At 52.0% G+C, this 68513-nt stretch overlaps 3 protein-coding genes across 6 annotated transcripts in view; 1 reads left to right on the top strand and 2 right to left on the bottom strand.

Moving 5' to 3' along the window:
- Positions 1 to 8367: 8367 nt before the first annotated feature.
- On the top strand, positions 8368 to 29840 carry LPO (lactoperoxidase). 2 transcript variants are annotated; one of them, XM_032428961.1, is made up of 12 exons: positions 8368 to 8443; positions 9578 to 9665; positions 13984 to 14144; positions 15572 to 15689; positions 16076 to 16205; positions 16948 to 17154; positions 18405 to 18729; positions 20668 to 20828; positions 27221 to 27473; positions 28349 to 28522; positions 29206 to 29443; positions 29633 to 29840. In XM_032428961.1, the coding sequence occupies exons 1-12, from the start codon at positions 8368 to 8370 to the stop codon at positions 29838 to 29840; spliced, it is 2139 nt and encodes a 712-aa protein (XP_032284852.1). The 2 variants fall into 2 exon arrangements, with proteins under 2 accessions (XP_032284852.1, XP_032284853.1); XM_032428962.1 differs by lacking the exons at positions 9578 to 9665; positions 13984 to 14144.
- Positions 29841 to 31673: 1833 nt separating this feature from the next.
- Positions 31674 to 41719, bottom strand: MPO (myeloperoxidase). The gene is made up of 14 exons (XM_032428858.1): positions 41591 to 41719; positions 41381 to 41455; positions 41165 to 41258; positions 40676 to 40851; positions 40329 to 40452; positions 40113 to 40242; positions 39806 to 40012; positions 38627 to 38945; positions 36260 to 36420; positions 34803 to 35058; positions 34165 to 34335; positions 33305 to 33542; positions 32377 to 32591; positions 31674 to 31759 (listed from the first exon to the last, which is right to left on the bottom strand). Exons 2-13 carry the CDS (start codon positions 41451 to 41453, stop codon positions 32384 to 32386), a joined length of 2157 nt encoding a protein of 718 aa, XP_032284749.1. The 5' UTR covers positions 41454 to 41455; positions 41591 to 41719; the 3' UTR covers positions 31674 to 31759; positions 32377 to 32383.
- Positions 41720 to 52787: 11068 nt separating this feature from the next.
- TSPOAP1 (TSPO associated protein 1) overlaps positions 52788 to 68513 on the bottom strand; it is a 26977-nt gene continuing 11251 nt past the window's right edge. For 2 of the 3 annotated variants that reach the window (XM_032428772.1, XM_032428770.1), the window contains exons 15-32: positions 68335 to 68450; positions 67936 to 68045; positions 64344 to 65174; positions 64057 to 64208; positions 63335 to 63703; positions 63030 to 63248; positions 62502 to 62681; positions 61040 to 61912; positions 60323 to 60422; positions 60076 to 60230; positions 59281 to 59449; positions 58847 to 58909; positions 58387 to 58419; positions 58091 to 58194; positions 57934 to 58005; positions 57610 to 57714; positions 56883 to 56944; positions 52788 to 55137 (exon numbers count right to left, since the gene is read on the bottom strand). In XM_032428772.1, coding sequence (XP_032284663.1) covers positions 56915 to 56944; positions 57610 to 57714; positions 57934 to 58005; positions 58091 to 58194; positions 58387 to 58419; positions 58847 to 58909; positions 59281 to 59449; positions 60076 to 60230; positions 60323 to 60422; positions 61040 to 61912; positions 62502 to 62681; positions 63030 to 63248; positions 63335 to 63703; positions 64057 to 64208; positions 64344 to 65174; positions 67936 to 68045; positions 68335 to 68450 — 3681 coding nt within the window. In that variant the 3' untranslated portion in view covers positions 52788 to 55137; positions 56883 to 56914. The remainder of the gene's footprint in view (positions 55138 to 56882; positions 56945 to 57609; positions 57715 to 57933; positions 58006 to 58090; positions 58195 to 58386; positions 58420 to 58846; positions 58910 to 59280; positions 59450 to 60075; positions 60231 to 60322; positions 60423 to 61039; positions 61913 to 62501; positions 62682 to 63029; positions 63249 to 63334; positions 63704 to 64056; positions 64209 to 64343; positions 65175 to 67935; positions 68046 to 68334; positions 68451 to 68513) is intronic. The other variant, XM_032428773.1, reaches the window with a different exon arrangement.

Raw genomic sequence — 68513 nt, forward strand, 5'->3', positions numbered from 1 at the left:
CTTGAGCTAAACATGGGGCTTGGACAAGAAGAGAGAGAACAAGTGAGGCATGGAGGATGGCAGAAGGAAAGGCATAGGAACAGGAATGTGCATAGCCTGTTGGAGAAAAGGAGTAGGTGAGTTTGGCTGGAATGGAGATCTTGGGTAAAGGGTTGATGTGTGATGGGCTAGGAGAGATAGGAGGAGAGGCAGGATAGAAACTTCGTTAAAACTTGAGACTTTGTCCTTTGGGTAGTGGGAGTTCTGCGGTGAAATCTCCAGCGTAGAGGAGGGCTGGGGTGGAGAGAAGTGGTGGCAGGGAGACCAGTGAGAAGGTGTGACACTGCAGCAAAGCTGAGGTCATGCAGAGCAGAACCGGAATGTGAGGAAGGCAAAGAAATGACAGATGCAAGAGATTTACGAAGGACAAATGGGTAGGAGTTGATGACTGAGATGTGAGACAGAAGGAAGGAAGAGAGAAAGAAAAGGAGGGGGGGGGGGAAGAAGAAGGAGGAGGAGAAGAATAAAAGCATCCAGGAGGACTCTCTGGTTTCCAGCTGGGGTGACTGAGAGAATGATCACATTCCCAGCAGAATTTTTCTTCCCCTTTCTCAACAAGATTCTTCTCACTCTTTTATTTCGGTTGTCCCTCAGAACTAAAGAAAACCCCATCCCAGCTGGTCCTGAAAGTGAATAACATGGGATTCTGGTGCCCTGTTTGTGCAAAGAGAACCTGAGGATATGTGACTTGTACAGGATTGTACAAGGGGGCAGAAGCAGATGGGTACTAGGCCCTACTGGATCTGATGACAGAATCTTAGACTTTAGAGCCTAAGGCAAGCACCATCGTTATTTAGTGGATCCACTTCTCTTTTCAGATAAGGAAACTGAGGCCTGCAAATGAAGAGTGACTTCTCCAGGGTCACACAGCCAGTGAGAAGCAAGCTAAGATGAGAAGCTGGCTGGCTGAGTCTTACTCCAGCGCTCCCTGCTTTTTCACTTGTTGCTTAGTGTTTTGTGTGTGTGTATGTGTGTGTGTGTGCGTGTGCACACACATGCTTGCTTGAGCCCCAGGAGGCATTTATTGGAGTGATATTTTCTCTGTGGATTTACCATAAAACATACCTCATCAGACTCCTCACATAATAACGATAATAATTTAAGGTTGCTTTCATTGAAAATCCTGAGTTTATTTGTGATGTGTATGATAGTTAGCTTATCTCCCCATCTCTACCCCGACAATGTCTGGATTTATTTGGGGTCAAATTGTCTTGGCTGAACAGATCTGTTGCCTTTTTCATCTGAAACAAACTTACCAAATTTCATCATTTGTAAGCTTAGAAGAGAGAGGATTGAGAGTAAGAAAAGAAAAAAAAAAAACGGGACAGACATAAGGCCAGGTTCTCAATGAATATCCAAGAGGACAGAGAGTGAGAGGAAGGAAGGAGAGACAGAACTTTGGTGGGAAATGGGAGAATGGCCTTGACCGAAAAAAAGGATTTTCATTTAATGAAGAGAAAGAAGGGACAACATTCTTCCCACTCCACCAGGATTCCTGGGAGGCCCTGAGCAAGACCCAGCCCTTCAGTTCCCAGCATGCTGTGGCTAGTTGGAAAAACGCATTGATACTAAGCTTGCCACTCAGAACCCTTAGGTTATACCAATCTCAGAAATCACCAAACATCCAACGAATCCCCCACTACAAAATACTTAGAAAAGACAATGGAGTTTCTTCTTGTCTCCTAAGGGAGGCACACAAATTATCCCAGACGTTTTTATCTTCCACAAATCCCTCCTTGCTCTGAAAGGGGCTGCCTGGCAATGTGACATCATCCCTCCCAAGGGCCTGTGCTGCCCAGAGACAGCATTCAGAGAAGCCTAGTCATCTCCACCCCACTCCAGAGGCCAGGATGGCTTAAGCCAGAGCACCTGGGTTCCTCCTTCTCTGAGATAGAACAAATGGATGAGGCACAGACGGGGTAAACACTGGCATATGGAGGGGCGCCTGGATGACTCAGTCGGTTAAGGGTCCAACTCTTGATTTCAACTCAGGTCATGAACTCAGGGTTGTGAGATAGAGCCCTGTGTGTCAGTGAGGAGTCTACTTAAAATTCTCTTTCTCCCTCTCCTTCTGCCCCTCCTCTCCACATAGACACTCTCTCTCTAAAATGAATAAATAAAGCTTTTAAAAAAACAAAAACAAAAAAGGGCATATGGAGCCATGCTGGGGACAAGAAGTCTGTTTGGTGTTCTGGGAAACAACAAAAGGAAATGCATTTTAGTCAGGAAAGAAAAAAATAACCTGTCCAGCTCTGAATGACAGCCAAACCACTGGGAGATGGGTGCAAACAGACAGCTGAGGAAGGGACTGGCTAAGCTTCCAAGGAAGATGCCACCCAAAATGGTGGGGATGTGGGGAGGCCATGGGACAGGGTGAGAGCCACGATCACCTCATAGAAAGAGAGTGGCCACTTTGTCACTGACCATGAGTGTCCCTTTGATCAGTCAAAGGTTTTGTGTGCAGCATTCAGAATTCTAATTCTGGAAGGTGATAAAGGAGAGCAAACCATGTCTGAGGTCAGATGGACTCTATCTTCATTGGGTACTCCCAGCAGCTGCTGCTCTATTACTAAAATATCTTGGAATCTCTGTGCTTATAAATGAGAATCTGTTGGCCTTTTTAGCTTTCTACTGGACTTTCTGTCCTCCTGACTCCATTTCTCAGGCCAGTTTGCCATTCCCTAATACGGAGACATCTAACTGTGCTAAACAGATTTAACTAGATTGAGATAAGTCCATGAAAACATGTCATCACATGTCAACAAAGTTCTGAAAACACAACTTAGCCACAGGACAGTTATATGTCCACTGTGACTGCCTCCAGGTATATTTCATGCAAAGAACAAAGGAAGGACCATAGAGGTCTGGAGCTGACACTGCCCCATCCTTGCCCATTACAAAAAAGGTCAGGTCTAGGACATATCACATCTTGTCATAAGATGATCAAGACCCAGGGACAGTCAGACCTGCCTTTTGCTGTTACCCTGACTCCAGCAGTTCACTGTATATTGCACCTAGGAAAGTGGTGTTATCCCACAGGCCTTCTAGAAGAAATTTCCATCTCGAAATCAATCGAAACCAACTAGGTCAAGATTCATCTAAAGACACAGCTTTGTTAACCCATAAATCATGAAACTCAGAAGCGAGAGCCTTGAGAAACATGCTCCAAAGTTCAGGGAATGGTCAGACAAAGAAAAACAATGCTTGGCTGAGGAACAGAAATGTCTTTCAAAGAAAACAAGACAAGCCTGACGTCCCTCACTCATGTTTCCTGGACAGCTGCCTTTTTCTGAGATGCCCAGCTCATTTCTCTGGGCAAATCACAAGAGAAGCAGCTTTTAACTACATTCCATCAGCTGGAGAAAAGGGATATCACTTTTTGGAAGGCAAACCCAGGGGTTTGATGTTTGGTTGTTGAATTTCTGACAGTCTCCCAGAGTATTTTCAACCCAAGGTAAAATTTCATAAAGAGCTTATGTTTTAAATTGTCTCTCTGTAAAGTACATTTGGATGAAATTTCATTTTCTCTGAACCTTCCTTTCTTTCCTGTGTGGATCTAATGAACTTGAAATTTCAAACTCATTGAGGTAGGGGTGGTATATAATATTATATTTGGGCTTTAAATCAATACATTTCCAGATATTGGTGTTTCTTAATGGGCCACCCTATAGAAGGCATGAAGTCATAGAATCCTAATAATTATCTAAACCAACTATCAATTTTGTAACTAGAGAATGTGACATACCAGAAGGTGAAATGTCTCACCCAGAGCCATATAATGACAGAAGCAGGGACTTAATCTACCACTCTGGCAACAAGTCCAGAGTTCTTACCTCTCTGGTGGCCAAAAAGGGGACAGTATTTTGAAATTTTGACAAAAAAAAAAAGTCCGCATTTTTTAAATTAAATTTTTAAATTTAATTTAATTCTTTAAATCCAAAGACAAATCTATCTGCTTCTACAGAGAAGAGGGAAAGGTAAGGGAGGGATCAAAGGACAGTGAATAAATGAATGGGGAAGAGAGCCATTCAGTTGTTCCTAATTTTAACAGCTATTCAGATCCCACAAAGAGCTCAGAGTTTGGAGTTTTGCCTTCCATGACTGCAGCAGGACCATGTATTTAACCTCGAAAATGGGAAGAAGAGGTTCTGCTTTACTCAGTCAGTGATATTGCATCAACCAATCCCTGCAGCTTCCTCGTGCATCCGCCTGGAGTCACAGGGTGTTTCCTGCTGAATCTGAGTGTCTCCTCCTAGCCACATCAGCCCCTCAAATCTTTCCTTCTGGGCCTTTCCCAGAAATAAGTTCTTGGTGGAAGCTATAAAACATCAGCTCCTCCAAACAGATCAACTCCGTGGCTGCTACCAGAGGCCAAGGCACTTGGCAGGTAAGACTCATTAACTTTAATCTTTCCTGATTTCTGCAAAGTTGATGATGAAATTTCCTAAAGGCTTCTCAGAAAGCTTGGTACTGCATTTGGACTTGTCTTCACTGGGTATTTTCTGATGCCAGATTTGGCTGCCACCATGGCAGTTCATCCTTATTTGGTATAAGGGAGAATGTGATTAAATCCACTGTGGGGCAAGCCAGCTTTTCTGAGTCTGAAAACAGTCATAGAAAAATAAACTTTTAGGTCTGGAGGGTACCACAGACCTCTCATCCACCCTCTTTAGAAACTGAAGCCTAAGAGATAACACAGAGAGTTGGGGATAAATAGTAACAGAATGATGCTCCGTATGGTGTTCTTGAGACTAGTGTGATATCCTGTGACATTCTAAACTAGAGTGAAAATTTTGCAGTGTTTTAAGGGTTCCCTAAGTCCGGGCTCTCAAATCTTTATCTTGTTTCCAGCATCGCATGCCTGCTATTTCCAGCATATCTGAACATCTAGTTATCCCTGAATGTCTAGTCCCAGGTGTCTTCAATACCCTTGTGGACACCCGAATCTCAATCAGACATATGAATTGCAGCAATATTAGTTGGGCTTCACTTTGGGAGAATGGAGTGGTTGAATTATACTGTGTTTTATGTGATTGGGTGTTCCAAACCCTGTGGCTGAGGTGGGGGATTATTTCTTCTAAAGAGATCTTGATAAGAATTTTTCCTCACTATTTTCCTCTCATTCCTGGAGCTGCTCAAGGGGTGATGGTGGTGTTTGTTGGTCTTCCTACTGGCTCATCCCACCACCCTCAACAGAGCTCTTGTCACTCATGGAAAAGTATCCCACTGATTCCTTCCCTTCTCAGTCTTTTCCTGCAGCCCCTCTTGGTGACTTCTCAGCAAATCTGAAAGCCTTTCTCTGGAAGGCCTTGGTACTCAGGGTGTGGTCTGCAGACCAGCAGCATCAACATCACCTGGGATCCTGTTGGAAGTACAGGCTCTCGGGCCCCTTCTATGACCTTCTGAGCTAGAATTTGCATTTAATAAGGTCTCCAGGTGATTAGTAGTCACAGTAAGATGTGGACTAAGGGACCATCACCACCCTCACCCTCTGCACCCTCCAGATGCTGAACTTCTTCTCTGTCCCAGGAGTTTCATTCATTCAGCATATACCCAACACCTATTATGTACCAAGAGTAGGCTTGGGCATGGGAAAAAACAAAAGTAAATAAGACATAGCCCTTGAGGAGCTTATAGTCTAATAGGGGAGACAGACATGAAAACAGTGATATGTGATGTGAGTAGAGTACTAGGGGAGGACAGGAAGATGAATGACCTAACCTTGCCCGGAGAAATCTGCTACACTTCACAGAGAAGGTGGCATCTAGCCTGACTGTTGAAGAATGAATAGTTCATCGGGCAGAGAGGGCTCTTCATAAGACAGTGTGAGTTGAGGCAAGGAATTGTGGACCAGCCGGCCATTAGAGAGGCAGAGGCTGTGACTCTGTTTCCAGATAATGCTTCATGTCACAGGGAAGCCTCCAGGCTTCCAAAGGACTTGGGAAATGATTTCTTCACTGAGCCTGATGATAAGAATGTGGATAAATATCCAAATATCACAGAAGCCTCTTGTTGACCTCTTACACTCTGAAGCCCCACGTCCTCCACCCTCTGCCCTGCTTGGCTCTGGGTACAGACAGTGTCCCTCCAGTCATCCAAAGATCCTCCAGGATCTTTTAGCACACCCTTTTTTCCAGTGCAGTGGCATGAACTTGCGTTTGCCTGGCTCTGCTTTCTGTCCTACATCCTTCCTTCACGCGCACCAGGGAAGTTGGCCAAGACATGGAAAATAATTTGACTTTGGTCTTGAGGTCCTTCCCTACTTCCCAGTGAGGGGAGTATAAAGGGGGTTCCAGGGAAAGGAGAAGAGAAATGAGCATCCAAGTTGTTTTTCCTGTTCAGATTTCTCAACTGTCATGTCTTCGGCTATGATATTTTTCTTCCTCAGTCTATCTCAGATGATGCCCTTTTTCATAGACTAACATTTTACTTTTTGTTTTTAATTTATTACTAGTCATGGAAAGAGTGGTGTAATGAATACTTGTGTGGCCATCAGGCCTCTTTAAAAATCAATGATTTGGTTGTTGCCAGCGGCTAGGGGAAGAGGGAAAAGGGAGTTGGTCTTCAGTGGGTATAGAGTTTCAGTTTTGCAAGATGAAACAGTTCTAGAGATCTGTTTAAAACAGTGTGAATATGGGCAACCCTCTCGGGTCCCCTCCCTCTGGGGGAGCTTTGTACTCTAAACTTTACTATCACTCAATAAACCTTGCCTTTGCTGCCCACCAAAAAAAAAAAAAAAAAAAAAACCAGTGTGAATATACTGGCCACTACGGTACTGGATGGTTAAAAATGGTTAAGATCGTAAATTTTATGCCATGTGTTTTTACCAGAATTTTAAAAAATATATGATACTTTTTTACTCCAAATCCATCATTTTTGTGTGCCTGAAAGGGCAGATTTCTGCTGGCTCAATGGTCCTCTCGAGTCACAAAGAGGAGGACTACGGTTCTACTTGGGGTCATAGAAGTGTAAGACAGGATCCCACTGAGGGCCAAGCCATTTGAGAACTCCTTTGGAAAAAAACAAAAGTGCCAAGGAGAATCTTGGCCAGAAAGGTATTTATTCATACCTTGCCTTTTTTCTAGAATTAGCTTACAAAAAGTATATTCAACAAGATAAAAGTTGGTAGGGGAATCATAGAAGGACAGGGAAAGATTGGGGGAGTGTTAGACCAAAATCACCTGGTCTAGATACACAGTTCTCTTCTGGGCTGGCCTAATTCAAGGGGAGAGTATCTGGAGGGTGTCCAGAAGACCACCTGGGTGGCCCCTCAGGCAAAGCTCCAGAACCACAATTTCTCTTAGGGAGCTTCAAGTAGATATGGAGGGGGCAGCCAATCTGAGATGTTTTCCCTGGTGTGATTCTGGAGTCTAACCAGTGAATGCACACAGAGGGGAGAACCTGTGTCCACTTGTAAAACCTAAGAGGCCTGTCAGGAGTATGGTCTAAACACAGCATCATTCCATCTGTATGCCATGGGCTCGTCCCTGGGCTGAAGCTAGAATGTCCTCAAAAGATATTTTGGTTCTACTCCACCAAACCTCATGAACACTCTTAAGCCCTAAAGCCCCTCATCAGCAAACAAAGTTGCATGAATTTTAGTCCGATGACTTAGGTTTAGGGTTAAAGCTCACAATGAAGGGGTTAATCTAAGAGCGAGAATCTCTCCAGGTAGCTGGAGACAAGCTATGGGCTCAGGCGAGCCCTGAGCTTTGTCACAACTTCCATTCCTGTGCTCCCATCAAATTGGCTCTTTGAGGAAGGGGGAAGCCCCTGCTGATTTCTGAAGGGAGGAGCTGAGTGTCTGCTTCCCAGTCACACTCCCCTGATGCAATACATCCTCAAGGGAAGGAGGGAGGGGAACTCCAAAGCTGTGTTCCAGGTTTGGTAATAGCATTTCTCACACCTGTGACCAGACAGGTGTGGGACCTCAGGTCACAGGCTGTCGGGGCAGAATCAGACTTCCTGGGTCACTTGGTCTGACTCCCTCACTTGGCAGGTCAGGGGCCCAGAGATGTTAGGTAACCTGCCCAATGTCACAGAGCTAGTTATAGCAAATGCAGAAGTACAACTCAGGACCTCCTGACCCCAAAGCCTGAGTTCTTTCCCTTCTAGCACTGCCTCTTTCCACATCTGCCAGTCCCTGGCATGGGTCTGCACAGATGGTAGATGCTGACTTAGTTACTGTACTTTCCCCTTCTCTGCTCCAATGTGAGGGCATCTGCTGTTCCCTGGGCCATCTCTGCTTTACCATCCCCTTTCTGTGACTCAGTCCCTCCCATGGGAGCTCTATAAGGCTCACACATGATCCTGGGTCTCGTTTCAGCAATGCGGGTCCTTCTCCACCTCCCAGCCCTTTTAGCTTCCCTGACCTTGCTCCAAGCTGCAGTGTTGGCCACAAATGGTAAGTGTCTCCCTGTATGGTTTCCTGGGGCTGCTGTAACAAAGAACCACAGACTGGGTGTTGTAAGACAATAGAAATTTAGGGGCGCCTGGGTGGCTCAGTTGGTTAAGTGGTCGACTCTTGATTTCAGCTCAGGTCATGATCTCGGGGTCCTGGGATTGAGCCCCACGTCGGGCTCCACTCTCAATGGGGAGTCCGCTTCAGGATTCTCTCTCCCTCTCTCTCTGGCCCTCCCCCCACTTCTGGAATAAATAAATCAATCTTAAAAAAAAAAAAAAAAGACAACAGAAATTTATTTTTCAACAGTTCGGGAGGTTAGAAGTCCAAAATCAAGGTGTCAGCAGAGTCCTGTTCCTCTGAAGGCTCTAGAGAAGAATCCTTCCTTCCCTCTTCTTAGCTTCTGGTGCTCCAGCAAGTCTTGGTACTCCTTGGCTTATAAGCTCTGCCCCTGTCTTAACACACTTCTCTGTGTATCCCGTGTGTCTTCTCCTCTTGCTGTAAGACCACCAGTCACTGGATTTAGAGCCCACCCTAATCCCGTGCCTTTATGACCTCATCTGAATTAATTACAACTGCAAAGAGCCTATTTCCAAATAGGGTCACATTCTGAGGCTCTGGCTGGACAGGTATTTGGGGGGGGGATACCATTTAACCCACCAGACTTTCCTTTTTCAGAGAATGCATCCTGCCCCCCATGTTCCAGACCCCAATACAAGTGAAAACAAGAAGAAATCCTACCTCTACCCTATGCCATCCCCTTCTCTACTTCAGGGTCCTGATCAGCTAAGCCCTTTGATGGATTCGCTTAAGCATCTATCTCACCAAGAACCAGAAAAATCCCCACAGCCCAGTAACCCAAGCCAACCTGAATGGTCACCCACCTTAATCCCATCCCTGGGTATTCTAGTGGACTCCTGAGGAGCAATTTTGACATCTTAGCAAGGCTCAGAGAGTATTCTTCCCATTCTGTGCTTTTCCTCCTTGAGGATTCTTGTGAATGTTTCCTAATCTCCATCTTCTACCTGCTCGGATTTGAGGGGTGGGGGTGACGGCCGAGAAAGAGGGAGACAGAAGCAGAGGGTATCTCGAAGGAATGGTGTCAGATATTCTGCTCCTTGCCCCTCCCCCTCCAAGCACAGACCACCACGACTGCTGTCATCTCTGATGCCGTGAGGCAGGTCAAGATCCAAGTCAACAAGGCCTTCCTGGAATCCCGGACCAGGTACGTGAGATGCACACACTGCGTACCTACCTCCCCTCCTGGGCTTTCTGTTAATGACAAGCACATCTGGGCCAGCCCCGACAAGCCAGTGAGCAAAGTAGTTACACAGGCCACGCTACCACCCCCCTACCTCCTTGGCTTATAGTGTGTGGCAAGTAGGAGTAATAGCCCGTAAGTCCTAAAAATCCTCAGCCTGTAAATCACCTTGAAGAGAATGTCTGATCTAATCCTGTAAGTACTTCCTTCCACGTGATGGAATGTTTCCTTGGGTCATGCATTCCAGAGTCTCAGAAAGCTTGTGAGTAGAATTTCTCCATTCATTCAACTAACATTGACTGACTTAAGTCCAGTTGCCTGGAAGCAGAATCTGAGACGTGGATTCATGTGCAGGTGACTTATTAAGAAGTGTCCTCAGGAAAGCTGTGAATGAAGTGAGGGGGCGAGCTGGAGAGGTCAAAGGAAGAAGTTAAGCAAGGATTGGCTCAGTAATCACACAAGAAGGGTGCAGGTGTGAGCCTTCAGCAGCTGCACCTGGGGTGGCTAGGGGCTCAGCACCCCAACCCCATAAAAAGATCCAAGGGTGCTTGGGGACCCCACACGGTACCAGCAGAGTGAGCCACCCTCCAACCACATGTAGGGGCTGGGATCTCCGAAATAAGCGATGCACGCTGGGTCCCTGCCCTCAGGACGCCCATCCAGCTAAAGGCAGACAAACAAGAAGAACCATTGTGTTGAGCAAAAAGCAACCTTATTCCTTCCTCTTGCATCCCTTTGTGCTAGAACTGGGTCTTCCTTCCTCCTTGGCCTTTGAATGAACTCTTAAGCAGTCCCATAACTGTTCTGCTGACTTTTAGATGACAATATGTGCTCTGGTCACTTCTAGTTCCAGGAACGGTGTCCTTTCAGGAATTCAAATGTCAGCATAAGGAGACCAAGCCCAGAACTTCTCACCTTCCTCAGCTCAGAGCTGTGTAAGGCTTATCGTGAGAAAGGGAGCACAGTCTGCTCATCCCTCTTTCCTGGGCTCCCCCCTCTCCCCTGAGCACAGGTTTCTGACTCCTTAGGGGTTACGCTGGGGAAGGGAGGAAAGATACCAGAGGACAAGGTCTAAGTCACCTCACAACTTAGTGCCTTGAGGGAGTCAGAGGCTCTTCCCCACCTCGGGCACTTGTCAGCTCTCTCGGAGATTCTGCTGCCTGCTCCCTGACCCAGAGAAGTTTCTGGCCAGTAGCTTACAGCTCCAACCCTTGGCCCAGAAGCATCTGGCTCACTCTCTCACCTCCCCACGCCTCTTGAGTCAGGTCCCTTTTAGGCAGGCTCCAGAAGACGAAAGGCTTTGCCCTGCTGCCTGAGGCTGTATGGACTTTGCCCAGGGCTGCCCTGTCTGGCTCACTCTCTCTCAGGTGCATAGTGCCAGCCACCTTTCCTTGAGGCTCTTTGGGAGGCATCACGCACTGGCCATGACTCTAGGACACACAGTCAGGCCCCCTCTTGAGGCCCTTGCCACCCGAATTAAAGCACAGAGGAAGCCCCATGGTGGCAGCAGGGAAGTGCCTGGGACTTCAGCAGCCATCTCCAAAGGAACATTCTCTCTCCCCCCTTAACTTCAATCCTTGTATAGCCACAAGGTGGGGATAGAGGAAAAGCCACAAAATCAGGGTTCCTCACCTCCTTTGTGAGTTGTGCACGGGGTGACAAGCCCTGCTTTGGGACTCATCCTCCCTGGTTAGTTCTTGGACTCAGGAGCCTCATGGAGACATAAAGAATCACACAGAAACATTTCCTTACATGAACACAAACAATCCAAGGAGTCATGATTTGTGAAAAGAACAATGAGGGAAATACACAGAGCTATGGTTGCTACTCGAGGTCAGGGATCAGGGAAGGCTAATGGAGGATGAGAAGCCGCTAGCCAAGTAGAGAGCCAGAGGGATAGCATCCCGGGGTCTGGGAGGGGCAAAGGCAAAGGTGCTGAGGCGGGAAAGAGGCTTAGGGGGCTACGAAGGCCAATGCTGGTGGAGGTGGTAGGCAAGGAAGAGCACACACAGGTGAGATAGAGACGTGGGTCCTGAGGGCCATAGAGTCAGAAAGCAGATTAGTGGTTGATGGTTGGGGGGTGGGGCGGGTGGAGGGAGCAGGTGAGGAATTGGAAGTGACTGCTTAATGGGTATGGCGTCCCCTTTGGGGGTGATAAGGATGTTTTGGAACTAGACAGAGGCCGTGAAGGCGCAACATTAGGAGCACGTGTGCAGTAAGCAGATGGATTCATCCATGTCTCGGGGTAAGCCGATGAAAGGCTTTACCATGCAGAGTGGCACGGTCTGCCTTTCCTTCTAAAAAGTTCACTGTCGCAGCTGTGTGGGGAATGGACAGGAGACAGGGAGAAGGACGGGAGCCGGGTCAGGAGGCTGCTGCAGCCGTCCAGATGGGAGGTGATGGTGGCTAGGGTGAGGGTGCACACATGCAGATGGATAGACTTCTTCCCAAACCCTGACTGCTCCCACGGAACACAGCCCTGAGCAAAGTAGGAGGTAAGTCCCCGGGGTGGGGGTGGGGGGTCAGCCTTCAGGCAGGAGAGCCACACAGAGCTCAGGGCAGAGGAGGCGGGAAGGAGCACGGAGAACCTTGCGTGGGACCTTCCAGGCGGAGCCCTACAAGGCCCAGCACCCCACCTTGTTTCTGGGGTGGGGGGCCCTTTGGGTCCTGGCTCATGAGGATGGTGGCGCTGATGCTAACACACGTGAGCGTTTACTCTATGCCCGATGCAGCTCTAGGTGCTTTACGCTCCCTCCTGCCCACAATCCTATGAAGGCTAACTCGTCCAATACGAAATAACGTGTTGTTGAGGTCAAAATGATCAAATAGCGTGGTTCAACCTAAGGCTGCTGCCATTATCCTCATTTTATGGATAAGGAAGCTGGGTACAGAGAGGTTGAGTAACTTGCCCAGAGGCGCACAACTAGTAAGTGGCAGCCATCACAACAGGAGTCAAAACAGCCAGGGTTCAAATCTTGTTTCCTGAACTCAAACGCCAGGCCCAGTGCCGGTCGATAGAACTTTCTGTGATGATGCAATGTTCTATATCTGTGCCGTCCAATACAGGAACCACTAACTACACGTGGCCACTGAGCACTTAAAATGTGGCTAGTGCCAGTAAGGAACAGAATTTAATTTAATTTTAATGAAGTTCCATTTAAATACCCACACGTGGCTCGCGGTTACCACATTGGACAGGGCAGCACTCTGGGCCACTGGGCCACGCTGTCCCTGCCACAGCATCCAAAAGACAGTCTGGTTTCTTTTCTTAGGTTCTTTTATATTGAGGTTGGGGAGGCTGGTCAGGGGTAGGCCTGCTGACTAGAGCCCCGTCATCACAGTTGTCCTTGTGCCTGTCCCACGTGCCCAGGAAGTCCCTCCGCTGAGACACCACACCCCTCACTCTTGAAATAGTTAAGAAGCTGATCCATAGTGACAGCCCAGGTATTGCAGCCAGTGAGCTGTCCCCCAAAAGCAGAGCTGTCTTTGGTGAGAATTGGAGCCACTTCCAAAATTTCTGAGTCTTAGAGCCGTAGACAGCCTCTCATAGAACCCTTCCTCTCCCACCTGAGGAGACTGAGGCACAGGGACGGCGTAGTGGATTCTCATGGACCGGACTTTTCTGACCCCACCTTGTGCTCAGTCACCTCTGTGTTGTCACAAACTTCTTAGGAGCAGGGATTTGGGCTTCTCATTTTACACATGAGAAACTAAGAATAAAAAGGCTGAACATCTTGCCCCCAAAATGGTCCACAAGTGGCAGGAGGCTACCGCCCACATCTAAACAAACTCCACGCTACCTCTAGGGCCAGATGCAGTTGAGGATGTTTCCATGGGAAGAACTACAGGCCCATAGGCTTGTTAGTTCTAGAATTCTCGGTCCACATGGTTTGATGAGATGCCAGCTCCATGGCAGGAGTTCCTCAGTTTGAATCAGTACATCCTGGGCTTGGGTGTTTTCAAATTACCCGCATTGATTCTGATCCGGTCAGCACAGCTACAAGCCTCCGATTCTAATTCAGGAAGCGCTCACCCCATCTGTCCACCCTTTCTCAGAACCAGAGACACACTGTAGCTTTCTCCTCCCAGAAGAGATTTTCCAGCGGCATCAGGAGGGAAGAGATTTTCCAGCGGCATCAGGAGGGAGACGAGAAAAGAGCACAGGGAGTGCTTGTCTCCTGCATGCTGCCCACACCCCCTGCGGCTCCTCCCCAGACACCCCTTCTACAGGGTCGGAGCTGGAGGGGCCGGGTCATGACTCTCCCCCTGCTCTCCGCCGTAGGCTGAAGACGGCCATGAGCTCCGAGGAGCCCACCTCCCGGCAGCTCTCGGAGTACCTCAAGCATGCCAAAGGCCGGGCGCGCACAGCCATCCGCAACGGGCAGGTGTGGGAGGAGGCCTTAAAGAGACTGAGGCAGCAAGTGGCCGTGACCAATGCCACAGGTACAGAAAACCCACTGGCCCTCTGATGGCAGGAAGGGGCCATCTCCCTGCAGCAAGGAATAGGAGGCACGAAAAGCTGCGTTCCCTATTAGGAGCACCTCCCGGCAGGGGCCCTCCGGCTGTCCCTTCTCAGAGCCATGAACCTGCAGAGCGAGGAGGGGCAGAGGGGACAGCTATGCCAGCGTGGGGTGTGTTTTGCTGAGAAAGGAACGCAGGCCCAGCACGGTCACGTTGCCAGCTCCAAACGAGGGGACATTCATGCTCTTTGTATAATGCCATCTGTAATGCGTCTATCCAGAGGAAGTGCTAAAGTCAATAAACATGGGCTCCCTGTCCCAAACCACAATGCCACCACTACCGCCTATAAAGGAGACATTTAAGCCACCTGTATCAGGGGGATTTACTGGGATTATGTCACAGGAGATGAGATTTCCATCTTGTTTGGGGTAACGTGGAGCTGAAACAATGAGGTAATGGATTGATCGTGACTTCCTCCAACCCCTCCACTTCCTCCCCCCCCCCCCCCACCAAATGTCACAGCTCCTGGGGAGGGTCATAGAGGAATGGGTTTGGTCCCGACCGGAGGAAGAGGCTGCAGGTTCGCCCTGGGAAAACATCAAGTCCGGGAAGGTAACTGGCCTAGGACATGGGCAAATTCCAGAGTTCCAAAAGAAGGAAACTGGGACAAGGTGGGGAGAAGTAGGGATCACTTTGAGACTCTGAGACTGCAAAGGAGAGGAAGGTTGAATCCCGGCCCCTGCCAACCTTCACAGATGGTCCCCTGCCGAAGCCCCCACAGAGCCAGGTTCCCTTGCCTCTCTTCCATGCAGGCACCGGGATGCATCACAGGCTGCATTAGGAGGTTCGGATGCCTGAAGCCCCCCACTATGTTACTCCTCCTCAGACCACAGTGCCGCTCACTTAAAAATTCCCTAGCCCTTCCCAACCTCTTCCTTATCGAGCTTCCTGCTTGCTTGGTACTTTAGGACCCACGCGGGGGCGAGTCCGGCGGCCCACAGGCCAGAAGCTTTAGAAGAAAAGCAGTCTTATCAAACTTAATTCATACTAACAGGTGCTCAAGCTCTCGGGGACATTTTCATTCTAAAAGAAAGATCTGTTAATTCGAATGACCTGGTAAACAAAGAATCATTAACAATTCTGGGGACTTTCACAATTACTATCTGGGTGGCCTCGGGCCAGTCTCTTGAGTACTGTGGTCTCAGTTTCTTTTCCGTAAAATGGGAATTAAAATTCTACTTTAATGACTTGTCAGGATTGAACAAGAAACCACCTGAGAATTGCTTCCCTAGAACATGGACATGTACTCCAAGTAATGGAAGTTCACCTCTGGTTTCGGTGTCCTGCCTCCCCCCAGGGCCCCAGAATGGAGAAAGAACTCAGCCGCTTTGGCGTCCCTTCTGTTTCAGACCCCAGTCTGGACTTGACTGCACTGTCTCGGGAGGTGGGCTGTGATGCCCCTGTCCCTGCGGTGAAATGTGACAAGGACAGTCCTTACCGAACCATTACAGGAGACTGTAACAACAGGTGAGTGGGCGCGGGCAGGTGTGCGGGGCAGCCCCTGCCGATCGCCACGCCCAGCCCACCCGCTCCACCCCGCCCGCCGGCCCTGCCCAACCGCAGCCCAGCCAGGACGAAGCCCCCCTGCCTCACCGGAAGCCGTTCTATTGGAACCCTCCCCGAGCTTCCCCCCCTTCTAACGGGACCGCTGTACCCCAGCGGCAGCGCAGCCCCGCGCCTTCCGGGTGGACGCGGTTCAGAATCCCCACATGTGAGAGGCGTCTCCTCCGCGCCCCCCTTTCCCGCGGGCGGAGGCTCCCACTGCTCCCCCCACCGGTCCCCACGGGCTTTGCCGAGGAGCAGAGCCCGCAGCGGCCGGGCCGAGGCTGAGCGCGGGTCTTGCTCGGTTTCAGGAGGAACCCCGCGCTGGGCGCCGCCAACAGGGCGCTGGCGCGCTGGCTGCCCGCCGAGTACGAGGACAGGCTCTCCCTGCCCTTCGGGTGGACGCCGGGCAGGACGCGGAACGGCTTCCCCCTCCCGCTGGTGAGGGCGGGCCCGGGGTGGGCGCGAGCCGCGAGCAGGAGGGGGCGGGAGGGCCGTCGGGGGCAGGGGATGCGCCCCCAAACACACGTGGAAAGGCAGGAGAAAGAGGTGGGAAGGCGGAGGGCGAGGCGGGGCCGCAGCGGCGGACGTGGAGATTTGGACCGGCTCCCCGGCCGTGTTCCCCAAAGTGCCACTAGAGGGCAGCAGAGCCCGGAGTCCGGCCACGCGGGGGCGAGTCCGGCGGCCCACAGGCCAGATACCCTGGGGTGTCCCGGGCAGATGGCCTCCCTGCCCCATCCTGCCCGCGCCTACCCCGCCCCCGCCCCTGGGGTGCATCAGCTGTTGTTTGCCTGGAGGTCCTATCTGTTGGCCTCATCTGAGTCGGCAGCGCCCCCCCAGAGCCCCTCTCCTATTTATTGCCAGACACCCGGCCCCTTGCTGCCGCTTACTTGGGGAAGCCTGTCTTTGTCTTCCCTTTCCGTCGTGGAAAGGGCACTGGCCTTTGCAAGCCATCAAGTCACACAGACCCGTGTTCAGTGCCATCCCTACCCCTTTGTAGCTGCAGGACTGCGGGGAATTGGCCTCACCTACAGGATAGGTGTAACGCCACCCGCCTCACAAAATTGTCGTGGGGATTAAATGTACCCGTTATACCCAAGGTACGCAATAAGCTGCAGTTGGATCTGACTCCTCAAAACACTTTTTCCTCCAATCCTTCCTTCCCTTCTCTCTCGGTCTGCAGGCCCGTGAGGTATCCAACCAGATTGCAGACTACCTGAATGAGGAGGGTGTTCTGGACGCAAACAGGTCCTTGCTCTTCATGCAGTGGGGTCAAATTGTGGACCATGACCTGGACTTTGCCCCCGACACCGAGCTGGGGAGCAGCAAGTGCTCCAAAGCACAGTGTGACAAGTACTGTATCCGGGGAGACAACTGCTTCCCCATCATGGTAGGCCCCTCCGGCTGTCCTGACAAGCCTCCCACCTCCCCGGCGGAGCACATATTCCCAGCTGGTCAGCCAGGGCTCAGGATAGATCTCAAATGCTGATTTGAAGGCTTCCCGAACCCCACACGTCCATTCATTCACCATCCATTTATTCCATAAATAGACATTAATTATCGACTCCATGCCAGGCAGTGCACCAAGTGCTGGGGATTTAAAGGTGAATAAGACACCGTTCCTTTCCTCAAGGACTGAGAGCCTGTGTGGGAAATGGACAAGTAACCACTAATAGCAAAACTGGGGGAGCTCTGGGGAGAGTCATCTCCGTGCCTGGCCCAGAAGCATTGGCATCACCTGGGGACTTACTAGGAATGTAAAATCTCAAGCCTCATCCCAGACATGGGGAAACAAAATCTACATTATACCAGGATCCCCAGGAGATTATTTTTATGCACAGTAAAGTTTGTAGAACACTGCTGTAAGTCATCGTGGGGTCTGGGAAGGCTATTCCCAGAAAGAGGTGCAATTTGATGGATGAATCCGAGTGAGGGCCAGGATTTGTGGGGCTTTCCAGCAGGAAGAGAGAGGAACTTGCCATGGTGCCCTGTTTTCTTCTTATTCATGGGTTTTACAGTTAGAGAGTGACTTATTCACTCAAACAAATCAAGGCTATGTGCTGTGATATAAAGAACATGAGCTGTGGACTGAGGTCAGTCTAGATCTGAATCCCATATATTTTGCTTCCAGTTTCTAAGATCTTAAGCAACTTACTTAACCTTTCTGAGCCTCCATTTTCTCACCTGTAAAATGGGACTGAATTATCTGCCTTACATTTTTTGAGGACCAAAGTGAGATAAGGTATGCATAATGCATAGTACATGTTAGGTCCAAAATAAATAAATGGTAGCTGTTGTTAGTAGTAATTATTAACAGAGTCTTTCCTAGCTCATGTCCTGCTTCCCTGTCCAGGGATCTCAGGACTCCCTCCCCACCAAAAATGTGGAACCTTTGGTATGAAAGATTGAATGATTCCCCTCAGCCTTTTTACACAGTGGGATGTAATGAACTTCAGGGCATGGTGGCCCGGGATGTACAGCATCAGCAGGAGGCATCTGGAGTCAGTGTCTGGTCCCAGGGTCCCAGGAGGGCTCCATCAGCATCTTTGCCAGCAACATCCAGGCCCGCCCTGGGGAGAGGTTGCCAAGTCCCAGCTGTGCCACATCTGCCTAGTCACCTACCTGCCAATCTCTCCGCAGTTCCCTCCCAATGACCCCAAGGTGAGGACCCAAGGCAAGTGCATGCCTTTCTTCCGAGCTGGGTTCGTCTGCCCCACTCCACCTTACCAGTCCCTGGCTCGAGATCAGATCAACGCCTTGACCTCCTTCCTCGATGCCAGCTTGGTATACGGCCCCGAGCCCAGCCTGGCCAGCCGCCTTCGCAACCTCAGCAGCCCGCTGGGCCTCATGGCTGTGAACCAGGAGGCCTGTGACCACGGGCTGGCTTACCTGCCCTTTGACATCAAGAAGCCAAGCCCCTGTGAGTTCATCAACACCACCGCCCGAGTGCCCTGCTTCCTGGCAGGTGAGTCTAGGCTGGGAACAGAGGGACCCAAGGACTGGCAGCAGAGAGAGACCAAAAAAGCTTCAGGAGTCTATTAGGCAGCTTCCAGGGAGGCTTTGCCACTACTGCCTTTCCTCTTTTGCCTTCTGGAAAAAAATGCACACAAAACCCCGCTGCCTCTGGCACTGGTCCAGTACTGGCAGAAGGGCCCCGATGAATACAAAATCTAAGAACATGTGTTCACTCTAAAAAAAAAAATTTCAGTCCAGAGAAGCACAAATAAGAAAATCCACAAAACCCCATCACTCACAGATAGTCATTGTTAACATTTTTAATGCCCATCTCTCTAGGTTTTAAAAAAAAAATAATAGATATATTCTATACTGTTTTACATAATAGGGGTTATACTATCAGTTAAGTTCTATAACCTGATGTCTTCACTTAATATATCACATCATTAATCATTCTTCTACAACATGATTTTTACTGGCTGCCTGGTATTCCATGACATATATTATAATTTATTTTATCAACCCTACTTGGAAGCATTTATTTATTTATTTATTTTTACTTTTATTTTTTATTGTTATGTTAATCCCCATACATTACATCATTAGTTTTAGATGTAGTGTTCCGTGATTCATTGTTTGGAAGCATTTAAATAATTTCTAGATTTTCTGTGATTTATTGCTGTTTTTTTTAGGTAATGAACATCCTTGTTGATGAATCTTTGCACTCGTTTTTAATAATCTTATTTTATTTATTTTTATGTTTTTAAAAGATTTTATTTATTTGAGAGAGACAGAGCACAAGCGGGGGAAAGGGACAGAGGGAGAAGCAGACTCCCCACTGAGCAGGGAGCCCAGTGCAGGGCTCGATCCCAGAACCCTGGGATCATGACCTGAGCTGAAGGCAGACGCTTAACCGACTGAGGTGCCCCTCATTTTTAATAATTTTATTAAGATAACTTACTAGAAGAGGAAGTTCTAGATTAAGAGGAATGCCTATTTTTAAGGCTTTTTATACACTCAGCACAAAGCCCTCACTCCAAACAACCTGTGCACAACCAAAGCCCCCCAATTTTGTTCATTCTGTGGGCCCTTGCCCTCCTGATCTGCCATCAGGCCCTGCCTTGAGCTTCTGGAGACCTCTCCTCTTCCAAAAATCCACTCTGCAGGACAAACCCCTGCCCACCCAGACATGGCAGAAAGCCAGTCCATAGGCCCAGATCTCTTGGGTAGATCTCTTGGATTCCATGTTCACACGTATCTCACATCAGTCCAGACACAAAACCGAACCTTTCCTGTTTTCCACAAAAATACCCGCTAAGACCAAGCATTAGTGAATTTAATAGACTTTTCCTGAAGATTAGAGGACACAAAATGTCCTCTTGTGAAACACCTGCTCTTCTGCCAGTTAACTAACCACCCCCATCCTGTTCCTCCCTTCTTTCCTTTCTCCCAATGGCCCCCATCTCTAGATTCTTCTCCCGTATTGCACGGAAAAATTTTACCCTACCCACATTCCTGCCCTCAAATTTGCATTCCTAAAACTTTCGAAGTTGCTCCGCACAAAAAGCCCCTGTTAATTTGTACTGCCCCAATTTAGAGGGCAGTTGGGATTGTAATTAGCAAAATTTTACTTTTTAATGTCATCTGTAGTTTTTAGCACAATCTTGTGCGGTCAGCCTTATTATCCCCATTCTTCCAGAGACTGAGGATTAGAAGTGCCCCATAACTTGTCCAAAGTGACTCAGCTAAAAATCGTGTGTGTGGAGCTGAGATTCAAACCTATGAATCCCCACCCCGATCCCTTTCCACTTAACTTCCCTTAGGTTAACTGGAAGGAGGGGCTTAGGGGAGGGTCCTTTGGGGACACTATCATCTATTTCTTTGTGCAGGTTACTGGGTTCTGGGGCCGCTCCAGGGGAACCAACCTTCCTGTCTTCTGGGCTTTCAGGAGATTCCCGAGCCTCGGAGCAGGTTTTGCTGGCCACTTCCCACACCCTCTTTCTCCGAGAGCACAATCGTCTGGCCAAAGAGCTAAAGAGACTCAACCCTCAGTGGGAGGGAGAGAAGCTCTACCAGGAAGCCCGGAAGATCCTGGGAGCCTTCGTGCAGGTGCGGAAGCCCAGGAGCACTACCTCCCACACCCACCCGGCTTCTGCCCCTGGCTCCGCCACCTTCTCTGTTTTCCTGTCCCTCCACTTCCCCTTCTCCCCCTCTGCTGCTTCTTTCCCACTGTCTCATGCTTTTCGCTCTCCCTTTCGTTTCTTTAGCTTCTTTGCCCCAAAATGAATCCCTGGATTCAGAGTGTCGGAGAGTCATTTGTATGTTGGTCACTCAGGTGCCATCACGGGGACCAAAGTCTCCGTCACTCCTGGGACTGTTACTCAGCAGCTAGGTGGGTTATTTCAGTTAGAGTCTCTTCTTTTTAAGTTCTCCACACCCAAGCCACAAGTCACAGGCATTGTCCATTGCTAAGTAGATTGGCTGATTGACTAGCTAGAATTAACTGTGCACATAGTTAAGCATTTTATTTTGATAAGGTACAGTTTCCTAGGAAGTTGTAAACCGGCAAACAGTGCATACACCCAGCCTCCCCCAGTGCTAATGTTTTGCATGACCACGGTACACCAAAAGCAGGACATTAACATTGACATAAGCCAAAGGTCTTATTCAGATTTCACCAGTTAGAAATGCAAATGTGTGTGTGTGGGTGTGTGTGTGGTGTGCGCACGTGTGCATGCACACGCCAATGCAATTTTATCACACGGGTAGTTTCACGTAATCACCTCCACAATAAAGATACTTCACTCTACCATCACAAGACTCCCTCCTGCTACCCTCTGAGAGCCATACCCACCCGCCGCCTTCCAGGTCCCTATCCCCTGGCCCTCACCAATCTGCTCTCCATCCGTACAGTTATGTTATTTCGTGAATGTTACATAGATGAAACCATGCAGTATGTATCCTTTTGAGATTGGCTCTTTACATTCAGCATAATTGCCCTGAGGTCCATCCGGGCTGTTGCAGGTGTAAAGTCCCTTTTTGTTGCTGAGTAGTATTCCATGGTTGACTTAATCATTCACCCCATTGAAGGATATCTGAATCGTTTCCAGTTTGGGGCTATTATGAATGAAGCTGCTGTGGACATTCATGTATACATTTCCACACGAAAGTAAGTTGTTCTTTCTGTGGGATATATGCCTACAAGTGCAATTGCCGGGTCATACTGAGAGTCCGTTTTTAGTTTTAAAAGGAACTGCCAATCTCTTTTCCAGCGTAGCTGTGCCATTTTATATTCCCTCCAGCAGTGTATGGAAGATCCAGTGTCTCGGCAGCCCGGCCTTTATTTGCTGTCATCATTGTTTTTTATTTTACCCTTTCTGATAGGTATGTAGGGACATTTCATTGTGGTTTTAATTTGCATTTCTCTAATGGCTAGTCATGTTGAACATCTTTTCCTGTGCTTATTTGCCATCCGTATATCCTCTTCGGTAAAATACCTGTTCATATATTTTGCCCATTTACTGTTAAGTTTTGAGGGTTCTTTATATATTCTAGATACAGATCCTCTGTCAGATATGTGACTTGTAAATATTTTCTCCCAATCTCTCATTCTCTTAATAGGATCTATTGCAGGGTAAGAGTTTTTAATGGTGATGGGATCCAATTAATCCTTTTATTTTTCTTTTTGGTGTTCATTTGTAGGTAATGTGTCATTTCTCTTTGGCAGTATTTAAGATTTTTGTGTTTATTTTTCAGAAATTTAATTATAATGCATCTTGGAGTAGACTTGTTTGGGTTTATTCTGTTTGGTAGTCTTTCATGAGCTGTGCTTTGGGTGTCAAGTCTCAGAACTCTTTCTCTAGTCCTAGATTTCAAAGATTTTTCTCTGTTTTTTCCTAGAGGTTTTATAGTTTTATGTTTTCCACTTAAGTCCATGATCCATTGGGGGTTAATTTTTGTATAAAGTGTGAGGTGTAGAGTGAGGCTCATTTTCTTTGGCCTATGGATATCAATTGCTCCAGCACCATTTTTTGAAAAGGCTATCCCTCTTCTATTGAATTGTTTTTGCTCCTTTATCAAAAAGTGTTTGGGCATTTTTATGTGAATTTATTTCTGAATTATCTATTCTGTTCCATTAATCTATGTGTCTCTTCCTATACCAGCATCACAGTGTTTACTGTGGCTATCCAATAGGACTTACCATGGGGAGCCACGATTCGTCCTACTTTATCCTTTTTCCAAATTGTTCTGACTATTCTAGGTCTGTCCCTTTCCTATATATTTTTAAATAAGCTTATCTACGTCTACAAACAAACAAACAAACAAAAAAAACCTTGCTGAGATTTTGATAGGAATTGCATTAAAATTTAAGGAGAACTGGGGGCACCTGGGTGGCTCAGCCGTTGAGCGTCTGCCTTCGGCTCAGGTCATGATCCCAGTGTCCTGGGATCGAGCCCCGCATCGGGCTCCCTGCTCCGCGGGAAGCCTGCTTCTCCCTCTCCCACTCCCCCTGCTTGTGGTTCCCTCTCTTGCTGTGTCTCTCTCTGTCAAATAAATAAATAAAATCTCTAAAAAAAAAAAAAAAAATTTTTAAGGAGAACTGACATCTTTACTATGTTGAGTTTTCCAATCTATAAATGCAGTATGTCTAAGTGTTCAGGTTTCCTTTGCTATACTTCATCAGCATTTGGTAATTTTTATCATACGGATTCTGTACATGCTTTGTTAGATTTATACCTGAATATTTCATTTTCTTTGGAGGAGTCATAAATGGTATTACTTTTTTTTTTTTTTTTTTTACTTAGCTTCCACTTGTTCTTTATCAGTGCATAAAAATCCTGGCCTTGCTGAACTCAGACAGTTCTGGGAGTTCTTCTGTGGATTCCTTAGGATTTTCCACACAGAGAATCATGTCATCGGCAAATAAAGACAGTTGTATCTCTCCTGTTGTAATCTATATGTTTTTAAAATTTTCTTTCTCTTGCCCTGTTTTTTTTTTTTTAAAGATTTTTTAAAATTTATTTATTTGACAGAGAGAGAGATAGTGAGAGAGGGAACACAAGCAGGGGGAGTGGGAGAGGGAGAAGCAGGCCTCCCGCAGAGCAGAGAGCCCGATGCTGGGCTCGATCCCAGGACCCTGGGATCATGACCTGAGCCGAAGGCAGACGCTTAACGACTGAGCCACCCAGGCGCCCCTCTTGCCCTGTTTCAATGGCTATAATTTCCAGTACTGTGTTGAATAAAAGTGGTGAGAACAGACATCCTCATCTTCCCAATCTTAGAGGGAAAGCATTCAGTCTTTCACCATTAAGTATAATGTTGTTTGTAAATCTTCTGTGGATGCTGTTTATGAGGTTGAGGAAGTTCCAGTCAGTTCCTAGTGTATGGAGAGTTTTTATCATGAATAGATGTTGAATTCTGTCAAATGGTCTTTCTTCATTAATGCGACTTTTCTTTTTCTCTTTCTTTTTTAACTTATTTATTTGACAGAGAGAGAGAGAGAGCACAAGCAGGGGGGAGCAGCAGGCAGAGGGAGAAGCAGGCTCCCCGCTCAGCAGGGAGCCCAATGTGGGGTTCGATCTCAGGACCCCGAGGTCATGACCTGAGCCAAAGGCAGATGCTTAACTGACTGAGCCACCCAGATGCCCCTGACTTTTTTTCTTTAGCCTATTCTGCTTGCTTCAGGTTTATTTTGCTCTTCCCTCTGGTTTCTTCCAGAACTTGGAAAATGCCATGCCCCTTCCTTCCAGCCTCCATGGTTTCAGATGAGAAGCTCCCCGTTATTCACAGTGGTTTTCATTTATAGATAATGTGTCATTTCTCTTTGGCGATATTTGAGACTTTTGTGTTTAGTTTTTAGCAATTTAATTATAATGCATCTTGGAGTAGATTTCTTTGGTTTGTTATGTTTGGTATTCATTCAGCCTCTTTCATCAGTTTTGGGAAGTTTCCAGGCATTATTTCTTCAAATACTTTTTCAGCCCCACCCCTTTCTCCTCTATTCCTGGGATTCCATTAATATGAATGTTAGATCTTTTGTTACTGTCCCACAGATCCCCGAGGTTCTGGTTTGTTTGAGGTGTTTGTTTGTCTTGTTTATTTTCTTTCTGTTGTTTAGGTGAGTAAATTCTATTGATCTGTCTTCCATTCTACCCTGTCATCTCCACACTCCTGCTGGGTCTTCCTAACAAGTTTTTAATTTTAGTTTGTATTTTTCAGTTCTATCATTTCAGTGTTTCTTTTTTATAAATTCTATTTCCTTGCTGAGATGGTCTTTTGTTGTTGTTGTTTTAAGGTAACAGAATTGGTTGTTGAAGCATTTTTATGAAACTGCTTTAACATCTTTATCAGATAACCTCAGCATCTGATTCATGTATTTATTGGCATCAGTTGATTGTCTTTTCTCAAACTGTGGCTTTCCTGGTTCTTGGTGTTATGAGTGATTTTCAATTATATCCGAGACATTTTAGTTATTATGTTAGGAGACTCATGATCCTATAGAAGTCTATTTGGGTTCAACATGTAGGTCTGGCATACTTTCGTGGGCTTTCGTTCCAATGACAGTTTAGTTTCCCAAGCCCTTGCAATGCTATTCTGGTCTGCTTCACTCTTCTGATGCCTCTAGGGTTCCCACTCAGTGCCTACTGATGCTGTCTGCAGAAGGCATTTTCTTGGCTGCCTTCTGTTGTAGGGACATCATCCAAAGAATGAAAAGTATCTACCTAAAGATGATCTGAATTAAGGTTTTATATTAGTTTTCTTGGGCTGCCACAATAAAATATCATATGCTGGGTGGCTTAAACAACAGAAATTTATTTTCTCCAGTTTTTTTATTTTCTCCAGTTTATTTTCTTCCAGTTCTGGAGGCTGGAAGTCCAAGACCAAGGTTTCAACAGGTTTGGTTTCTCCTGAGGCCTCTCTCCTTGGTGTGCAGATGGCTGCCTTCCCTCTGTGTCCTCACATGTCCACACACTTCCCTCTGTGTGTGCGCCTCCTGGGTGTCTCTCTCTCTCTTCTTATAAGGACACCAGTCCTATTGGATGAGGGCCCCACCCTTATGACCTCATTTAACCTCAGTTATCTCTTTATATGCCCTATGTCCAAATACAGTCACATTAGGGGTTAGGGCTTCAACATATACCTTAGCAAGGGGACACAATTCCATCCATACAAGGCTTACTGGACTCCAAGAAAAAGAAATCCATGCAGGCTAGTTCAGACATTTAGTATTGGTTCAATCCTATACATATGTCAAATGGAAGCTGATAAAGGTTTCTCCTGGAACCCCAGGGCAGGGAGTATAGTTGGTCCTAAGCAAGGTTAGAGCCAGAGACTGGAAACCATCTGGAATCTCACTCTGCCTCTCTTTCTCCATGCCTTTCTCTACTTCTCTATTGTTCTCCACTCTCTCTCTGTCTCTCTCCTTCTCTCTGTCTCTGTCTTCAGATGGGTTTTTTCTGCTTTTCTGCACATGGTAGCAAATGACCCCCCATATGGCCCCACTTGTCCCCTCAGATCAAGCGCCATCAGAAACAGTCCAGGACAGCTGCATCCAAAATCTAAATTCCTGAGAGCAAGAATCTGACTAACCAGCTTGGTCTGGTGCCACAGCTGGGCCAGTCCACTATGGCCAGAGGCAAGTTTCTGTCTCTTGCCACCTCACAGAGTCTGAGAAGCAGACTGCCTGCTCCAAGGATGAAATCCCCACGACCTTTGCTGCTGAACAAATTGGAAGCAACCTAAAAATAAAACAATAAGAGAGGGATCCATGAATGCAATAGAATATTATGCACATTTAATTACATAATAATTGTGAGCTAGGTAGAAACATGAGAAACTTGAAGTGAAAAAGCAGAATTACAAAAGTATGCTCTAGGAGTACAAGTGTGTAAAAATATGTATTGTATAGACAAAGATTAGAAAAAAGAAAAAATTCGTATAGTTATTGCATTACGCAGTATCATGATTTTCTCTTTTTTCAAAATTTTCTCTGTGTGTGTTAGCTCATTGCTTTGAGTAAAACAAACCCCCAAATTGCTCTCTCCATGGTGCACCATTTGTCTCAGAATTGGAGATGAGGTGAACTTACCCTGTGAGCCATTCCTGTGGTTCATCATTCCTTTTGCTCTGGCCCTATGGGGAAAAATTGAATGATGTGACATCATTATGTTCAAGTGACACACAAGGATTGTCACTTCAGCTTCAAGGCCATAGACCTGGAGTGGAGATGACACAGAGAGTGCATGCCTAGTGCCGATTCAAAGGACTGATCAGTAGGGCCCGTGTTGAAGCATATGATGAGCGACCAGCAGAAAGAATGTCATGATCAATTAGCAACTCTCTGCCATGGTCACAGGAAGGGAAATGGGCATGTATGTTATCCATTTGCCCTCCTAGATTTTGGGGCACTCATCCCTCTTGACCGCAGCTTCCTCCAACCTCACTCTGCAGAGGTCTCAGTGTTCTCCCACCCTTTGCTCATGACATGTTTCTCCCCCCAGATTATCACCTTTAGGGATTACCTACCCATTGTGCTCGGTGATGAGATGCAGAAGTGGATCCCTCCATACCAAGGCTACAACAAATCTGCTGACCCCCGAATTTCCAATGTCTTCACCTTTGCCTTCCGCTTTGGCCACTTGGAGGTCCCCTCCACCGTGTCCCGCCTAGATGAGAACTATCAGCCATGGGGTCCAGAGGCAGAGCTCCCCCTGCACACCCTCTTCTTTAACACCTGGAGGATAGTCAAAGATGGTATGTCCTTTTAGGGAAGCACTGTCACCTGGTGGTCTCACGCTTCGGCCTGCTTCTAAAGAAGCCTGGCTTAGAAGTCAGACTCCAGGAACTTCCTTCCTGTGTGACCTTGGGCAAGTGAATTCACCTCACTGAGCCTGTTTCCTCATTTGTAAAACAGGAACAACAACGGTACCTATCCCACTAGGATATACAAAAAATTAAATGGCATGTACGTGGAGAGCACCCTACAATGGTTTCCGACACACAGGAGGTGGTCAATAAATATGAGTTATTATTCTTTCTCTCCTCCTCTGGCCTCCAAGCTGCCTAGGTTTTCCCTGCCTCAGGCTTCTCTGACCCCTGCAGAAAGAATTCATGAGTTTGGTAAATAAATTGCTCTTTTCTGCTCTCCTCTCTCCTCTAGGGCTTTCCACCTCCATCAAGTGCCAAAGGTTGGGCCCAGCTCCCCTTTGTCCTGGGCCGGGCTGCATTGAAACTGGCTTTATTTAAGGCCTGACAAGTCAGGGTCATTCTTTGTAGCCTCCTGCTACCTCTCCCCATGCGTGAGAGTTCCTCAGGGGAACATGTGGAAGGAGGAGCCGACTCTCTGAGCCAAAGCTCAAAAAACTCCTGAAGCTTATATTCCTGCCGTCATCCCAGGAATGCCCCGTTCCCCACCCCCATCCCCATCCCCGGCATGCAGTCAGATGCCCTCAGCCCCAGCACACCCTGCCGGCTGCATCTTGCTCTTCTCTCCTGGCTGCCAGCCTGAGATGTTCAGTTGGCCCTACTTTTTACCTGAGAGGAAACATCTGGTGGAGGGAGGGGCTAGCAGTGGAAGATGGCCTCACCCTACCCCCATCCCCGGGATGGCCTCTGGGTCTCCCTTGCAGGTGGAATTGACCCTCTGGTCAGGGGCCTGCTGGCCAAGAAGTCCAAGCTGCTGAATCAGAATAAAATGATGACCAGAGAGCTGCGCAACAAGCTTTTCCAGCCCACTCACAAGATCCACGGCTTTGACCTGGCTGCCATCAACATACAGCGCTGTCGGGACCATGGGATGCCTGGTGAGTGGGCCTCGGGTCCTGCCTGGCCCAGGGAACTTCTCGTTGCTTTCTGAGGTTCCTGGGGACTCTCTGCTATAACCCTGGGGATCTGACCAATTCTAAAACAGAAAGCAGAGATGCCAGTTTAAAAATTCATTTTGTTCGTCTGTGAAATGGAATCTTCCATTCTCCCTAATGCAGAGATAAGAGAACATGTCTAGTACCATCTTGGAGCTCCTCAAATGAACAAGAGGACAACAGCTGACTTGTCAAACTAGTTTAAAAGCCCAGAAAAACATTAAGAAAGGAGAATAGAGAGAAACCAATGACTTTTGGACCTTTCTTTGGACCCACGAAAGGCAATTTAATGTAGTAATGAAGAGCCAGACGGCCCGGGTTCAAATCCCAGCTGTGCCATTTCTAGTGACATGACCTTAGGCAAGTTACTTATCATCTCTGTTCTTCAGCTGACATATTTGTACAGTCCTTAGAATAGTGCCTGGACCCATAGTAAGCACGATATGACCTGCTAGCCCTCCCAAGCCTGAAGTACAAGCATAAAACAATGGAGCCCGGCCCGCCCCGCCCCAGAGGCTATGAGGCCAGACTTTCTGGGGCCAGTGGAGCTGGAACAGGTATGTCCCCAAGGGGGGTCATGGGTGAGAAGCCCCTGGGATGAGACAGCTTCAGCCCCTCTGCCCTAGGGTACAACTCCTGGAGAGGCTTCTGTGACCTCCCACAACCCCAGACCCTGAAGGAGCTGAATGCTGTGCTAAAGAACAAGAGGCTGGCTGAGAAGTTACTGGATCTCTACGGGACCCCTGACAACATCGATATCTGGGTTGGGGGCGTCGCCGAGCCCCTGGTAGAGAGAGGCCGGGTGGGGTCTCTCTTGGCCTGCCTCCTGGGGAAGCAGTTCCGACAGATTCGTGATGGAGACAGGCAAGTGAGATCATGTGAGGAGGGCAGGGGAGAGCAGACCCTTCTCTGTGGGGGTCCCGAAGTCCTGTGTGAGGACTAGCCCAGACCTCCACGTGTTCCCAGCCACCTCCTGCCTTCCCCTTCGGCACAGTGGGGCGGGAGGGGCCGCCGGCGGGGCTGTGTGGACAGACCCTGCTTCTGTCTCTGCAGATTCTGGTGGGAGAACCCCGGAGTCTTCACTGAGAAGCAGCGGGACTCTCTACAGAAAATGTCCTTCTCGCGCCTCGTCTGTGACAACACCCACATCACCAAGGTCCCACGGGACCCATTCCTGGCCAACAGCTACCCCCAAGGCTTTGTGGATTGCTCAACCATTGACAGGCTAGACCTTTCACCTTGGGCCTCAGTGGAGAATTAGGGGCCCAGACTTCCCGGCACCTCCCACACTGTGCAGTAGCGCTCCCTTTGGTCCTTGATGCCATTTCAAGCAAGTTCAGTGACCCAGTCCCTTAGAGCTCCACACCCCATCCCGGCCCTTCTTTCAGCCAGGTTTCTCTACACTCGCCGGACGCACACCTCGCTCAAGCCCAAGGCTGGCAGCTCAGCCTTCCCAGCTCCTCCACTGGAGTCCCGCTGCTCCCACACCATGCCCTCTGTCTGCGGAATGTCACCGATCCTCTCCCTACAACAGGTCTCATCTGAGGCCGTTGTGCTCTTATCTTTCCACCTCTCCTTTCAAACTAGATTGTAAGCTCCTCGAGCCAGAGACTTCAGTCTGCTTCTGAGTGTCCCCCGTGCCACCCGGCATGAGGCTCAGCCAACAGCAAGGGCTCAATAAACACCCCATGATTGACTGAAGACGGTGGCAATGACACTATTCCCTTCTAGAAGGCAGACCTTGGAACCACTGCCAAATAACTAGATGTCTACAGTGCAGACTGTCTTACCACTAAGATGTTGTGTGCATGGGTCTGTGGGATGAGAAGGTATGGTGTGGTGAGATTTCAGTTCTCAGAGAAAAGGAGGAGGCCAGGGGCTCCTGGGGGAAGAAACAATGGCCAGAGAGGCAAGGGAGAGGTTTTGGGGTGCTGTCAAGGGATCAAACAGGGAGGACGTCTGAGCCTGGATTTCCCTACACCTAGAGTTGATTTCCCTTCCAGAAATCCTTCTGGGAACAACCCTCTTCTTCGAGGGCAGTCCTTGGAGCCTGTGAGACCTCTGAAGGGGCATCTCCAGAATATTCCTTGCACTGCTAATACATACTGTGTTCTTTTAAAATGACCCTCCGGGTAAGGTCAGCCTACCCGGCACCTCCAGGTCCCCTGACTGGCGCAGTGGGGGTGGGAGGCACTTAGCCAGCCTGTGGGAAGAGCCTAGGAGCCTGAAGACCTGGGCGGTCATCCTGGCTCTGGCGCCTACGTCTTCGAGCCTCAGATGAGTTCCGTCACCTCTCTGGCTACCCTGTCATCATCAGTGAAATGGAGAGTATTTATCCTGTCATGGGAGGTCTTAATGTGACCTGGGGCTCCTATGGGTCCATGAGCCTCGGCATCCTGCACACCTTCAGGTTCCCAGCTGGGGGTGGAGGGGGAAAGGGAACAAGGTGGGCAGGGGGGGAATCCACCAGTCTCAGATATAGGGGTCAAGCTCCAGGCAAGATTATTTGGGAAATAGCCTCCTTCCCTTCCCTCAGCTCTGGCCCTGTCTACCTAGGCCCAGCCATCTGTTGTCCCTGCTCTCGGAAACTGGCTGCACGAAGCCAGGACTGAGAAGGAGTCTGTTGTCTGAGGGCCTCTGAGCCATTGCGTCAGGCTGCGGGGGTGCACGATCCAGAGGTGCCCCGTCAGCTGGGAAGGGCCTACCTTCCCATCACACCTCTGTTCTTTCTCTCCTGCAGGACAGCACTGTGTCCCCTCCATCCCCCAGCACCTGACACGGGCCTGACACAGAGTGAGCCCGCAACAGATGTTTGCCAGAGCAGTGGACGAGCGTAAGGGCTTGGTGACCACAGTTTCTGTCCTCCGGGGTGGTGTGGGTGGAAGGTGAGTCAGGATGGTCTGCTCGGTTTGACCTGGCCCGGAGGCTTCTAAGAACTGCCTGCTTGGCATGTGTGCGTCAAAGGATGACTCCCAGAGACCCTCACCCCCATTTCCGAGGCACGGACCACACTGGTTCAAATTCAGAAGCCAGAGCAAGCCTCATTCCGAGGCTCCAGCCCCACAGCAGACATGGACAGAGCGAAGGTCCCCATCGGTGGTGCTTTATTATCATAGTTGTCAGGTACAAAGGTATGGCACAAAAGGGCCGACGGGCCCCACCTCCTCTCCAGGTGCGCTCCTGGGAACAAGCAAGAGAACAGCGTAAGGAAGCACAAGGGGAGCCACTGACCGAGCCCTGCTCCCCTGAGCTCACAACTCAACCACCGCACACAGCCTAACTGCTCACGCTCGTTCCCCCAGGGGTCACTGGGTCACCTCTGCCAAGCTGGACACTGTCACCTATAAGCTCCCTGGGGGCAGACATGGTGCAAATGGAGCCTCTAAGGAGCCACAACAGCTTTTATTTGCAAAGAAGAAAACTCAAGGTTTTCTCGAGAAAAGGGAGGTTGAGTCATTTGTTCAGCTGGAGAGCTGAAGAGTCAGGATTTGAACCCAGCAATCTGGCTCTGGGCTTGTGCTCCTCCCCTGTGCACTCTACGATCTTCCGTGTACTTAATCCTCATGTAGGCAGCAAACACACACACACACACACACACACCACTACCCATGGTCACAGAGCACTCACACGGAGGAAATGCAATTCCCATACAGCGCGCGCGCGCACACACACACACACGAATGAACATCTAGTCACTCATTTTCTCAGCCAGAACAGAGATGCGCTCACCTAGGGAAGGGCCCCATGGGCCAGCCCGGGGACTGCCCAGGCGTCAGCGCCCCACCACACCCCCTTACCCAGCCTCTAGTCACTGTCCCTCCAGGAGCTCAGGTCCAGTGTGGGGAGTGTGTTACAGCTGACAAAGTCCCGAGGGAATGTGTTGGACATGAAGATGTTGTTCTTGGACACCGTGGTGATGCCCGTGTTGTCACAGATGATGCGGGGCAGGGAGATCCTGCTCAGCGCCTGCTGCTGCCGCCTGCTGAACACGCCCGTGTTCTCCCACCAGAACCTGCGTGGGGACACCCGCGGACTTTGCACCCAGGCTGGCCTTGGCCGGGAGGGCCTCCGCGGGCTCGAGCCGCTCCCTGGACGGAAGAGGGCCGCCACAGCGGGGGGGGCTCTCACATGCGTGATGCCCTCCGCACAGCGTGGGGGAGAGCGCGGCTGCCGGGGTACCTCTGCTCTGCGCCCACCCCGGCGGCCCCCGGGGCCCCACTCACGCTGCACAGGGAGCTGGGCCCGCGCTCACTCACGGGGCCCTGTGCCCTGGCCGGGGGCCGCGTCCGTGGGGGCGCAGAGAACCATGCGGTGGGTTTATAAGGGGTCCACCCAGAGAGGGACACCTTTCTCTAGTTTTCCCAAGGGCGCAATACGGGCTAGGTAAGAACTGGGCATGACAGATGTCAGGGACACAGTGACGTCACTCTAGGAGAGCCCTGGGGGCTGTTCAGCAGCAAGCACCCTGACACCGGAGAAGGGATAGGTAAGAGTTGCGTTTTCTCGGTCTTCCCTCCTTCACAACCAGGAGTCCAGGTCCCTCCTGGCTGCACCCCCAACAGGTTCAGAGCACATGAGGGACGACCCCAAGGCCCCGGAAACCCTGGAAAATCACGGATCCCTTCCTGCCCCTCACTTCACAGGCGGAAGTGGGGGGGCCCCCCCAGAGGTTGGGGCATAGGCCTGCAACCGCACAGCGGGCCTGAGCAGCTCGCCGCCCCTCACCGGTCACCATCGCGGAGCTTCCTGAACTGGGTCCCAATGAGGCAGGCCAGGAGGGGGCCCACGCGGCCGTAGGGCTCCAGGGGCTCGGCCACGCCGCCCATCCAGATGTCAATGTTGTCGGGCGTGCCATACTGCTGCATCAGCTTCTCCGCCAGGTCCAGGTTCTTCAGCACCGTGCCCAGCTCGCCCACCGTGCTGGGCTGGGGGAGCCCACAGAAGCGCCTCCAGGCATTGTACCCTGTGGGGGTGGGGGGGCGGTGGCTGTGGGAGGGTCCCACAAAGCCCACCTCCCCAACACACTGACCGTGGCCGTCTACCGAGGGACATGAGGGAGAGGAGGACACTGAGGGGCTTCTCCCAGGCTATAAGCCCCCAGGGAACCCTGAACTGAGGGGCCAAGACCCTCTCTCTTTCCTTTGCTCTCTCACTGTGAGGCAAATCCTAAACTGCCATAACTCCTAAAACGTCCAAGAACAGGAACATCTCACTGCCCCCTCTGAAGATCTCAGGCCCCGTGAGGGGTGAGGTGTGTCTAGAAGGTTCAGCCACACCAGCTGTCCCATAATGTAGGCACAGACTTTGGGGTTAGGCTGATGTGGGTTCAAATTCAAGCTCGATCACTGACTTGGCTGGAGAAGAACCTAGGCAAGTTCCGAATCTCTTCAAGCCTCAGTTTGCTCATCTGTAAAATGGAAGTGATAATAATCCCTTCCCCTTCAAAGTTCATGTAAAACAAAGCAACATGAAATGTGATGGAGCCAGGTTTCCAGCCCACTTGGGCAGCGGGGGGCACCACAGAGGGCAGGGCCCTAGAGTAGGAGGTGGGGGGGGCGCGCATCAGGGCTCCTGCAGCCCCTCACCTGGGAGGCCATGGTCCCGGCTGCGCTGCATGTTTAGAGCGGGCAGGTCCAGCCCGATCCTCATGACCTGCTCAAACAACCGCTCCCGGATCTCGTCCACCACGATTTGGTTCTGGCGATTCAGCTTGGCAGGGGTGGCCATGAGGCCCCGCAGGATGGGGTCAATGCCACCTGGGACAAGAGGAACAAGACTTGGGGAAGGACCCGGCTCAGGATCCAGAGCGCAGACTGGAGTAAGGGAAAAGTCCCAGGGGCAGTCAGGGGATTGCAGAAGAGGCCTGGGCACATGCAGCTCCTGGTGCCAAGGTGGCCTCAGTGGGCAGGTCTTCGCTGGAGAATTGAGGTCTCAGGGGATTATGCCATTCAGACTTGCAAGTTGGGGTGCACCCAGCCCCTGGGCTCCTGGATCACTGAGGATCATAACACATAGGAAGGAGCCAGCTCCCTATGAGCCATCTCCAGCCTACCCTTTATTATTATATACAGAAGCAGTCAGGTGAACTGAGGCTGGAAAGTCAGATAAAGTCCCCAAAGATGGAAGGAAGAGGATTTCTCCTGCCCCGGCTCCCTGCAGCCAAGACCACCCCCACCATGTCCTCAGCTGCCAGCCCACTGTCTCCTGGCCGAGGTCCCCTCACCTTCCAGCACTACCCTCCAGGTGGCAAAGAAGACCTTGCTGAGTGGAACGCGGGGGTTGGGCCCCATGGGCTGATACTGGTTATCCAGGCGGAACATGAAAGGTTGGATGAGGGTGTGGCCATAGCGGAAGGCATTGGTGAAGACGTTGGCGATGCGAGGGTCCACAGAGTCATTGTAGGAGCGGTAGCTCGGCAGGTACTTCCTCATGGCCTGTGGTCCCAGCACCAGGGGCAGGTAGTCCCGATAAGTGATGATCTAAAGAAAAGTCCCGATAAGTGATGATCTAAAGTGCTCAGAGTGGCCTCTCCACTCACCCTCTGTGCAGAGTCTCTGCCTGCTCCTGGCTTGGGGGGCGGGGGGCGTCCCTCCATTGTCCACAGCCAGGGAGTTGTCTCCCGCTGCACTGGATCTGGGTCTAACAGAGTGGCACCGAGTGGCAGACACAGAGCTCCAGGGCTTGCCTGCTGTGCGACCTTGGGCCAGTTATGGACCTCTGTGAGCCCCAGTTACTCAAATGTAAATTAAAGATAATTATGCTGCCCTTTGCCCTAAAGGATTAAATAACAAAAGGCTTTGTTAGTCAATAGCTCCTTTGCCCTTGAGTTATTCATGTCTTTTTTTCTCCTAACTTATAAGCTCCTGAGGGCAAGCGTTGTATCTCATTTCTTTTGAAATTACTCGATGCCCAGCAAGCACTTGGCTCACGGTAGGGTTCAATTTGCATTTGTGGAGGAGGGGAGGCAAAAAGGAAAAGGGCCACCCTAGATGATTTCCCCCAGGGCAAAGAGAAGATATAGATTCTAGAGTCTGGAATTTTCTGCAAGGCTTAAATGAATCTCACTTAGTTCTTGGTGCAAAGCCAAAACTTACCCTCCACACCTGCAACTCTCTCCCTCTCCGGAGTCTAAGATATGAAGAAGGTGTGCACGTATGTGTGCGTGTGTATGTGTGTGTGTGTGTGTGTGTCTTGGGGAGAGGATGGGGGTGCTGAAGCATCAGAAGCTGGGAGAGAGAACCAGGAACACTTCCCAGGGATAAACAAGGGTGAGGGATGGGGTGAGCTATGATAGAGCCAAAAGAAGAGGTGAGTGGGTAATGGAGCGAGGAGCCACGAGGAGATGAGGAAAGGCAAGGCATTTACTGACCAGCTACTCTGCACCAGGCACTTCAGACCCACCCCTTTAACCCTCCCGAAACCATTCCTGATGGACAGGACAGCAGAAAGGGGAGCCAGCCTAGGAAGGAGGGGATGGAAGGCAAGTAACCTTTGTCAGGCACTTAGTATCTGCCAGGTGTTTTCACATATATCATTTAATCTTTACAGCATCATGGATGCACACGCTGAGGTTCATGGGGGTTAACCTGGCCCGGGTCACACAGCTAGGATGTGGGAGAGGCATGTTTGGATCCCAAGCCTGCCGGACCCCTGGCATCACCAATGCTCAGAACTGCCCACCTGGACCATGGCTCCCACGATCTTGCGGGCTTCCTGGTAGAGCCTCTCTCCATCCCACTGGGGGTTCAGGCATTTGAGCTTTGTGGCCAGCCGGTTGTGCTCCCGCAGAAGGAGTGTGTGCATGGAGGTGAGCTCAGGCATCTCACTTGAGCGGGTGTCCCCTTGGGGAAGCAAAAGCTGCTGTCACTCCTAAGATCCCATCAGAAAGGACTTGCTCCACTGAAACTCCCTCCCCAGCCAAGGTCTGAAACCCAGACTTCCTCTCCGTCCATCTTTCCACACCATGCTCAGTTTATACCTCCTCTAGGAGGTCCTCCCTTGATGCCCTGGTCCACCATGCTAACTTCTTCCTCAGTGTAGGGGCACTGCTGGCTGGAGATGCTCATTCAATAGGCATCAGAGCTGACACGTGACTTGCCACATTCTAGTAGCTGAGACCGGGAGCTCCTTGAAGATGAGGACCATGGCTTGAGCCTTTTTGTATCTGACCCTCCACCCAACTCCCACATAGACATATGGAGTTTAACACCGTGCCTGCTACAAAGTAGGTGAGCCCTAAGCTGCCTGGTTGACTTACTCTCTTGTTGCAGGGAAAGCCAAAAAGTAGCACGTGTGTTGGCGCTCCCTGCTTCCACGCCCCTGTCGGACAGCACTCTCTCCTGCTCGAACTGCATGCAACCTCAGAGTCCTTCTCAACACAGGACTCTAGAAAGCCACTACCATCTGATCAGAGTTGCCATCCCCAGCCTTACTACATGCTAATTTGCAGCCTGCTCAGGCCCCTGAGAGTGGGGGCGAGAGGGGGCCTAGGGCACAGGATGTTTATAGTCCACAACTGAAACTGTTCAAAAAAAAAAAAAAAAAAAACAAATGAAATCTCTAATCCCTCTAGTCCTCCCACCTTTTCTCTGGAAGGGCCAGAGAGTTAGGGCCAGGCCCTTTTAAAGGGCCCAGGACACTGGGTCTAGTCTTTATTAGCTCCTGATGCTGGTGGGAAAGAAATTCTTTGAGAGCAGGTTTACTATCCCATGAGCTGCCAGAGGTCACAGTGCTCCCGGCCCAGGCCATGCAGCTTGACGCCAGGATGGAGGTGGCCGTAACTGGCTGAGGAGTGCCGCTCTTTCCTCACTGGCCCAGAAAAGTATGGGCTCCAGTGTGGACCAGAGCTGACCTTGATTCTCCTCGCCAGGGCCCAGCCAGGGGAGAGATAACCGGAAGCCATCAGGAGGAGAGGCTGGGAGGCCAGATGTGAACGGAAGGGCCTCAGGACCACTATTGGATTTACATTAAACATATTGGACGGGTGCCTGGCTGCTCAGTTGGTGGGACACGTGACTCTTGATTTGGGGGTTATAAGTTCCAGACCCAGGGTGGGTGTAGAGATTACTTAAAAATAAAATCTTGGGGTGCCTGGGTGGCTCAGTCGGTTGAGTGTCCAACTCTTGATTTCGGCTCAGGTTATGATCTCAGGGTCCTGAGATCAAGCCCAGTATCTGGCTCCCTGCTCAGCAGAGTGCTTCTCCCTCTTCCTTTGCCCCTCCCCCTGCTCGCTCGCGCGCGCTCTCTCTCTCTCAACGTCTCTCTCAAATAAGTAAATAAATCTTTTTTAAAAATTAAATAGAATCTTTTTTAAAAAAATTGGAAAATTTCTGGGCACCGCTACTGCCCCAACCATATCCCCAGGGCTGCCAGGTGTTTAAATTTAAAATCTCGCCCTCTTATTACAGGGACTCAAGACGACAGGAGGTGATGTTCTGGAGCAGCGCCGTCCCATAGAACTTTCTGAACTGATGAAAATGTTCTACATCTGTGCTGCCCTAAATGGGAACCACCAGCTTGTGAGGCTACCGAACACTGGAAATGTGGCTAGTGCAGCAGAGGAAGTGAATTTTAAATTTAAGTTAAGTTAATTTGCACTAACTTAAATTTAAATGAAAATTGCCCCTTGTAACTAGTGGCTGCCACGGTGGATGATGCTGTTCTAGAGAGTGAGGATGCCACGTTGCTCTCTGTCCCCTTAGTTCCCTGTCCCTGAGGACTCAACTCTCTGCCAGAGTCCAGAGGGAAAAGGACAGATGGAGAAAGGGATGGACAGATGGACAGAGGCTCCTCAGCCATCCCTGAGTCTCCTTCTTAGGTTGGCTTTTTGGTTTTTGTTAGTTTGGGTTTGGGGTTTTTTGTTTGTTTGTTTGTTTGCCTTCTGGCTCCATCCAACTTGTCACCAAGGCAACTGGATTAATACGAAGTTGGTGAGGACAGAGTCTCTCTAAATGCAAACCCACAGGCTGCTCAAAACAGGCCCTGTGGCTCCAGCGCACCCGCACCCCCCCCGCCCCGCACCACCCCAGCTTCCCACTCGGGGCTGACCTGCCAGGAAGCAGGGGATGCGCGCTGTGCGGTTGGTGAGGAGGCAGGGGTCGTCATGCAGGTTGTCGAAGGGCAGCAGGGCCCGGCCGTTGTCGCTGAAGCGGGTGTTGACAGCCAGCAACCCCAGCTGATTGGACGTGTTTCGAAGCTTAGTGGCCAGAGGGTCCTCGCTGCCATAGACCATGCTGGCATCCACGAAGGAGGTGAGCGCATTGATCTGATTGCGAATGGTGATGTTGCTGTCCGTGCAGGCTGGCGAGGAGCGGAAGAAGGGGATGCAGTCCTGTTGGTTCTTGATGCGGGGGTCATTTGGTGGGATCTGTGACACGCAGACAGGGCCGGTTGGCTCTCCTCCTGTCCACTCCCTACCCCAAGGTCTTGATCCCACCTCCAAAGCAGCCTGGAACCCAGGACCAGAGGGGGAGACCCAGACACCAAAACGAGGGCTTTGCAGGACTTCGGCCCCCTCGGCTGGAGGGAGGGCTCTCAAGGCCCACAGAGGATCACTGCCTGATGTTGCACCAGCAGAGTTCCTCTGAGCTTCGAGCTTTGGGGGTGATGACCAGAACTCTGGAATGGGGGATGTGCGACCCCCTGGAGGAGGCCCAGCCAGTCCTCGCTTAAACTTCATTTCTCTCCCTCCTTTTCTCCACGGTGTCTGCCCCTCCCTCCCCTGTTCTCTGGATGCAGTCTCTAACAGTCTCCTCTTGCTTTTCCTTTCCTGCTCTCCCCACCCCCTACCCCCCCCCACCCCCGCTTCCCTGTCCCTTTCCTGTCTTTCACTCTGGCCCCTGCCTTTCTCCCTTCTCTCTCCCTCTCTGCCATTCTCCTTCCTTTCTCTCCTCCTTTCCCTACTGTGCCCCAACCATCCAGTCCCCCCCAGCCCTCCTGCACCTGACAGCCCAGGCTCTGTGCAATGTGCGCCCAGGGGTGGGGGGCGGGAAGGTGGTGGCCCTCTGTGAGGAGGAAAGGGGACGGAGCACCGGGCACCTGCCCGCGGAGGTTGGAGGGAGGCGGGAAGTTCCTCGGCCCGGAGGCGGAGGCAAGTGGGTGGGCAGGGCCAGCCTTACTCAGTTGCCGGGGAGGGAACTCTGGGCACAGAGGGAGGTGGCCGCTTCCAGGAAGGATTCCCCATCTCCCCACCGCGCAGGCAGCGGCGGGGCGGGAAGAAGGGAGCACCTTGAGCGGGAAGCAGGGCGGCTGCTGCAGGCAGCTGGTCTCGCAGTCGACACTAGTGACGAAGGAGACCCGGGCGGCCGGCTCCGGGCTCAGGTCGAGGTCGTGGTCCATCAGCTGCCCCCACTGCATGAAGAGGAGCGAGCGCTCCTGGTCCGGGGTCAGCTGCTCCGTGGGGAAGCGCACGATGGCGTTGGAGACGGCGCGCGCCTGCGGGACACGGAGAGTCAGGGGCCGCCTGGGACCCCGCGCGCCCCCGGGCCGGGCCTCGCTCCCCGCCCCCCAGCCCGCACCGCCGGCCGGCGCTCACCAGGGGCACCGGGAAGCCGCCGCGCTTGACCCCGGGCGTCCAGCCGTAGGGCAGCGAGAAGCCGTCCTCGTACTCGGCCGGCAGCCAGCGCGCGAAGGCGCGGTTGGAGGCCCCCAGCGTGGGGCTGCGTCTGCAGGGGGAGGACGCGGCGCTGACGCGAGCGGGCCCCGCGGGGAGTCGCCCGCCCGCCCAGGGGCCGCCCACAGCCGGCCGCACCTGTTGTTGCAGTGGCCGGTGATGGTGCGGTACTTGTCGTTCTCCGGGCACGTCACCCTCACGTCCTGGTAGGCGCAGCCGCTCGACGTGGACAGCAGATTCAGCTGGGCCGGTGTCAGCACGTCTGGGGCCGGGGTGGGGGAGGGGGGAGAGGGGCGTGGTTGCCGTGTCGCCCCATTTCCTATCCTAAGCTGGGGAGGCTCGGTTGGGGGCCCAGTCTGAGGACACGGAGAGCAGACTCCCGTGCCCCTGAGACTCCCCGGGAGAGGAGTGGGGGGTGGGGGGTCACTGGGAGATGACCGAGGTCACTAGTGGAGCAGGAGACCGGGTTGTAGGGCAGACGGTACCAGTGACGTTGAAGGGCCCGGGCCACAGAGGCCGCAGCTTCCCCTCCAGCAGGCTTAGGGCCACGTGCAGATAATCAGCAGCCCTCACAGCTGTCCTGGTGGCTGCCACCGGCTGCTTGAAGTAGGACAGGAGTTCCATGGGGCTGGCCAGGCCACTGTGAAGCCGCCGCTTGATGCTGCTTGGAGAAGGGAGGGGTGAGGCCAGAGACAGTGGCGGCCAGGACACTCAGCAGAGCCCTAGCCCCAGGCCAGCACGCAGGTCGGGGTAGACAGACCCACAGACAGGAAAAAGGGTTCTCTTTATAAACAGAGTATGGACCTGGGTACCCCACAGAGGCAAGGCCACGGGGAGGGATGGTTTTGAAGGTGTTCTCAAACCCAAAGACACAAAGACTGATAGACAGGGGGCTCCATCCCCGCCCACGAAGTCCCCACTCTGAAAGACCGGGGGCAGCCTTGCGCAGAGCTGGGAAGTGCCGGGCACCCCACCTCTCCCGCCGCTCCTTGTAGGCCATGTCCACTAGTCGCTTGGCTTCCTTCATGCAGGTCAGCACCACTGAGGTCTCTACCTCCTCCGGGACAGCTGCCCAGAGCAGGGGTCACAAGGTCAGGAATGGGCCCCAGAGCCAGGGTGGCCTGCACCGAGTCCTTGGGACTCAGAACCAGCCCCAACACACCCCCCTTTCCCTTCTTTCTGACCGTTACCTGGACCAGCACCCTCAGAGCGCTGGGGCGCAGCCAGAATGGCCAGGAGCCCTGAGAGGAGCAGCAGCTTCATCTCTGCAACAAGACCCCAAGCCCAGCAAGTCCAGAGTGCGCAGTGCATTTGGGAGAACAGAGCTCCACCAGCCCTCTCTCCCTGACCCCTCACTCCCACCTTCACACTCCAGTCCAACCTCAGTGGGTCCTACCTACCTCCTCAGGGAAGGGGTCCACAGCGCCCCTCTTTTGCTAGCTTCAGTCTCTCAGCCCCCAGGACCTCACCTCCGAAGTTCACCTGGTATTGGCCACATGGCTCCCATGAATCTAGGCCTTTATGTCCTCCTGGCTCAGGGAGGGTGCGGGGCAGATGAAGCCCCGCCCCGGGAGACTAACCGCTCTCTCCTCCCCCACTGGGGTTGGGGTGCCCAAAAGTTGATCCCTCATATGGGAGAGAGGGACAGGAAAGGAGAGACCAGAGCTGTGCCCAGCCTTTGAACTTAGCATCACACCCCAGAGCTTCTTAGCTCCCTTTGTGTGCCTAGGCCAGTGCTGTCCCCAGGGGGGACAGACAATAACCCCTCCAAAATTCTGATTAAACTGAGTCTCTGGGGATCCTTTGAAAGGGATAAAAGTCAGGAACCAACAGCCTAAGGAACTATGGGACATGGAGTGACCCCAGAGAAGGAGGGGAGTTGTAGGGGACACCTGGAGTAATGATCAATCAGCCTCGGTGGGGGGGGCAGTCCCCCACCCCCAACAGTATTCTGGCCCCTGGCAGCCCCACCCCACCCCCCATTCTTGGCAAAGGCTAAAGGGACAGGAAACCTGGCTGGAGACCGTTGGGTTTCATAGGAAAGCCTGGGGGCTACAGGCTCGGGACCAAGGTAACTTCCTCTCTCCCTCTCCTCCTCCCCTTTCTTCTGGGCTTTGGGTAGCAGGCTGTCTTCAGCACTCCTACCATCTGCTCCTGGATTTCAGGAACCAGGAAAGAGCAGAGCTGGATGTGGTTAGTGTCAGTTAGGTGACACAGCCCAGGGCCTCTCTGGGACAAGATCAGAGGAGTTAAGAGGACTGGGGTTAACTTTTAGGATGGGTCTGAAATAGAAGAGGGGGAGGTGTCTCCCCTAAAGAACTCTGGCAAAGCCGCTGCCATTCTCAGGCAGGACAGGTACCCTATGACTAATGACTGTGCTTGTCCTCCTCCCTGGGCCCTTTTCGGACTCTCGTGACGTTTGGTCTAGCCACGTTTCCCGCTCCAACCACCTTCCTGTCCTCATTCTTGTCTTTTATGCCCAGACCACATCTTGGCTGAAGAACAAGGGACGGCAACACATCCAGAACACCTTCCAGGTGTGCCCGCAGATCCTGTCACCAGTGGGGCCCATGAGAGGGGAGGCCATCCTTCCAGCCTTGCTCTCTCAGTGACTTGCTGTGTGAACTTGGACAAGTGGCTCCTTGTGAATCAGGTTCTAGAATTTCATACTTTTGAAAATACTTTTTTAAGGGTACCTGGATGGTTCAGTCGGTTAAGCATCTGCCTTCAGCTCAGGTCATGATCTTGGGGTCCTGGGATCCAGCCCCGCGTCGGGCTCCCAGCTCAGCAAGGGGTCTGCTTCTCCCTCTGACCCCGCCCCCAGCTTGTGCTCTCTCTCTCAAATAAATAAATAAATTTTTTAAAAAAAGAAAATACTTTTTTAATCCTACAAGTAATATATTTCTGTTCATGAAAAGTTAGAGAACACAAGAAAAAATAAAAATAAACCAAAATTACTTATAATCGAGTTATAGGTAAATTTTTTTCTTTCCAGGCTTGTCATTTTTCATACAAATAAGAAGCAGGAAGAAAATAATTTCTCATAAACCGACTACTCATAAATAACCCCATTTAATCATTTAATACCCTATATGTAGATATAATATGTATTTTAAATGGTGATAAAAACATACTTCAAATATTGCTTTACAACCTAGTTTTAGTACTTAACAATTTAGCCTGGGTTCTCTCTATGTCAATAAATAGACTTAGTTCGGGTGCCTGGGTGGCTCAGTTGGTTAAGCGACTGCCTTCGGCTCAGGTCATGATCCCAGGGTCCTGGGATTGAGTCCCGCATCAGACTCCCCCTGCTCTGTGGGGAGCCTGCTTCTCCCTCTGTCTCTGCCTGCCACTCCCCCTGCTTGTGCTCTCTCTCTCTCTGTCAAATAAATAAATAAAATCTTCAAATAAATAAATATATCTGCATAATATTTTGCATTAAGTACTAGGATTTATTCACTAATCCCCCTCTTGTTAGATACTTGGGTTGTTTCCTATTTTCAGTGTTATAAGCAGTACTAGGGTCAACATCCGTGGGGTTAGATCTCTTGTCACATCTTCAATTATTTCCTTAGGCCTAGAAGTAAAATTGCTGCATATTTAGGTATCAATATTTTTAAGGCTTTAAAAAATTTGTCGGGCACCTGGGTGGCTCAGTTGGTTAAGCGTCCGCCTTCAGCTCAGGTCATATCCTGGAGTCCGGGGATCGAGTCCCACATTGGGCTCCCTGCTCAGCAGGGAGTCTGCTTCTCTCTCTGCCCCTCCCCCCCTCATGCTTTTTCTCTCTCTCTCAAATAAATAAATAAAATCTTAAAAAAATAAAAAATAAAAATAAATTTTCAACTATCCAACTTTAGTATTTCAGTTAAACATATGTTAAGTATTTATAACATATTTGGAGAACTATATCTTTTGTAATCCATATAGCACCTACTATTTTTCTAACAGCTTGATTTTATTTTATATTTTAATTTCAGTATAATTAATTTACAGAGTTATAGTAGTTTCAGACGTACAATAGAGTGGTTCAGCAATTCTATATATTTCTCGGTGCCCATCACCATATGTGGACTTTTAATCCCCTTCCCCTATCTAACCCATCCTCCCACCCACCTCCCCGCTGGTAACTATCAGTTTGTTCTCTGTATTTAAGAGTTTGGGTTTTTGTTTATCTCTTTTTTTCTTTGTTTATTTGTTTTGTTTCTTCAAGTCCCCATATGAGTGAAATCATTTGTTTTCCTCTGACTTAATCATTGGGATTTTACCCTCTGGGTCCATCAGTGTTGTTGGCAAGATGGCAAGATTTTATTTTAGGGGGCTGCCTAGTGTCCCATTGTGTATATATATTTATCCATCTATTGCGTATCTTCGTTGTCCATTCATTTATTGATGGACACTATGATTGCTTCCATAGTTTGGCTATTATAAGTAATGTTGCAATAAAACATAGGGGTGCATTAAAAAAAAAATCAAATGGCCTTAATGAAGATTGCATCTCACCCTCCCATTAGCCATGCATGGGAGCACCTGTTCCCCATTGCCCTCATCAACTCTGACAATTAGTGTCCTTTTACTCTTTTAGGGGGATTGTCAAGGCTCAAGAGGAAAGAGACATTTAATACAAGCCCCTCGCAGCACAGATGAGAAAGACAGAGTCTAGGGAACGAAGTGTCTGTGCCAAAGGTGACACTGTGGCAGTTCAGAATAATCTGGGGCGCCTGGGTGGCTCAGTCGGTAAGCGTCTGCCTTCGGCTCAGGTCATGATCCCAGGGTCCTGGGATCGAGCCCCGCGTCGGGCTCCCTGCTCAGCGGGAAGCCTGCTTCTCCCTCTCCCACTCCCCCTGCTTGTGTCCCCTCTCTCACTGTGTCTCTCTGTCAAATAAATAAATAAAATCTTTAAAAAAAAAAAAAAAAGAATAATCTGGCTGTTAGGTCTCCTGACTTCCACACCAGCACTCTTTAAAAAAATTATTTAAATTCAATTTAGCTATCATACAGTGCATTATTTGTTTCAGGGGTAGAATTTAGTGATTCATCAGTTGCATAGAACACCCGGTGCTCATCACATCACGTGCCCTCCTTCATGCCCATCACCCAATGATCCCAATCCCCACCCGCCTCCCCTCCAGCAGCCCTCAGTTTGTTTCCTAGAGTTCAGCTACGGTTTGCCTGCCTCTCACACCAGCACTCTTCACCCAATGGCCTCTACATACTTATTTGTGACCTCTCTTTCGGGCACTTACTCAACAAGTATTTACTGAGCCCTTGCATGCACCACCTGCACTGTGCTGGCCAATGGGTATACCCGGCCGAGCGAGGGCCTTGTCCTCAACGAGCGCACAGGAGAATACAGAGAAGCAAGGTAATGAACGTGAGAGCCTCGTGTAGGGTTCTTTGGGAGCATGAAAGAGCAGCACGTGGACCAACTGGTACCTAGGAAGGTTTTCTTGAGGAGCTGGTGCTTGAGACGATCTTGAAGAATGTTTTAGAAGTTGACCACGGAGGGGCGCCTGGGTGGCTCAGTCGGTAAACGTCTGCCTTCGGCTCAGGTCATGGTCCCAGGATCCTGCGATCGAGTCCTGCATCAGGCTCCCTGCTCCGCGGGGAGTCTGCTTCTCCCTCTGCCTGCAGCTCCCCCTGCTTGTTTCTCTCTCTCTCTCTGTCAAATAAATAAAATCTTAAAAAAAAAAGAAGAAGAAGTTGACTGAGTAGACACAGGGAGGAAGAGCATTCTGGGCCCAGAGAACGACTAGCAAAGACCTTGACACGAGTGGGCTTCATTTAGACAGTTCTAGCTTGGGGGCAAAGATGAGGCAGGGTGAGGTTGGCAAGGCAGTTAGGGCCTGGAACCTAACACTCTTGCTGACCTGTTCAGAAGTTCTTGTCCTGAAGGCTCCAGGGAGCTGTAAAGGCTGTGAAGGGCACAGAGGTACATTCTAGAAAGCTGACTCAGCAGAGTGGAGGGTGCCCCGGGCAGGCAGGCCCAGAGGCTAAAAGCTGGGCAGGAGGCATGGCAGGGATTCAGGGACAGGGGGTGACAGGCCTGCCCTGCTTTCTCACAGGGGGCAATGAGGCAACGAATGTTTGAAAAGCTAAAGCCTTTTCAAAAAATGATGTTAAAATGCCCTTCACTCTCTACCCATGTGGAGGTGGGAGAATTCTCAAGAATTCTCAACAATCCCCAACCCACCTGCCTTTGGCTCAGGGCTGGGGCTGTGGGCTTGCTGTTAGGTGCAGAGGCTTGAGAGGCTCCGTGACTTTCGGAGGTTTCCAACCAATTAATAATGACACCAGCCGGATCGCGGCCAGGCTGCCCATGCGGGCTCCCTCATGTAGGCCTTGTTGGTGTGGCCCAGGTGTATGTGAGGCTCCCAGGGCTTCTCGGCATGCAGAGTAACCAGAAGGAGAACAGGTCTGCGGGAGGAGGTAGTCCGGACATGCCTCGTCCCATCGGTTCCCCCCCGGGCGCCATCCTGGGGGTGGCCTATAGAGGGCGCTGTTGTCACTGCTACGTCCCCAGACTACGGTCCTTTGAGGGAGCCCCCCCACCATACGGCCCTCCCTTCTCCCCACTTACCTTCCCCAAACATCCCCACCCCTAGGGTGAAGTCCAACCGCCTGTGGGATAACGGGTCCTCTGCCACAGCTTGCAAAACTGCTTGCTCTTTCTTCACGCTGTTTAGGAAACAGTTCAGTTGGGATTGCCGCCAGATTTCCTGTGTGTCTGTGGTTGGAGGGAAGGAGGCTCTGCGAGCTTGGGGAGGCGGCGGGGGCCGTGACCCCCCAGGGGCATCAATGGCACCCGGCCCAGAGACCCTCTTTCCTTGCTCTTTTTTTTTTTAATTTTATTATGTATTGCTCTTTACATTTTTAAGAATTAGTTTTGAATGACGCAGGTAATGCTTGGATATATTCTGAATACAATTAAAATATCGCAAATCCTGCGAAGGCTCCCTGTGGATCAGGTTCGGGCTCCATGCCTAGCTCCAGTCTTGTTCCTCTGCGCCTCACACATGCGCACCACTGCCATTCTTGTGTTTGGCCTTCCAGATGTTCCACTCCTTCCTATGTATGGATCTGTGGGAAACATTCTTCTGCCTTCATTTTTCCATAAATGATATCACATGGAACATTTTGCTGGGCAATGTGCTTTTCTCCCTCAACGACCTCTTGCAGACCTATCACTTGCTACCTAGAAAACAGTCGACTTTTTTTAACTTTTACGCATATTCTCTAGTTGAGCTGTAACTCCATTATGTGACCATTCCTTTCTTGATGGAAGCGGACATTTTCCCATTTTTTCACTACAAAGAACAATGCAGCAAGAGGCCTCTGTACACACGTACACACAGACACCTTGTTCTCCAGGATAAAGACTGAGAAATGAGCCACAGGTTTTGTGCATTTAGAATTTTTAATAAATAGATATTACCAAACTGTCCTCCAGACTTATCAGAATTCTTAAGAGCAAAAATTGTAATCACACTGTTGGTTCAATTTTTATTTCTTTAATTAATAGCCAGCATCTTTTTATTTGTATTAGCTCTCCTGTAAATTTCCTGTGTTTGGTGGTGTCCATTTTTCTATCGAATTGTCATTCTTTTTATTGATTTGTGAAAGTTACCATATATTCTGAATAATACTAATCTGTCAGCTGTTATACGTATTGTTAATATTTTTCCAGTCCGTCATTTTTCATTTTTGTTTTTTATAGGGTCTTAATTTTTTTTTTTTTTTTTTTTTTTTAGAGAGGGAGAGGGGAGGGGCAGAAGGAGAGCAGGCTCCACTCCCAATGTGGAGCCTGAACACGGCTCCATCTCACAACCCTGAGATCATGACCTGAGCCAAAATCAAGAGTTGGACTTAACTGACTGAGCCACCCAGGCTCCCCCAATATAGGATCTTAATTTTGAAGTGGTCAAATTTATCTGCCTTTTCCTTTATGGATTTTCTTTTTCAGACTTGTTTATAAAGATCTTCCCATTTTCAAGATCATAAACATATTCTCTTGTATATTCTTCTAATATCTTAATATTTTGATTTTTCACATTTAGATCACTAAAGCGTCTGGAATTTTTGTGTGTGAATAGTGTAATGTACAGTGTAATAGTGAGCTACTTTCATTCATTTCCAAATGGATAACCAATTGTCCCAATGCCTTTAGTTGAATAATCTGTTGTTTCTCTACTGAAATGAAATACTACCTTTTCTCACTTACCATAAATGTGTGTTTTTTCTAGAGTATTCTATTCCACTGATCTACTAGTCTATCGATAACTGTGTCAATGCCTTATCATTGCAATTACCATACTTTTTAATATGTTTTGATTTCCATTAAGATAAATTCTCCTTCCTCATTCTTTTTCAAACGAATCTTCAACATTCTAATATAGCTACTCTTTCTTGTGAATTTTTGAATGTCTAGTTCCATGAGAGATCATATTGAGATTTTTATTGATATTATATTTAATTTACACATAAATCTGGTGACAATTGACATTTTTTTTTTAAGATTTTATTTATTCATTTGAGACACAGAGATACAGAGAGAGAGAGACAGCATGAGCCGGGAGAGAGGGAGAGGGAGAAGCAGGCTCCTCGCTGAGCCAGGAGCCTGATGTGGGGGCTCAATCCCAGGACCCTGGGATCATGACCTGAGCTGAAGGCAGACGCTTAACCATCTGAGCCACCCAGGCGCCCCAACAATTGACATCTTTTTTTTTTTTTTTTTAAAGATTTTTTATTTATTTATTTGACAGAGAGAGACACAGCGAGAGAGGGAACACAAGCAGGGGGAGTGGGAGAGGGAGAAGCAGGCTCCCCGCGGAGCAGGGAGCCCGATGTGGGGCTCGATCCTAGGACCCTGGGATCATGACCTGAGCCGAAGGCAGTCGCCCAACCGACTGAGCCACCCAGGCGCCCCAACAATTGACATCTTTAAGACTTTATCATCCTGGGGTGCCTGGGTAGCTCAGTCAGTCAAGCATCAGACTCTTGGTTCCGGCTCAGGTCATGGTCTCAGGGTTGGGAGATCGAGCCCCATTAGGGCTCTACGCTCAGCGCAGAGCCGGCTTGAGATTCTCTCTCTCCCTCTGCCCCTCCTCCACCCGCGCTCACTCTCGCGCTTTCTCTCTCATTAAAATAAATAAATAAATACATACATACATAAATAAAGTCTTTTTAAAAAAGCATCTTGTGGGCGCCTGGGTGGCTCAGTTGGTTAAGCGACTGCCTTCGGCTCAGGTCATGATCCTGGAGTCCCGGGATCGAGTCCCGCATTGGGCTCCCTGCTCGGCAGGGAGTCTGCTTTGCCCTCTGACCCTATCCCCTCTCATGTGTTCTCTCTCATTCTCTCTCTCTCAAATAAATAAATAAAATCTTAAAAAAAAAAAAAAAAAAAAAGCATCTTGTCTTCCTATTCATGTACATTCATTCATTCAACATACGTTTACGGAGCATCTATGTGTCAGCACTGTTCTGGGTACTGGCGATACAACAATTCCCAAATTACTCTTAGACAGTTTATGTTCTTGAGTAATATGGTATGTCATTTTATTTAAGTCTACTTTTATATTCTTCATTGAAATGTTGTTTTACCTTTTTGTTAGGTTTGTTCCTAAGTACCTCCTTTTTAAAATAGGTATATAAATTTTGTCATTTCTCCACAGAACTTGTAATATCTTGTAAGTATTCTCTCTCCTTAGGGCAACAATTTTAGTAGGCACCCTTTAGTTCTCCTTAGAACGCAGATTCATAGATCTGAAAAACCTTGGACATTTTTAACCTACCATTCTAGAAAGGTTGCACTCTCTAATGAACAATATTTAAAAAAAAATTAAGTGAATATTCAAGTTTTTGTTAGTTTCAAATAATAGTTCCCAAATGTGTTTCAGGTAGTATTGTAAAGGTAAAGACAAGTCAAATTATATGATTAGACAAATGTTCAATGGCTATTCAATTAACCCCCTTTATACCCGTGGTTATTGGTGTTAGGAATGGGATAAGTGTCCAGGAGACAAAGTTCTACAAAAAACACTAAAAATATGAAGCACTAAATTCAAAGTAAAAGAATTCAACTGCATCTTTACCAATCAGATTAGTTAAAATTTAAAAAAGCTGATAAAGCCAGCACCAGTCAGTATGGGAAAAAATAAGTGCCAATTGGCCCCACGCCATGGGATGGCAATTTGGCAATGTCAGTCAAAATTCAAAATACACATTTGCTCTGACTCAGCAATTCTACTTCCAAGAAGAAATGTATCCTTCAGATGCATTCTTAGGAAAGCATAAAGATACTTGCCCAAGAGTGTTCATATCAGCCTCATTTGCAACAACCAAAAGACTAGAAACAAGCCAAATGTCTATCAAAAAAAATTTGCCACACTGTGGTACTTGCACATAATGATGTTTCTTGCAGCCTTTAAAACTAATGAGGGAGGGCGCCTGGGTGGCTCAGTTGGTTAAGCGACTGCCTTCGGCTCAGGTCATGATCCTGGAGTCCTGGGATCGAGTCCCGCATCCGGCTCCCTGCTCAGTGGGGAGTCTGCTCCTCCCTCTGCCTGCCTCTCCCCCTGCTTGTGCTCTCTCTCTCACTCTCTCTCTCTCAAATAAATAAAATAAAATCTTAAAAAAAAAAAAAAAAACTAATGAGGGAGGTTTATATGTAGCAATATAGGAAGATATGTTGCCAAAAGAAAAGAGCTGGTTCCAAAACATATACTACATGATACAGTTCATGCAAAACAGACACACATACGTGCCTCGGGCATGTACATACACATTTAAATACCCATGGAAATCCTGGAAGCAGGCACAGAAGTCTATTAACAGTGGTTACCTTTGGGGAATGGAACTGAAGAGGCTTGGAGCGGGTCTGGCGGTTACTTTAAAACCAATGCTCCTCTGATAGTTTCACAAAGAAAAAAATAATAATTTAATTACAAAAGAACTAATCATCTCTCCCTTCACCTTAACTTCCCAAAATAGCGAATTTTGATTTGTTTTCCATAATCAGGGGTTTTGGATTACTTTTGCTTTGGTTTCTTAGTATGAAGTCAAACACACCAAGGATTGAAACGATAGCGTCGACACAGGAGTCATCGGGGGTAAGCGTTTCCCTGGCGGGAGGCTTCAGGACTGGTAATTTGGCTCAGTATAGAATTCAAGTTCAAATTCCTTTCTCTTCAGCACTTGGAAGATACTGCTCCATTATCTTGATGCATCTAAGACTACAGGTAAGTTCTCTGTTACGAGTAGACCCAGTTCCTGAAATACGTGTATCAACCCTTATTTCAGTCAAAGCAGAATTAACATGCGCTGCAGGATCCATCAGCCACACCTGACCATGGAGATGTTGCAGAAATGAGACACAAAAGTGAAATTGTTGGAGAGCAGAAAATGGCAAGAGCTGGTGAGGGGAGCACACACTGAGAGCGGAGGGGGCGGGGCCAGGTGTCTCCAGCAGAGGCTGGGCTAGGGGGAGCTTTCTAGTCGGCCTCCTCCGGCCTCCTAGCCCTCATGGCTCCGTGCCCAGCCTGTAGTGACAGCAAGGCAGGGAAACAGCCCCTCGAGGCCCACAGAAGTCTGTGAAAGGGGACGTTACATGGTGATGCTGGACTCTGGCCAGGTTAGGGGGTGGAAACTACAGCCCCATCCCTCTGCCCTGAGGACTAGACTATTATGACCTAAGGGGACGTTCTTGCTTTGGCAGAAGTACATGGAGATTCCTTAATGAGTAAGGTCCTCGGGGTGAGCACAGGGAAGAAACAGAGTGGATGAGCCCAAATTATAACCCCGGAGTCTCTCTACTCTAGGCTGTGAGCCTCCCATCATACCCCCCACCCCAACGCCCTTATCTGTGCCTTGTACACACTCCTCAAACTCAACAAGAGGGGCACAAGCTATTGTGCAGGCTTTCGTCCTCCATCCTCTTCCCAGGTCGTGACCAAGTGGAATTTAGCCCAGGAAAGTAAGGTTGGCTTAACACTGAAAAATCAACAAAATTTGCCATAACTAAGAAAGAAAAACCATATGATCTCCCATCAGATGCGGAAAGATCGTTCGACAAAATCCAACACCTATTACTGATTATTTAAAAAAAAAACAAAAACCCCAACTTTCTGCAAACAAGGAGTAGAAGAGAACTTCCTCAAGCCTGATAAAGGGTATTTACAAGAAAAAAAAAAAAAAAGATACGTCACTAACATCATTATTCATGGTGAAAGACTAAATGTTCTTCCCTAAAACCGGGAACAAGGCAAGTGTGTCCACTCCTGCAAATTCCATTTAGCACTGTACTGGAGGTTCTATCCAACGTAGTGGGGCAAAAAAAAAAAAAAAAAAAATGTGGGACACCTGGGTGGCTCAGTCAGTTAAGTGTCTGCCTTCGGCTCAGGTCATGATCCCAGGGTCCTGGGATCGAGTCCCACATGGGGCTCCCTGCTCAGCAGGAAGCCTGCTTCTCCCTCTCCTGCTCCCTCTGCTTGTGCCCTCTCTCTCTGACAAATAAATAAATATTTTTTAAAAAAAGAAATTAAAGGCATCAAAATTTGAAAAGACAAAGTAAAACTGTCTTTGTTTATATACGGTATGATCACATATGTAGAAAATTCTAAAGAACCTATAAAAAACGCTACTAGAACCAAGAAGTGAGTTTGGTGAGGTTGCAGCAGATAAGGCCAAGATATAAAAATCAGTTGTGTTTCTATATACTAACAACAAAGAATCTGAAATTAACAGTTTAAATAACAATACCATTTATAATAACATCAAAAATATGAAATGATTAGGGATAAATCGGACAGATGTGCAAGATATACAAACAAAACATTACTGAGAGAAATTGAAGGCCTAAAGAAATGAAGAGATGTACTTTGTTCATAGGTCAGAAGACTCAACGTTGTTCACATTGTCCCAATTGATCTGTTTGTTGAGTCTCAATGGTGTCCCGGCCTTAGTAGTTGAGAGTCCCTCGAAGACAGGGTGGGTGAGGCTGCTGGTGAGTGGGAGGGCTTGGGCAAGAGAGGGAGGGGGCACGAAGGGCCACATTTTGGTGGCTCCTCACCTGGCCATTGATCCTTCTTGTTGCCAACCACCCAGAGGACCACCTGGTCTCTGACCCGCGCTGCCCCTCCCACTGTTCTATCTAAAGGCAGACACCCGCACCTTTGCCCCTGGCTGCTGGGGAGGAGAATGTGCAACAGTCCACTGAACCTGGTTGCTCCCCACCTGGAATCTGGATTCATCAAGCTGTCAGCAGCACCTGGGCTTCTGCAGCTCGGTCTGCACCGCCTCTAGGCATGGACCCACGTGCAGGACTCCCACGCACACCCTGCTTCGAGGTTTCTGTTTTCTGTCCTCTCTGGGCTCCTGTTGTTCTATTCCACTAAGAGTCCCCCCTCTTGCTTTCAAGCAGAACTATATGGTTTGCTCGCTTACCCCGCTGGTTTTTCTCACATCTGTTGCTGCTATGAATTTGGCACAAGAAAGTCAACATGGCAGGATTTGGTCAGTGCGCTGCCCTGAAACCAGAGCCTTCTCTTGGGTTTCCCCGTCCCCTGGCCAGGTCTCTATCCCCCACCAGGACCCTGCCCCAACTCCGAACACCTGGCCCTGCCACCAGGGAGCTGCCAAACCGTCTTCTTCAGAAAAGAAACTCAAGAGCCGCTTGGTCTTCTTGGTGTTCATTGGTTTTTCCCCAGTCGCCCTCAGATGTAACTTCTGGGTTCTAAGTTCAAGTCCAAAGCTCAGCATGACCCACCCCTCCAGCTGTCCTTTGCCCCAGGTAGAGCCCAGCATGGGTTTTGTGAAAATAGACTTTATTATAATAAAATGTCTTTTTAAACAAATGCCCCCACCATTCCACACCCCTGGAGACCAAGGCGGGGGGGGGGGGGGGTTCAGTCAAACGATCTCCCACCACAGTGAAGGAAACATGCAGAGACACTCACCCGGCCACAGGGTTAGAGGGGGTAGTGAGGGTCAGGGTGGAGAGCTGTCTACCCCACTCTGAACAGGGGATGTATGAAAATAGCTGCATAAATCTGTCCTCTTCCCCAGCCCCCAGACTCCAACAGGGACCAGAGGAAAATGATGCAAAAGAGAAGTTGAATCCGATGAGCAAAATAAGGCAAACCCAACTCCTGCTATCCACCCGCTGGCCCCCGGGTCTTGGGGGTGGGGGGACACACAGGGGCCAGGAGGCCAGGCTGGCAGGGAGGGGTGGAGCACTATGGAGCGGGGTTAGGCCCGCTTTGGCATGGCCTTTCTCCTTCCTGGGCCTGTGCGGCGGAAGCGACATGGACGAGGCTGGGCCGAGGCACTGAGTATGTACATATATACAGGGTTCTGCCCCGCCTGCCCCCCGGGGAGGTGGGGCTCCAGGGAATCCAGTGCAAACTTGCCTTCAGGGGAAGGAAGACATGTCAGGAGGATAGCCAGGGCCATCAAGAGGAGGGGGGCCAAAGAAGGGACTAGCGGAGAGTGGCGGGAAACTAGGCTGAGGTGGGTGGACTAGGAGTCACTCGTCCTGGCTGGGACTGAGGTGCTCGGCCACTTCGACCAAGTTACTTCCTCATTCTGCGGCTCAGTTTCCCCTCCTACATCCAGAGGATGCAGCCTTGAGAACTAGCTCGGACCTTCACCGAGTCTCTGATTCCGGTCCCAGTGCCACAGTGTTAACTCGGAAGAATGGGCGTCCGGGGCCTTCCCCACCCAGTGATCTGGGGGCCTCAGGGTGCTGCTTCTGCCTGCGGGATGGGCCACAGCATCACTCTTTCTTCCCAGAGCCCAGTTTCCTCAGGAGCTGCTTTCCCTTGGAGAGGAGACCCCACACCTTCTCGCTCGTGCCCTGTGCCCCCCCCAGTTCAATTGTGGGGAAGTTGCCAAGGCCAGGGGCCCACGGCCAGCCTCTGGGCACTGGGGGCCCTTGTGTTGAGCTGGCCCAGTCCTGGAATATGAGAGAAAAGGCGCAAAGTCAGGGCCTGACCCCCTGCCCCAACCTGACTCTTTCACCCTGCAGCCTCGGGTGCTTGCAGCCCTCCATGTCACAGACCATGGTCAAGAACCAGAGCCCCAGCACCCCACCCCTGCCCCGCCCCCCCCGCCCCCATCCGGAGCTCAGAGAGGCGAATGTGTGTGATGATGCTGAGGGAGCGCTGAGCTGGGAGTCAGAAGGGACAGACACAAAGTCCAATTCTGCTTCCAGAACCTGGGCAAGCCCCTCCCCTTCCCTGGGTCATCTCTGTAGGGTACTGGGCTGACAGAGCTCCGGAGTCCTTGGACCTGCCCCTTGGGATGGGTGCCCCCATCGCAGCAAAGGAAGAGCAAGGACCAGGACCACTTAGAGGCAGCCCCCCGCCCCCCCCCCCCCCGGGGCAGGGAGCCCTTGTACTGCCTCACAGACGGAGGAAGCATGCTCGTCCAGCCCAGCAGACGCGGTGCCCCAGCCCCTTCAGGGAGTGGACGCCGTGCCCACTCCATGAGAAGGAGATCGGGACTCTTCCTTAAATGGCCTCTGAGAGGGCTGCAGGGGGCCTGGGCCAGAGGGGCATCACTCAGGCCCCCCCACAAGCTCGGGATAGGGCTGCCCTCTTAGCATTTCTCCCTTGTGAAGCTCCTCCTAGCTCCACTGGCAACCATGAGTGGCTCCCCTTGCCCCGGGCCCAGCCAGATAGTGCTGTTAGGGGCCTAAAGGACAGGGGTGAGTAAACAGGAGAGCCACCAGGAAGCCTCCCTATCTCTACTCCCCATGCCCACATCCCTGCCGTGACCTCCTGGGCCTGGCACAGCCCAGTCGGGTCTTGGCTGGCCGACGTGTTCCCCACCTCTGCCCCCCACTCCCTTCTCAAACCCCTCCGCTTACTCGCCGCCAGAGCCTGGCAGTCTCCTGGCCAGAGGCAGGGGAGCTGGGTGCCCAGCCTGGGGCCACCCCACCCCAGGCTCTGATGATGTAGCAGGGCCTGCCCACAGAGAGGTCTGTGAGCACCTGGAGGCCTAAGCGTCTACTGCTCCCCAGCCAGGCTGGTGGCCAACCAGGGAGCCCCGGGTTCTTCCCACTCCTTCCCAGGGCTCCTTCCGTAACATCCCAGGAGGGAGGGGTTGCTGGGGAAACAACTGAAGGGGGTCTCTGAACCCCAGAGATGAACAGTTTCGTGTTATCTATGGATTTTGTTTAAGGCCCCCCCCCCCCTCTTTTATTCTCTCCAACAGAGAAAATTGAGAATCAGAAGTAAAATCATGCATTTGATCCCCTAACAGGTCATGATGCAGAGGACAAGGGCGGGGAGACTATTATTACTGATGGCTATATCATCCTTCAGTCACCAATAATAATCACAATATTATAATACCATAGTCATATAGTATCATAATATACTGATGAGTCATGATATGGATATCACACAATATTCTATAAGCTGCAGAGCTATAGAATATGAGAGGTCCGCTAATATGGGGCCTTATGAACTAAAATGACATGTATTCCTATAATAGCTGGTGCTGCCCGGGGTAAAGGCAAGGGAGGGGATGATCCTACACCCAGATCTGGCTCCCAGCAAGCTCTCCCTCCCCCATTCCCTGGGAGAAAGAAAAGCCAGGTTGGCTCTAGTATGCAAGACAAAGGAGCGCTATCTGATTATGGTGATGTAAGGAGCGGTGAGTCACATGAACAGAGGGGGCCAGTCCCCCACTTACATGTTGCTCTCTCTATATATATCTATCTCCATCTAGCACTGGACTCGTCTCCTCCTCGTTCTCTGAAGAACAGGGAACAAAGAGAGGAGATGGGTTATGGACGGACTCACATGCTCCCTGCCCAGTCACCAGATCACCCAGCTCACGGGAACTGGAATTCTGCCTAGCCTTTGCCTTTGGAAATATTGCACATGGGCGCGCAAGGTTTCCCACTGGGGCCTGCCCTCCTCCCCCTCTCCCTGCCCTGTGAGGCTGGAAAGTAACTGTATTCCACCCACCCCAGGGAGAAGCAGGCTCTAAGAACAAGGACCGGGGAAGCTAGGCCTTGCTGGGCAACTGGCTTTAAAAGGCACTGGGGGGCAGGGAGACCCAACAGGGTGGGAGGTTCCCTGAAACCCGGGCTATGACTAGCTAGAGGTGTGGGGGGTCCGGGGGTCCTTTTCCACAAGATCCCCTCACCTACATCAGCCCGGGGGTGTGGGCAGCTGGGTCAGAGGGGCCTGGGATCAGGGTCACAGCCATCATTCCTCTGCAGAAAGGGGCACATACTGGGAGGGAGCTGGCCCTGGCTGGGCTCTCCCTGGCAGTTCCAGGCTGGGCAGAGTGCTCACCTGGTTCATAGCCCAGCTGTTCCCCTCCCATGACACTGTCCTGGTCCCCCCACCCCACCGCTCTGGCAGGGTACTCAGCCCCAACTGCTGAGCCGGAAGCCCAGCTCCTCACTGACCTGGCTCTCAGCCTGGGGTGTCCCAGGCTCCCTGTCGCTTGCCTCAGGCCCAGGGCCCTCCAGGAAGTTGGATGGAACCAGGCCCCTCTGTCCATTGAGCTCCCCCTGGGGAGGAGATGCTGGTGAGACTGAGACCAAAGAGGCCTCAGCCCCACCCCCTTGGCCCTGGAGCCCCTGCGGGAACAGCCTGAGATAAGTATCACCGTCATGGGCAGGGACTCGGCCCATTACTCCGGGCTTCCTTCAGGAACCCTTGCTCTAGGAGGCCCTCCCTGAAAGGGCCGGTGCGCGCGGTATAGCACCCCCCCGTCCCAATGTTCTCACATAGTAGAAACCATCATCGTCCATGTCCCCGAACACAGTAATGACGTCCCCTGCCCGGAAGGGCAGCTCCGCCTGTGGAGAGCCCAAGAGGCAGGTGTCAGCCCTGGGGAGGCGCCGTCACCACCCCCCGGGCTGGGCTCTATCTGTGGGTCCTCACCTCCACGTCCATGTTGGGGGAGCTCTCCCGAGGGTTGTAGTCAAATGCAGCCACCATGGTTCGGGGAGATTTTAGGCTGGCAGAGGAGACGTGCTGGGTGTGGCCTGCAGGGCAAGGAGGAGAGGACTAGGGACTCTCTCTGGACCACCCCCCATGCCATACTGTCCTCCACACTGGAGGCCCGCTGATCCCCTATTCACCACCTCTCCACTAGTTGCAGCCCCTGGCGGGAGCCCAGACAGCCCACCCAGCCCCACCTCTTTCCCAGTATCCCCAGCACAGGACCGGTCCCTCACCTGCACAGGGTCGGGCAGGGCTTTCCGCCTCAGCTGTGGAGAGAACGTGCGAGTGAGCCCTGCCCCTCATTCCCCTCCTCATCCCAGGCTGGGGCTGGAGCAGGGCAGGCAGGATGCCCAGTCTCACACAAGGGATGCAGGAGAAAGATGTTCCGGAGCGGAGCCCAGCCCAGCCCTTTGAGTTTGGTAGTGAGCTAAGACTCAGAAAAGGTAAATGACTTGCTCCAGGCTGCGTAGAATTCACAGTCAGGTGCGTTTTGGAACAGAGGTCCCGGCAAACCCCTCCCCGTCCCCATTAAAAGGAGGCTCCCCAGTGGAGGGAATGGATGTGGATGAAGGTCTGCCCTAATTCCCTTTAACTGCTCAAAACCCCGCTTGTGTCTCCCCAGAGAGCCAAACAGTGTCCCCCACCCCCAGCCATCTCTACAGGCCCCGAGGGAGAAGGGGGTCTCTCACCCACCTTTCTTGGAGCGGCGGGGCTTGGGGGGAGGCCCAGCTGTGCGGGCTGTAGAGTACACATTCCCTGATCCAGAAAGGCAAGTATATGTAAGAGAGAAACTGAGGCAGGGGAGGGGGATAGGGTAGTGACTCTGGAGTCTCCTCTTTGGGCTGTGACTGGGTTCTCATGCTCAAGTTTCTAAAGGGCATTCCTCTCCCATCCCCAAGCTCCAGCATCTAAACTCCATGGCCCATCCCCTCTGCAGCAGACCCCCGGTCCATGTGGCAAGCCCCCTGCTGGGGCCACAGTGGCCTCAGTCCCTGCAAGGCCGCAGGCTCTGCCAGACTCTGCATGAACGAGGCTCCCCGGCCACCCCGGACATGTAAATTGCTCAGGAGGGGCTCAGTTGGACGCGGGGCGGTGGGAGGCAGGTAAGGGACGGCAGCAAGTCATACCTGAGCCTTCGGTGAGAACATCCGGGGACAGACAGCCGTGCTGGAGCAGCTGCTGTCTCTCCGCGGGGCTGCCCACGGCCACCTCGACCACCATGTTGCAGGGGATGTAGCCCATGCGGCCGCCACCTTCGCCCCGGTAGAAGCCGTCGGCATCCTTGTCCCCAAACACCTGAAGGCAAAGACCAGTTGTCTCAGGAGGCCAGTGCAGCTCGCTCCCTGGGGCCCAGGCCCTGAGCCCCGCAGCACCCCACTCAGGATTGCAGAAGAACGCTCTCCCTTTTGTGGGCGGGGGAACGGGGAATGGGGCAAGAACCTAGAATAAGGATTGGAGGGATGAGAGAAGATGGCCCTTTCCATATGCTCATCACTCGCTGTCTGCACGTCCGTTCCCCCAGCCCACCCCAGACTAGATCTCTGTAACCTCAGAGCAGCAGCAAAGAGCCTTCAACGAATATTTGGAGACTCAGAAGAAATTGTAAAGTTAAGAGCAGCGGTTATTAGCCTGTGCTGAGTGCCGGGCAGCTGACGTCCCCTGTGCGTACTGAACCTCATCCTCAACCGCCTCTGTGAGGCAGACATGACCGTTATCCCCATTTTACCAATGAGGAAACCGAGGCCCAGGGCAGTCAGTTCATCTACCCAAGGTTGCACAGCCACAAGGGGCAGAGTCGGGATTCAGCGCCACATCCTTTGGCTCTGGAGGTTGTGTTCTCACCCATGCAGGCTAGGACACCTCCAGGACAGGAAAGGAGAGAGGACGCCCCCCCCCCCCCCCCGCCCCAGTAAGTCAGTCACCTTCAGGATCTGGCCCTCCCGGAAGGGGAGCTCCTCTTCCCCAGCATCAGGGTTGGGTGACATTGACACAGGGTCATAGTCAAACAGAGCCATGAAGACCCTGACGGGCAGGTCCTGGTAAAGCAGCGCTCCTTCTGGGGGGCTCCTCAAAGGGGCTGCGGAGACAGCCAGTGACCATAAGCTCTGGCCAAAGGGTCAGGTTAGGAGAGAGCCCCTCAGCCCAGCCCCGCTCCCGTCAGGGGCTCACCCAACTCGGTGGCGCACGCCCTGGGGGCCTGGGCCCCTCTCCGCGGGGGGCCCCTCCGCCCAGAGCTGTCCTGCCCTCTGGGCTCCCCGGTCTCTGCTGCCTGCAAAGAGAGGGCAACAGACAGCAGAAGTGACCCACTGTCCCCGCTGGTGGGCAGCTCAGCAGGGGCAGGCCCCCCGCAGGCGCTCCCCAGCTCTGCCCCGTTAGCATGAGCAGCACAGCAGAGCAGGGGCCCAACGTTCCTCTCCTGGAGGCTTGACCCAGTCTCGGGGAGACATCAGACACCCCCGTGGCGGGAGGAAGGCGGGAGGGGAGACCCCGGCTCCGGCCACCCTAGCGGATGAGTGCAGTAGAGGGGACTAAGGTTAGCTCTTAGAGCTGGCCGAGGAGCGTGGGAGAGGAGAGCCTCTTCTCGGCGTCAGTGTCCCGAAGATGTAACTAGCTAAGCAGAGGAAAGGCCCACAGGCAGGGGGCCGGCTGGCAGCAATTGGCGATTAGCGATCACAGAATATTGTGCATCCCAGTTCCGATCAGCAGAAGCAGCAAAGCAGTGGAATGCGGGTGGGAGGCGGCAGGGGAGGGAGCCCAGAGGCCCAGCCCCACCGCTGTGGATGGAGGCGGCAGCGTGGAATGGGAGCGGCTGGTGGGCAGCAAGCAGAGCCACCAGGCGGCAGCAGGCAGGGGGCTGCCAGGGTGGGGCGGGGGGTGGGCACGGACCCGGGAGGGTGGCTCCTTGGCTCTGCCAGTCGCACTGTGGCCTCTCCGCTCTGGCTCCCCCTTCTCCCAGGCCAAAAGGCGCGGGTAGGGGTTGGGGCCTGAATTAGCCTTCAGAGGCCCCCTGGACCGTCCTACGGGGGCCGTGCCCCAGGCCTCCCCATCTCCGAGGTAGCAGGAGCTGGTGATGCTGATGCCCCCGCTGCCTGCCTCCTGCTCATCCTCAGAATCATATTCGATGCTGATCTCCAAGCACTTGGGGGAGAGGCAGCTGGCCAGGCTAGATTCTGGGGCTCGGCCCCGGGAGCACCTCCAGGAAGGGGGCGGCCGCCCTCTCCCAGCAGCCTCTGGCACACCCTTGCTCCCCTCGCCCACAGGGGGGCTGCCCCTCTCCCGTGAGGGGCCCGGTCGTCCAGGGGCCTGGGGCCCGCCGTTGCTGAGAAGTCGGCTGCAGTGTTCACGGGGGTCTGGGGACCGCCTGCGGTTTGGGGGCTTCTCGGGGGAGCCACTTGCTCGCCTCCGGCTGCTTCCACCCACTAGTCCAGGCATGTCTTCCAGGCGGTCCCCAGCCCTGCAGGGCTCTGGAGACAAGGGACACGGGCCAGGTCCTCGAGGCTGACCACTGTCACAGCCCAGCCCCAGCGCCGCCGGCTCAGGTGGGCCGGAGTCTCGGGAAGAACAGCCTGCCCCTGGCTTCTCCTCCTCTTCCTCCTCCTCCTCCTCCTCCTCCTCGTCCTCCTCGTCCTCCTCCTCCTCCTCCTCGGGGATGCTAAAAAGCTTCTTGCTGCGGAACTGCTGGAGGGGCAGCTCCAGGATCTGCTCCAAGATCTCCTCGTCGCTGTCAGCCTCACAGAAGGGGTCAGGCTGGGGCTGGGGCTGGGGGGGGGAAGGGCAGCAGGGAAGAGAGGTCCGTGGGAAGAGGACAGAGCTGTGACCTTTGTCCTCACATGAGGGCAGGGGTTGCAGGCAACCCCACAGCCCTCCCTCAGCTTCCTCCAAGAGGAAAGACCAGAGAGGGGGCTGGCCCAAAGTCCCCCAGCACGTCCAGAGCGCAGCTGGAGGAGGAACTGGGGGACACACCCAAGCAACAGGCTGCAGGGATGTTGGGGCCCTGAGGGATGGGAGCGACCGGGAGCAGACCGTGCCTGTAACGGCACAGAGGCCTCCCCAGCCCTCCCTAGAAGCTCCCAGCAGGGATCTCAGATGGCCGGGGCCCCCTCTGCCTGTGGTGGGCTGGAGCGGGAGAAGGGGCAGAAGAGAGCTCCTCATCCTCTCCTTTCCTCCCAGGAGCGCAGAGGCCAATCCTGAGCAACTTCCTATCGACTGCGTGGGACAGCGCCCAGGCCACACACCTAGAATGTTGCTGGCACTCAGTGGTGGCTGGAGCGGCTGCTGGCCGGGGGGGTGGTAAGAGGCCCCTGGAACCCAAGGTCTAGGGCCCACCAGCCCCTCCTCCCCCCATTACCTTGGCCCCATTCTCCCTGATGCTGTGGCCAACAACCTGCTTCTGGAAAGAACAAGTCCTGGAACCCAGCTCCTCTTCCTCCTCCTCCTCCTCTTCTTGAATGTCTGAGAGATCTGAGTTGCGGCCATGGTCCACAAGGGAGTTCACCAGACGGCCCCCGAGCTCTGCTGCGTCCTCCCTCTGCGAGAGGTAAGACAAAGGCGGAGAGCGGGAAGGGTCTGAGGAGGCACAGGGAGCTCTGCAAGGGTCAGCCCCAGCCGGAATGATGGGGGTCCCTTGGCAGAGGGAGAGAGGGTCATGTCCCAAATGGGAGGTGTGCATGGGGCGGGGGGCAGGGAGGTGTGGGGGGAAGAAGGATAGTAGCCAAAAGGAAAAGAGACATCTGGGAAGATGAAGCAACAAAGCAGCAGACTCGAACACAGACCAGAGCAGGAAATAAATGGAGAGGACCCCCAGATTTGGGCTGGCAGAGGCAGGGAGGCAGGCCCCAATTCTATGAGATGGCCCAGTGTGTCCCCAACCCCATACCTCAGCCCTGGGCCTCAGCCCAGACCCTGAGTCTCCTCCGCGGCAGGCCTCAGCACAGGGCACCTGCTGGGCCAGGGCTCCCTGGGTGGAGCAGGGTGCTGGGAGAGCCTCTTCCTGGGCCAGTGGCGAGGCTGCAGGGTCGGGAGCTCTGTCGCCCACGGTGGGCTCGCTGGCCCTCCCGTCCTCTGAGGCACCCAGCACAGCTGCCCCAGCCTCCTCCTGGAACGGCAGGCACTGAGGAAGGGCCCAAGCCCCAGACCTTTGTCCCAGCCTCCACCTGTTCCCCCTCTCCCCCAGTGGGGTACCTGCGAGCAAGGTGCCAGGGGATCCTCGTGGGATCCTTTTGGTGTCTCTCCGGCAGGGGGACCCCCGGGGGGCTCTCGAGTTCCACGGGGGTCAGGGCGCCGGAGGGGAGAGCTGGGGTCTCCAGGCCCGGGGGAGGCCGGAGCAAGGGGTGGTCTGGCCTCGGAGCCTGGCCGTGGTGAGGGGCAGGAGACCGTGGCTGGCAGGCAGGCTGCCACCAGGGCCGGGGGGACAGGAGCTGGAATGGAGTCGGCCGACTCGCCATGGGGCGACATGGTGCGCACGGCCACCTGGCAGCACACCTGCAGCAGCCGCAGCTGGGACAGCTCCACCAGCACGCTGCCCGCCGTGGGCGAGGCCACCTCCATGATCTGCAGGGCAGAGGGAACGCAGCTGGGGCAGGGAGGCCCAGAGCGCCACGCGCCAGGACGCGCGGGGAACAGTGGCGCTCAGCGTCCCGCCAGGCATCGCGCTGCAGCCTTGGCGTGGCTCGTCTCACTTAACTCCCTGGCCGCGTGGCCCCGGTTGGTGGCATGCTTTTTTGAAGTGCAGTCAGCTGCTACTGAAGCCCACGCCCTCAACCAATCTGCAGGCTCCGTGGGGCCCCCAGGCGGGGGGCGGGGCACCTCTGCGCCAGGCCGGGGAGACTCGGCCTCTGAGCACGGCGAGGAGAGAGCCCCATCCTGTTCCCGGGCCACGGGGAGGCAGAGGCCCCAGGCCATACCTTCTGCCCGTCAGCATAGATGGCATAGCCTGTGACCCGGACGCCGTTGGAGGTGCCGGCAGCGTCGATTGTCACTGGAAGCCAGCTGATGATCAGGACTCCGGGCGAGGGTCCCAGCTCAATCTGCACATCCAGGGGGGCATCAGGCGGGCCTGGGGGGGGAGGGCACAAGACCCACGGACATGGGACGCTCACCTCGAGGGAGCGGCCTAGTTTGCAGCTCCCTGGGGAGCCCCCGCAGCCCGGCCTTGTGGGTGTAGGGGCAGCCCGAGGCCAAGCCTGCGTACCTGCAGGGAGTGTGGTGAACTGCAGGGTGGCGGCCCGCTGCTCCGGCCTCTCCCAGCCTGGTTCCCAGGACTCTCGAGCTGGGAGCTGAGCCTCTACTCGGGCCTGATAGAGGGTACCGGGCCGCAGGTGGCAGAAGGTGGCCCAGTAGGTGCTGGGGCGGGCAGGGGGGCACTCTTCCCCATTGAGGTAGACGGCATGGGCCAAGTTGCTATTGCCGGGCACCCAGGTGATCTCAGCAGACGTGGCCGTCAGTCGACGGACCCGCAGCTGGCTAGGTCCCACCCCGGCTCGGGGACCCAGCGCCAAGCAACAACGCAGAGGGTCGGAGCTGCCCTGGCTGGTCAGGGCCTGCACAGAAACATGGACGGGCCCGGCCCGCAGGTCCAGGTTCTCGAGCACAGCCTTGGGGGGCACCCCTGGCCCCAGGGCCTGACGCAGCTCCCCATTCACGCCGATGTGGTAGCCACGTAGCTCCACTCGCTCCGGAGGCGGCTCCCAGGCCAGCACCACACTGTGGGCCAGCTGCCTGAGGACCACCAGACTGCGGGGGTAAGGCACAGCCGGGGGCCCGCCCGGGCCCTCAGGCTGGGGGCTCAGACTGAGCTCGTCCCCTGCAGCCTCGTCCTCGGGTCTGGGCCGGCTGCGGCCCCCGCTGCTCTGGCCCCCGCTGCTGCTGCCGCCCCCACCTCCACTCAGGAAACTGAGTTCAGGGCCCGAGCTGTGGGACAGATCGGCCAGCTCCGGAGGGAGGGAGGTCAGGAGGTCATCGTCGGACACACGCTCTACAAAATTGGAAGGGACCAGGCCCCTTCGGCCATCCATGAGCTCCCCTGGCAGAGGGAGGGCAGGGAAGGGGAAGACAGAGAGGAGGTAGAGAAAAACCAGTCCAATAAATGCATTTTAGCCATGGTTAGTGCATGATCTTAAGCATTTGATTCAAATCAACATTTATCTGTGAGCACTTTTAACAGTAGGGAGTGACTGCTAATATTCACAGTGTGGTAACAGCACTGTGGTGATAGAGGACAGAGCTTCTTAAATTTGAATGTGCATCTGAATCGCCTGGAGATTTGTTAAAATGCAGATTCTAACTTAGTTAGGTCTGGGTGGGGCTGCAAGTCTGCATTTCTAACAAGCGCCTGCCAGCGTCAGAGAATGTCCGCGTTCTGAGGAGATGCGCGCAAAGTGTCATGATGGCTACAACTCGCTTTTACCTCATTTTTCTTTTTTAACCTACAGACGGAAAAAGCAAATATGACAGAATGTTAACAACTGTTGAATCGAGGTGGTGAGGATATAGGTGTTCGCTGTATCATTCTTTCATTTTTCTGTGCGTTCGAAAACTCTCACACTACGAAGGCCTGAGGAGTGGGGACAGGGGTGCCCTTCAACTTCCTTAGTGGAAGACAGGCCTCCTCGGTGGGAGAGGAAGCACCACATGGTCAGGGTGAGAGAAGGAATCTCTAGGGACAAAAGACGTAAGTGCCAGAGAAGATTCCCCTCAGGGTTCTAGAAGCGATGAGGACCCACCGCGGGCCGGGGTCTAGGAACAGGACTGGCGGTCAGTCCAGGCAGTGACCAGAGGTCGGTTCTGTTACCTTGTGCAGGTTCCCCTGAACACGTGACAACAGAGGGCTGTCCAGGAAGGAAGAAACTGGGCACACAGCATGTCCTGTCACAGCTAATTTGGGAGAAGGGAGTGGGTTCCCAGGGAACAGACGAGCTGGCGGCCACTGTGCCTTATTAGGAGGAAGGCGGAGCAGAGCCCGGGGCTTAAGGAAGGGGGTGTGGAGGAGGAAGACGGGTCTGAGCAGCAGGAGGGCCGGCAAGTTTCCCCAGTACCCTCGCTCTCCGCTTATGCCAGGAGGGGGAGAAAGTAAGGAAACTTTAAGAAACAATGGTGACTTCCAATAACTTCGATACTATAAGCGCTTGGAGTGGGTCGACTGGTGACCTCCCCAAAATATGTCCACATCCTAATCCCTGGCTCCTGTGGCTGTGGCCTTATTTGGAAAACGCATCTTTGCAGATGTAATTAAGTTCAGGAGCTTGAGATGAGATCGTTCTGGATTATATGGATGGGTCCTAAATCAAATGACAAGTGTCCTTACAGGAGTGACACAGAAGCAAGACACTGAGAGAAGGGGAGGCGGCAATGGAACTACAGAGGCAGAGACCAGAGTGACGTGGTCACAAGCCACAGGACACCTGGAATCACGTGAAGCTGGAAGGGACAGGGGATGGAGTCTCCCTGACGGCCTCCAGATGGAGCGTGGCCCTGCCAACACCTTCATTTCAAACGCCTGGCCTCCAGGGATGTGAGAGATTGCATTTCCGTTGTTTTAAGCCAGCCAGTCAGTACTTTGGTTGGGCAGCCCGAGGACATCAGTATAAGCACGGACGCTAAGGAATGGGACAGGGAAGGTAGGAGCCTTTGCACCAAGTGGATCCACCGCCCAGAAAGGCTGGCGCTGGAGCCCCCACCAGAGCCAGGTCCACGTTCCCGAAGTTGGAACCGCGGACAGTGGTCCAGGCAGCACGAGACGTAGACGAAGCCGTCACGTAGCTAAGTCTGACGGGGGGACAGGGCATCCTGGGCCCAGTTGTCTCCAGGCCTTTAAGTCTATCCCAGATCAGATAGTTCAAATTCTAATAATTTGTGGTTAGTTACTATTTGTGTTTTGGCTGCCCACCCCTCCTCCAAGAAAAGGTGTGGGATCTGGGTTTTTTTTCATTTAAAAAGTAGTTTTTCTGGAAAACATTTAATCCCCCTTCTGTTATGCACATCTCCGGGGAGTTTAGCTGTTCACCATCACTCATGGCAGCTACTCAAAGACCAGCCGCCGGGCCCGGGGAAGGCATGCGGAGCGGGCTCGAAGACCCAGCCTTCCAAACCCCAAGCTTTGGGCCTTACGGATTCAGACCTGACTTCTTTGCTAAATCTCCGTCCGTGGTTATGGTCCTCACCCTGCCCTGCCTGCACCACAAGCCAGTCTCGGCACAGCATCGTTCTCCCTACCGTGTGGCCAGGGCCACCTGGGGAGTCTCCCGAGACCGTGTCTTGGGCAGGCCCTGCCCTGTTGCCTGGTCTCAGTCATGGGGCAGCCACTCCGTTGCCTGAGCTCCCCATGGGCCCTGGAGATCTGCCCTGAAGCCCACGCCCTGCCCGGGCCCAGACACCTGCTGACTACTTCCTAACCCCCTTTCCCGGGCTCCGGACCCTGATTCCTCCTCCCCACACCCGACTGGAGTCCAGCGTCAGATCTACGCCACACGCCCGACATTGATGTCACTAGACTTAAGCACCGTCCTGCCCTGTCCGGCAGCACAGAAGCAAATTTAGCCCAAATTCCCTGTGACGCCATCCGTCGTCTGGGCTGTCGTAGGCCCTGTCCTGCCCTGCTTGCAGCAGACCTGTGGTCAGACCAGCTGCCCCCTGTCTTAGGTCCCTACCCCACGGGCTGTTTTAGCGGAGTCGGAAAAGTTCTAGCGGGCTGAGCCGGCTGGGGAGAGGGTCTGGGGGGTGGAGGTCTTTGGGAAGAGGAACTTCAAAGCAGGGGGATGGACAGAACAACGCTGCTACCCTCCTACCTTCAAAAAAGCCATCCTCATCCATGCTGCCATAGATGTAGATGTACTCGCCAGCAGTAAGAGGAAGCTCCGCCTCTGGGTTCTCATTGGGGCCCTCGAACGGGTTGTAGCTGTTGAAGGAGGTGTGGAGGAGGAAGAGCACGGTGACCTACATCCTGCCTCCATGTCCCGTCTCCTCTCCCCCACTGTACTAGGCCTTTATGGACACTTGGTGGCCCACCATTAGCCAAGTAGAGCACTCACTGCGCCCACCCGGCCCAGCTAGGCCGAGAGGACATGTCCAACTAGGATCCCTGTACCACTGCCGCCCCCTCCAGAGGCCTCTGTCTTCTTCACCTGGTCCTTGCCTCCCGTACACCCGAAACCCTAGGGAAACGGGGAGCAGGGGCAGGTGCCCACCTATAGCGTGCTAGGAAGACCTGGATCCTGGCTCCTCCCCGGCTGCCCTCGGGTGCCGCTGGGAGCAGGGAGACACTGTCTGCCTCCAGCTCTTCCACCTCACTGGCCGTGTCCACCTGTGGGCAAACAGAAGGGGCCAGTGCTCTTCGGGACCCAGGGCCAATGGCAAAGCAGGCAGG

Source organism: Phoca vitulina, unplaced genomic scaffold, assembly GCF_004348235.1.
Source record: "Phoca vitulina isolate PV1807 unplaced genomic scaffold, GSC_HSeal_1.0 scaffold40, whole genome shotgun sequence".
Taxonomy (NCBI): Eukaryota; Metazoa; Chordata; class Mammalia; order Carnivora; family Phocidae; genus Phoca; species Phoca vitulina.

Bases quoted from the DNA above. Each gene is read 5' to 3' on its own strand.
- LPO (XM_032428961.1), top strand. From the start codon at position 8,368: ATGCGGGTCCTTCTCCACCTCCCAGCCCTTTTAGCTTCCCTGACCTTG. The intron at 9,666-13,983 runs GTACGTGAGATG...TCTCCGCCGTAG, and splicing joins TTCCTGGAATCCCGGACCAG to GCTGAAGACGGCCATGAGCT. The intron at 15,690-16,075 runs GTGAGTGGGCGC...GCTCGGTTTCAG, and splicing joins ACAGGAGACTGTAACAACAG to GAGGAACCCCGCGCTGGGCG.
- MPO (XM_032428858.1), bottom strand. From the start codon at position 41,453: ATGAAGCTGCTGCTCCTCTCAGGGCTCCTGGCCATTCTGGCTGCGCCC. The intron at 41,259-41,380 runs GTAACGGTCAGA...TGCTCTGGGCAG, and splicing joins CTCTGAGGGTGCTGGTCCAG to CTGTCCCGGAGGAGGTAGAG. The intron at 40,013-40,112 runs GTGAGCGCCGGC...CGTGTCCCGCAG, and splicing joins GCGGCTTCCCGGTGCCCCTG to GCGCGCGCCGTCTCCAACGC.